Genomic DNA, 72,089 nt, shown 5'->3' with positions numbered 1-72,089 from the left:
ACACTGCACTATGTGTGCTTTTTATCATTACAGAAATGGTATCAAAGATGTGTTGTATTTACCCCATAACTACTGTGAACAATACAGTCCATTTACAGCCTGTATACCATGTGCTTAAGCTGTTACTACAGGTTACATGAGTAAGTATTCATTTTACACATTTTATGAATATTCATATTATTAGAGTCGTGGTGGTTGTTGTTTTTGTTACCGCTTGGAGCCATGACTAGCGGTGACTGTTGGTCCAGTCAGCATCGGGGGAAATCTGAACAAGCGCACGCACGCTGTGCACACACACACAGTGTGAGCTTGTAGATCTATTTTTTTTTAAACTGCTGAAGGTTGTTTTAATAATTTGATTAATTATTATATCTACACCTGAATGAAGATAACAATGTGAACCACTTCCTTTTTTTGAGTGGTGCAACCACTCCAAGGAACAGCAATGTCCGTGTCCGCCTATCTATGTTACGTTAACCCACCCATGCATCTATGTGACTGTAAGCACCAGTATATGACTATTAGTACCAGTAGGGGCGCTGTTGTGCCTGAAACAGAGAGAGACCGTGCAGCACTGTTGCCTGCTAATGAGAGAGATATAGTGGAGGGGGGAGGGGAGTTGCACCACTCAGTTCACACAGGTGTTATTTTTAGATGATGTAAAAGCTCACTTAATTAAATTAACTATTTTATTTTAAAATACATATCCTCTCTCACACTTATGTCAGTGTGCCAGTGATCACCCACCCCTGTGCCAGTGACCACCCTCCCCTGTGCCAGTGTGCCAGTGATCACCCTAGGTCACATTAAGTTTAGACTAGTGGTTTTCAACCCTGTTCATTATCAAGGTCCATTACATGTATTCAGCATTTGAGCCGCAGACCACCATTTGACGACATTAAGCCTCTCAGACACAAAACCAAAGAATACTTTGTTTGTTGTTGGATACAATTCTGTCCACAATTCCATGCTGTATTGATGTGTACCTAAGGAGAGATAACAGGAACAATTATATTAAAATATTGTAACTCTTCAGAGCATAAACTGAACCAGGAACCACCTGGAACCCCCTCAAGGACCACTGGTGGTCCCTGGACCACCTGGAACCCCCTCAAGGATCACTGGTGGTCTCTGGACCACCTGGAACCCCCTCACGGACCACTGGTGGTCTCTGGACCACCTTGAACCCTGCAAGGACCACTGGTGGTCCCTGGACCAGAGGAAGAAGCCCTGGTCAGTGATAATAGTCTGGCCAGGCTAATTCTATTGCACAATATAACATCTAATTGATTTAATTTCATCCATAATTTAACTGTTAACCTTTTTAATCACTATAATCACTAATATAAATATACTGCATACTATCCTGACATCTATGACATTCATGACTGATGTTTCCAATGCCCCCAATTCAGGTTCAGACAGACAGTCAGTGGGGAAGATGGCTGAGGAGATGTTGGTGAAAATAGGAGGCTTCAGGCGCTGTGGGTTGTACTAACTAGTGGAATAGTTTTTATTTTGTTGTATTATTTTTGTAGGCCTACAAGATATAAAACTAATCTCAGCTAGATTATAGTCACGACTGTACCGTTTTTTTTTTTTAATTACGGATATTATAAATGGAACAATATTGCCCACTCCGCCAATCATCTGTCAGTAAACAAATATGGCAGCGAACAACACGGCAGCATGTGATACGACGACCCCAGCTAAACGGGAAAGCATGAAGCAAAATAGAGTCTGAACGGTTGCAGATGAGCTTATACAGAAATTGTGGCTCAGTGTGGCCATCTAGGAGTAGGACCATCCTCTATCTCCAGAATGGAATTGACAAGAGGAACAGCAGAGGATCATACTGTGGGAGGGTGGGTGGTTGGTGGGACTGGGGACACCTTGCCTAAGGGTTCGATTCCTACGGTGTCTGTTCCTAAGAGGTCGATTCCCAGCAAGAAGGTTAGTCAAGAGAACCCCTTGTCTCTGCTGGCTAGCAGTAAGTTGTACCAGTAGTGCAGTACGAGAGTGGAGGCAGTGTCCCCCTGTTTGGAGTGGGGAGGCAGGCTGGCCTTCATATCAGAAGTGGGTCCCTGGAAGAAGATGGGGTAGGTAGCCTACTAGGTGCTTGATTTGAAGGTCCTTGGGTTTCCTAGATGTGTCCATGTGGACTCCGCTTCGACCTGAGGTGGTCGGAAAAAACTGTTAAGGTTTGATTTAGATACCTTAATCGAAGCTGGGGAGTCGGACAGGGGAAGATACCAAACGCAGGGAAAATACAGAGGGTCTGGTCTGTCTTGATTAGATTAGGGTTTTGAATCGTGAAGTCGTGAAGTTTAGGAGGTTATATTTAGAATGTAGTATCCTTCACATGTTTATTGTCCGACAAGGTGGACGTAGCCTTATAAAGAAGGGAGAATGACATAACGGTTAGTTGTTAGTTGTCAATGTTACGTCATCCATAACACTATGACTGCTGGCCATGAAGCGGACAACCAAGACTGGCATGATCACCGCAGAGGACGGACACCATTTTGTCCTCAAAGCCAAGCGACATTCAGAATCTGAAAGGAATAGAGATGGTGTACTGGCTTTGGAATCTTCTCTTTAGAATGAGTTCCCAGGCGAAAAATAAATATATTTATTCCATACTTAAGTACACTTTTAGCACAGAAAGTATGTTAAATGTATACTTGTAGTGTCTCTAATCATATTAATAGTACATTTTTGCTAAATATAATATAAGTGAACATAAATTAATTTGTGATTTAGCACATTTGTGATAAGTGTACTAAATGAGAAATATATTTCAAATAGTATGAAAGTATGCTTTTCATGAGTGCATTAATTTTATGTTTACTTTTGTCTAACTTAAATACATATAATCACAAATAAATTTGTGATTATTATATTTTAAGTACTTTATCAATATATTCACAACAAGTTCTCCTGAACATGCATTTATTGTAAGATGTACTTTAATTATAATAATTAAAAATATATTGGTGATTATTATATTTTAAGTCCATTAGCAATATATTTATAGCAAGTTCTCCTGAACATGCATTTATTGTAAGATGTACTTTAATATAATAATTAAAAATACATTTGTGATTATTATATTTTAAGTCCATTAGCAATATATTCATAGCAAGTTCTCCTGAACATGCATTTATTGTAAGATGTACTTCAATTATAATAATTAAAAATACATTGGTGATTATTATATTTTAAGTCCATTAGCAATATATTCATAGCAAGTTCTCCTGAACATGCATTTATTGTAAGATGTACTTTAATATAATAATAAAAAATACATTTGTGATTATTATATTTTAAGTCCATTAGCAATATATTCATAGCAAGTTCTCCTGAACATGCATTTATTGTAAGATGTACTTTAATATAATAATTAAAAATACATTTGTGATTATTATATTTTAAGTCCATTAGCAATATATTCATAGCGAGTTCTCCTGAACATACATTTATTGTAAGATGTACTTTAATATAATAATTAAAAATATATTTGTAGATTGTATTTTTTAAATGCACTCTTAGCATATTTTAAGTAAATATATTTGTAGATTGTATTTTTAATACATTATAAATACAATACAAGTATAAACTTTCAGTATATTAAGTTTAAGTACATTAAGTACTAATGTGCTATAAATACTGCCAGGTGAAATGGGAGTGGCTAGAGGAAGTCCATTTCCCAGCATACACTGGGGCGCCAAGGACCGTGTGTTATTGTTCTTATTTGTGTTATTATTTGAATATTAGAATGTATACTGGAGTTATGTTATGGGTAATTGTGTTTAGGGTTTTGTTGTGGAGTTATTTGGTGATTTATGTTGTTTTATGTGATTTGTTAGTAAAACCATGAATCTAAATGTCTGTTGGTTTGATCAGTCCCTCTCCCCTTTTCCCATTCATATGTATAGTAACATGGTTGCTCCAATTAAGAGTTATATATGCAAATATATGCAAATTTATACTTTTCCGAAGTATATATATAATATATATATATACTTTGGAAAAGTATAAATTTGCATATATATTATATATAATGCTTAAAATTTATTTGGAGTATAAAAGTCATTAATTTGAAGTATACGTACTATCAAATATATTTTAAGCACATGAGTTTGTAATGTTATTATATTAACACATTGGTAGTATATTTTAAATGTATTTATTTATATACTATACAAATACACTATAAATATAATATAAGTATGCTTTTCACTCATCGGAAAAAGTATACTTGGGATACTGGAAGTATATTTTCAATTTAACACTATTGTTTTGTCAGAAAAGGGTTAAAAAGTATAGAAAAAATATATTTAAGATATGTTTAAGTAGATCTGATAGTGTATTCGAGATAACAAAGTATATTTTAAGCACATTAGTTCATAATGTTATTCTATTAACACATTGGTAGTATATTTTAAATGCATTTATTTAATACTTGATATACACTCGATATATTCGAAAATACACTATAAATATAATCTAAGTATGCTTTTCAAAAGTATACTTGGAATACTGGAAGTATATTTTCAATTTAACACTATTTTTTTGGTCACAAAAGGGTTAAAAAGTATAGAAAAAATATATTTAAGATATGTTTTAGCACATCTTAAGTGCAACTTAAGTATAAAAAGTACAACTTAAGTAGTTTCAAAATAGCACAATTTAAATTCAAATAGTTTCAAGTACAAATAAGTACATTTAGTATACTTTAAAAAAGTATACTAAATATATTTCTTTTTCGCCTGGGTTGGCACGCAGGAAATTGAGGGAACCAATAAGTCCGAAGAATGGAGCCGTCATGAACAATACGCAAAATGTCAAGCTGGCTACAAGGTAATTTTCTGATGTGCACAGTATTGTATTGTATTGTATTGTATTGTATTGGGTGTCCAAAATTACAAAATATCTTGGGCATATCATAACAGATACCTTAGAGGATGACGAGGACATGTTTAGACAGAGGAGAATGCTTTATGTACAAGCCAACATGTTGGTCCGTAAATTTCACCATTGTACTACGGATGTTAAGGTAAACCTCTTTAGAGCTTATTGCACCCCTCTCTACACAGCTCCACTGTGGGTAAAGTACAAGAAGGAGAGCTTACGCAAACTGCAAGTAGCCTATAATGACTGTCTTCGTATACTGTTAAAAAAACCAAGGAGCACTAGAGCCAGTGGGCTTTTCTGTTCATTGGGACTCACTACTTTCATGGCTCTGTTGAGGAACTTGACATTTAAATTCATGAGCAGGCTGGATCGATCACTGAATGGACTCATTGGTCAGTTGACAGACCCAGGCCGTAGTTCTGTAAGGTATACACTTCTACCATCAGAGGACACTGGTATAAGAGCCTCGCCTAGAGTAGTAACCTCTTGGGCTGGGTAAATGTACTGTATTTATTTATTTATTTATTTTTATTTGTATTCTCCTATTTGTGATGTACTGTCTTACCCTGTGGGCCACGAGCCTGTAATAAAGTTTATATATATATAAAGTTTATATATTAAACATTCAGAGGCTGCATAGTTATTTTCAGTGACATGAATCATTTGTTACTTTTATAATTTTTTTAGACAGATGTGCTGGCACTGGTGGATGCCTTTGAGGACCTGAGCAAATCCCTTCATGGGGGAGAGTGGGGCTCTGCTGGACTTGGATGAGTCAATGATCATGCCTCCAGATGTGGTAGATCAGGGATGCCCATTACGTCGATCGCAAGCGCTGCGCAGGTAGACCGCCTGCCCCTGCCATGAAAAAAGGAGAAAAAAAAACCATACACAATGCAGTGCCTTGTTTTCAAGAGAGTCTACATAGTCTGTTGTGTTGTTAACAATTAAACAAATTAAAAGGATATCAATCATAGCCTATATCAAGATGCACGCGGCAAAGAAGCCTAAAACATCACTTCCATGCAGAGTGGGAAGAAGATTATATTTTCAGGATTTCGCATTCCAACTTCGTTTGCCTTATATGCAAAGTCAGTGTCTTTGCAAAGAAAGAAAACGTGGAGAGGCAGTTCACATCTCGTCATAAAAAGTACAACATTGATGAGAAAGTAAGAGACTCTGTGTTACCTGTTGTTTCATGGCTTATTGGTGATGTGCTCTTTAAACGAGATAAGGGTTTATTATTCCTATAAAAATAAAGAATGTCAATCATCAATCACTATCCAAGTATTCAGTAACATTGTTTAACATTCATTATATTCCTGAAGCTAGTCGAAGACAGTCCATTCATTCATCCTTACATGTTCATTCATCCTTACATGTATTCAGTAACAGTTACACCCCTCCTCCACTAGGTGGCAGCAGAGGCAGCGGCGCATGCTCGGTGTGCTATTGTCACACATCAACTTCCAGTTCGTGACACGTCGATTGAACCGGAAGTCGATGCGTGTTGTGTGTTTTGGCGGAATCGGAGACAAGCTCTTTGTTGATCCTCATCTAGAGAAAAGAGACATTTTTCACATTCTATAAGTTCTAAGTATATTTAACAGCGTAACGTTTATCACCCTGAGCTGGAATCGACCCCCGATCTCCAACTCTATGGAGCAGCCACGCCAGGAGAGCTAGCTCAAGGTACGGCCGGGTCTTAACAACTGAAGCCATCACGGTCTCGGGACTCCAGCGGTGTTCCCTCCTTCATTCAGCCCAGCTTCGAGTTCCATCTGTCGGCGTTGAAGCCAACGAACCAGCGGTAGTTTGGAAGAGAGTCTCTTTGGTGTAAATGTCTCAGAAACGAGTCAAATGGTGACATTTTACACACTAGCCTATAAGTTATAAGTATATTTAATACACATTCTATATTACAGTAGGAACAGAAACATTGACACATTATATAAGTTTAATTACATTAAGTCGGTTATTCCGTGCCACTGAAATGTGACTAACCCCGAAATCATCTCGGGACTCCAGCCGTGTTTCCTCCTTCATTCAGCCCAGCTTTGAGTTAAATTTGTCGCCGTTGAAGCCAAGGAAACCGCGGTAGTTTGGAAGAGTCTCTTTGGTGTAAATGCCTCCGGAAGGAGGTAAAACGAGTCAAATGGAGTCTATACGGCTGAAGATACATGAACACATGACGTCAGTGGTGGCAGAGGACATATTGTGTGTTTTGGACAAACAGCAGCGTGGTGCTGATGTTTGTTGTGTTGATGATCATGTCAGAGGCATTTTTAGTGAATGTATTTACAGCTTCCCTGCGTTGACTGATCTGAGAGCATGGGAGGGTTTGTAGGGTCTGATCAGACTTGCGAAATATGGGTGTGCCATTTGGTTGCTTTAAAGGCCAGCATCAGAATGTTGTACTCTGTGCGAGCAGCGACCGGGAGCCAATGGAGGGAGTGGAGAAGTGGGGAGACATGTGAGAATTATGGCTGGTTGAAGACCAAGTGAGCTGGAGAGGCTTAAGTGTGCATGCCGGTAGGCCATAAGGAGGGAGTTACAATAGTCAAGTTTTGATATGACTGATGTCTGGATAAGGAGCTGGGCTGACTCCTGGTTGAGCAAGGGTCTGATTAAAAATAAAAAATAAGTTGTTTGTTATATCTTACATAAGAGTAAAACTAGCAGATCTGCAAGCTGCGCTACAAGCTTGTAGAACTGTCATTGTCACCTCAAAAACTGTGTGTGTGTGTGTGTGTGTGTGTGTGTGTGTGTGTGTGTGTGTGTGTGTGTGTGTGTGTGTGTTTGTTTTTGGTATCATTTTTTTTAACCTTTATTTAACCAGTAAAACACATTGAGACTGCTTATCTTTTACAAGTGGGAACTGGCAAAGAGGCAGAAATAAAATTACACTTCAATACTACATCATAAATACCACATTCTGGAACGGCAAGATGAAAAAAAACAAGCGCGGACACACAGACAGACCCTGTTCTAAGCGACGGCTTGCCATTCCAGGAGCCTCTACTTGTGTTTTTTAAACAATGGTCATCCTGACTAAACAAATGAGAATAAATGCCATGCCAAATGGCATCGAATGATAAAAAAGCATTTGAGTTGTTGAGCTGATGCTAACCTATTCTCTCCTCCTTCTGTCTGTGTGTGAAGAGGTTTCATCTGAATATGAGAAGTGGAGATCCAGTCTGGTCCAGGAGGAACCACAACATCAGAGGAGATCCAGTCTGGTCCAGGAGGAACCACAACCTCCACACATTAAAGATGGACAGGAGGAGGAGTTTGATGTGTCATCATTGACCTTACTAGACTGGGAGATGAGCTGTGCCACTCTCGCAGGTATATAAAATCAAATATCACTTTATCGATTATAATCTAACAAGCGACATGTTATGACCTGCTGCTTTCTGGCGAGTTCCTACGGCACCGCAGGCGTGCATTAATAGCGACTTTAAGCAACGACGGATACGGCAGTCGGCTATGGCAACCGGAAATGGATCAGTGCTCGATAAGTAAACCTGCTCTCCGTCGCAGCCCTTTCTACTACGGGAGAACCTACACTTACACGTAGTGTCTACAACGCCATGTCATAACTGTATTTATTGAAATTGTACATTTACACCGATTGCGCCATCACCTCTCTTATGCTTTGTAATGCGTTGGCATGCTCTGAATGAAGAAATAACACTGATACCATATGTCATATTAACCATGTTTATTAAAACGGTTTTTAGAATAACACAGATTGCTCCAGCACCTTCCTCTTTCCACTGCTGATCATGTCCAGCGTATGTAAGAATTAAGCAATATCAGCAAGTTAGCTGACGCGTGACGGGGTGTTTTAAAAGTAATAATAACTAGAACTGCACTCTGTCGAGTGCATAAATGGCCTACTAGTGCCCAAGCAGAGCGTGCAAGTACTTTCGACCGCTACAAACTGTCAAATCTCAGTAATTACTACTTGTGCCTGATACGGCAATGGTGCCAGATTACATACATGTATACATAAGAGCATTACCTTTAATCCTCCCAACACTAAAACATATCGTCATTACGTCACCATCGAAAACCAATTACACTCTGGCATTGGGTCCTTTAATCCACATCTTTATTACGTCATCATTGAGAGCTAGTTATACATATTGTGGCAGGTCTGTGACCAATGAGCAGGCGGAACAGGGGATTGCAGCAGTTTCAAACGGCTTTCATTTGTTTAGTAGCAAATCATACAGCAGGCAGGAGAAACCCCACATAGGTTCCGGCCAAATTATATTCCATACAGTATTTGTTTCACAGGCATCTTCCACATCATGGAGAAGGATGAGAACAGAAGATTAGATTTCAACTCAGGTTTGTACAGTCTCTGATAGCTCGCTCCTCACTGGAGGGCTTTGGTTTTTAATAAACGATAAGAGGTGGTTTTAGGTTTAGGTTTATTTATTTAGCATGTGGTACAAAAAATAGACAATAACATATCAAAGAAACAAAAAATACAATGCAAGGAAAGGAAGAAGCCAGAAGGCTTATATGGAATCCTTTCCTGAAGGAAGAGGTCAGATTAAAAGTTCATAAAGAACAGTACATAAATCTACAAGTTGGCAAAGGGGGGCAACTGTGCAGTAAAGAAATAAAAACACAGACTGCACAAAAAATAGAAATAAACAATGCAACAACAAACACACAAAAGAAAATATAACGCATCAAGGTAAAACATGTAATCTACAGAGAGGAAAAAATAAGATATTTCTTTAGATGTTTTTTGAATATTGGCAAGGATAATGAGGATTTAAGTGAAACATCTAGGGAGTTCCATAGATGAGGGCCTCTAAATTTGATGAAAGATTGATGTTTGGACGCGATGCCTTGCTTCGTGACGTCATCGGTCTTTATCTTTAACTGTAGCGGGTCTTCTTCCATAGCGGGGGTTCAGCTCCGAGAGAGCACAAGCCGTTCAGCCGATCCGGCGTATATATAATGAGCGCCTGTTTGCCAGACAGGACTCAATGCAATGTCTCAGAATTATAGGTTTTATTATTTGTAGTTTCCGCGTCTTCGTCATTGTGGCAGGGCTGCCCCCCTCCCGCAGCGTGATACGTGGGAACTGGAACTCCTGTTCCTATATTTATTTATTTTATTCATACAGTCCGATTCCTAAAAGCCTGTGGTGAGAGGAGAGTGACAGTTAAGACATGCAGGGTTATACACATGAAGGGGTGTTTGGTGGAAGTGTGTGTGTCTTCTTACCCTCCGACGGTTTGCTGTGCGTGCCATTTCCTGGGATGGTGCATCGAATATCGTCCTGGGCGAAACTAGTACTTGCACGCTCTGCTTGCGCAAGTAATAATAATGTGTTTATGTTTGACACATGCTGCATGGACGCGTCACCATGGCAACCAATGTCGCCGTCACCGGAGGCTGTTTGCTTTATGATTTTGACAGCTACGGCGTGGGCGTCATAGCCGCTGTACTTCCGCGTAGCAGAGCCGTCCTGAAAACAGTCGTTGCCAAAGACGATAAAGAACACCCTCTCGTGTAATATTGCTTTATTCAGCTATTGCTCACGCCTGCTGTCAGCTGGTAATGTGTCAAAATCAAATGACTGACAGCTGTCACACAGTGTGGTACAGACTCACCCTGCCACCGCCATGTTCAAAATGCACACGTGTGTATGTGATAGCTCTGCCCACATTTCATATAAAAAACTATAGGGGGAGGTTCGTGTGCTAATTATGTGTCACACTTACGACACACATCAGCGTTTATTTCATTGACTGTCAAGGGTTCCAGCCTCCAGGAAGAAACCCTAAATACAAAGGGAATACACCATTGCACATAAAAAACACACCAGGGGGTCTAATAAAGTACTGTCACCTCATAGACACATGCAAAACTGAAAAAATACAAATATTGTGACACTCCATTTAAAGTATGTATTGTATTCCTTCATTCTAGAGCAGTGTGTGGAGTCCAGTCTGCAGGTGAAGATCAGTTCTCCAGCCACGACTGGTTCTACTAAACAGGAACCTGAAGACCACCTTAAACAGGAACCTGAAGACCACCTTAAACAGGAACCTGAAGACCACCTTGAACAGGAACCTGAAGACCACCTTAAACAGGAACCTGAAGACCACCTTAAACAGGAACCTGAAGACCACCTTAAACAGGAACCTGAAGACCACCTTAAACAGGAACCTGAAGACCACCTTAAACAGGAACCTGAAGACCACCTTAAACAGGAACCTGAAGACCACCTTGAACAGGAACCTGAAGACCACCTTGAACAGGAACCTGAAGACCACCTTAAACAGGAACCTGAAGACCACCTTAAACAGGAACCTGAAGACCACCTTAAACAGGAACCTGAAGACCACCTTAAACAGGAACCTGAAGACCACATGGATCCCAGTAAGTTTAAAGCACTTTGTATTTATTTATTTTATTGGTGAAAGTGGGTCGGTACTGAGGGTGTAGAGATGTCTTTATTTATGTTATTGGTGAAAGTGGGTCGGTACTGAGGGTGTAAAGATGTCTTCATTTATTTATCTTTGTGAAAGTGGGTCAGTACTGAAGGTGTAAATATATGAACCGATATGAATCGGTTATCGACTTAAGCATTAACAATGTGACTACATCGATGCATTGATCTAAATGTATTTTGAATGGGACGATGGTTTGGGTGTAAATGTATTCATGCACTCTCTGAATCTTTGCAGTTAATTCTACTTCAGTATACTATTAACTATCCCCGGTCGGGTCATACCAAAGACTATAAAAATGGGAACCAGTGCCTCCCTGCTTGGCACTCAGCATCAAGGGTTGGATTTGGGGTAAGTCCCTGCGATATATTAGCGTCGTGTCCAGGGGGTGTACTTGTACATCACGCTACAGAAACAGGAGATAGGCTCCTGCCCATGGGCCTCATGGCTCGGCAAGGCTTACTTACTATTAACTTTTACTACTACTTTTACTTTCTAAATAATAATGACCATAGACATATAATAATAAACTTATATAGCACTATTCTGAGTACCCAAAGATGCTTTACATGGGGGGCAACAAAAAGTCATCTACCTTTTCTATAACGTCACTCTCCATTGGCCAGCATCTAGTCTTTCTCTTATATATCTATGATAATGACTACCTCTCATTCAGCTCGTCTCACATCTTCTATGAGAGCGCTGCAATGTAAACAAACAACGGCCACACTATTTACAGCACAGAGCACAGTCAGCGCACCGTCACATTTCAATGTTCAATGATTCAATCTGTTGATACTTCTTACAGCCACTACTCTGCACTACAAGATTCAAACCTTTTATTGAGTCTCTTTGAACTTTTTTCCTAGACTTTCTGCACGTCACTGTGTGTAAAGAGGAGGCTCCACCTGAAGAGGAGAGGAGCTCCAGTCTGGTCCAGGAGGAACCACAACCTCCACACATTAAAGATGAACAGGAGGAGCTACTTCAAAGACCAGAAGAGGCTGGTGGGTCAACGTTGACATTACTAGCAGTGAAAAGTGAAGATGATTATGAAAACGGAGAGACAGAGCCTGTAGCCGGCACCTCAACTGAACACATGAAAACACGAGCTGACTGTGGAACACCACAACCAACTAGTTATGAGCAGCGCCTCTCTTCAAACTGTTCTGAATCTGACACTGAAGACAGTGATGATTTGGAGGAGACTAGGACAGATCAGTCAGCTTTAAACACACTGAAATCACAAAACACACAAAATGTGGGAGGACAGTGCAAGCTGTCCCAGGACCTAAAATCATCAAAACAAACTGACTCTATGAGGAGTCACACAGGGAAGAAAGGTTTTAGCTGTACAGAGTGTGGCAAAATGTTTAATCTAAAGGCATGTCTAAAAACACACATGAGGATTCATACAGGCGAAAAACCATTTTCGTGTACAGTATGTGGTAAAGGCTTTACTCAGAAGGGTAGTCTAAAAGCACACATGAGGACTCATACAGGCGAAAAGCCCTTCTCTTGTACAGTGTGTGGTAAAGGATTTACTGAGAAGGATAGTCTAAAAGTACACATGAGGACACATACAGGCGAAAAACCCTATCCTTGTACAGTATGTGGTACAGGCTTTACTAAGACGGGTAATCTAAAAGTACACATGAGGACTCATACGGGTGAAAAACCCTATACTAGTACAGTATGTGGTGAAGGTTATACTGAGACGAGTAGTCTAAAAGTACACATGATGACTCATACGGGTGAAAAACCCTTCTCTTGTACAGTATGTGGTAAAGGCTTTACTCGGACAGAACATCTAAAAACACACATGAGGAATCATACGGGTGAAAAACCCTATACTTATACAGTTTGTGGTAAAGGCTTTACTGAGACAGGTAATCTAAAAGTACACATGAGGACTCATACGGGTGAAAAATCCTTCTCTTGTACAGTATGTGGTACAGGCTTTAGGGAGACGAGTAATCTAAAAGTACACATGAGGACTCATACGGGTGAAAAACCCTATATTTGTACATTATGTGGTACAGGCTTTATTCATACTGGTAATCTAAAAACACACATGACGACTCATACAGGTGAAAAACCCTATACTTGTACAGTATGTGGTAAAGGCTTTAATGAGACAGGTAATCTAAAAGTACACATGAGGACTCATACGGGTGAAAAACCCTTTCCTTGTACAGTATGTGGCAAAGGCTTTACCGTGAAGGGTAGTCTAAAAGTACACATGAGGACTCATACGGGTGAAAAACCCTATATTTGTACAGTATGTGGTACAGGCTTTATTCATACTGGTAATCTAAAAACACACATGACGACTCATACAGGTGAAAAACCCTATACTTGTACAGTATGTGGTAAAGGCTTTAATGAGACAGGTAATCTAAAAGTACACATGAGGACTCATACGGGTGAAAAACCCTTCTCTTGTACAGTATGTGGTACAGGCTTTAGGGAGACGGGTAATCTAAAAGTACACATGAGGACTCATACGGGTGAAAAGCCCTTCTCTTGTACAGTATGTGGTACAGGCTTTACTCAGACGGGTAGTCTAAAAGTACACATGATGACTCATACGGGTGAAAACCCCTATACTTGTACAGTATGTGGCAAAGGCTTTACCGTGAAGGGTAATCTAAAAACACACATGACGACTCATACAGGTGAAAAACCCTATACTTGTACAGTATGTGGTAAAGGCTTTACCGTGAAGGGTAGTCTAAAAGTACACATGAGGACTCATACGGGTGAAAAACCCTATACTTGTACAGTATGTGGTACAGGCTTTACTGAGATGAGTAGTCTAAAAAAACACATGATGACTCATACAGGTGAAAAGCCCTTCTCTTGTACAGTATGTGGTACAGGCTTTACTGAGACAGGTAATCTAAAATTACACATGAGGACTCATACGGGTGAAAAACCCTATATTTGTACAGTATGTGGTAAAGGCTTTACTGAGAAGGGTAGTCTAAAAGTACACATGAAAAATGACTCATGCAGGTGAAAGCCTTTAGTTTAAGACATGATCAGTCAGTCTAATCCAGGATGTCAATGATTCAAAAGCAGAGGAATTACATAATCTGACAAAACATGACTGAATAAAACACACGTTAATAGTTTCTTGTGATGTATTTTTGTTTTATCTTGTGTATGGATCTTATTTTCTATTCAACATTGTGGAATTTCATGTTTATTTTCTCTTGCATTCTTCCCTCCAGCTCATAGGTTACTGGTAGTACAATATGAGCATCAGTGTGTGTCCACATTGGTCAGGATTTTAACAAGTCATATGAATTAATATTCATGCAATAATTATGATGTTCATTGATATGCAGTAAATGATGGTGCAGTAGTAGTAGTGCTGACAAGCTGCTGGGTTTGTGTAGCTGTTCACTGTGTGTTTACATTGTTCCATTATCATAGTACAGAATATGGTAGATTCCATTGTTACATTATCATAGTACATAATATGGTAGATTCCAGAGACAGTTGAGTTTTTGCTTTTTTACTTTGTTTATATTCTACAGAGATTAGTGTCTTTATTGAGGTGTTTTCTTTCTGAACTTAACGGGTTAAATGACTAAATGATGTTTAGACGATTTAGAACACTTTCCTGGGGGTCTTTATGTGTGCATATTACACAAGTGTCCCTTTAAATACATAATTTTATATCTGGGTTAGGGTGATGGAAATATTGATGTTTTAGCTTTCTTGGTTTAATAAAGGTTTCAACACTGCACTATGTGTGCTTTTTATCATTACAGAAATGGTATCAAAGATGTGTTGTATTTACCCCATAACTACTGTGAACAATACAGTCCATTTACAGCCTGTATACCATGTGCTTAAGCTGTTACTACAGGTTACATGACGTTAGCCTCATAGGATAAATGCCTAAGTCATTTTTTGGCGAAATTGAGATTTCTGCATACAGGTGATCTCCTGGGGCTGCTGCATCGTTCTGGATCATCGCCTATGTCCTCAGCCAATCACAAAGCTCACAATCTTCAAAAATGATGATCTGCCTAAGTCACTTGTGTGATTTGAGCATTTTTACGTTGCCGCCTAACTCACTTTGTGTGACTTGGGCATTTTTACATTGCATACACAGCAAACAACAGTTACTCTAATAGACCCCCAGGTGTTTAGTATGGAGTTAACATTACTCTAACAGACCCCCAGGTGTTTAGTATGGAGTTAACATTACTCTAATAGACCCCCAGGTGTTTAGTATGGAGTTAACATTACTCTAATAGACCCCCAGGTGTTCTGTATGGAGTTAACATTACTCTAATAGACCCCAGGTGTTTAGTATGGAGTTAACATCACTCTAATAGACCCCCAGGTGTTTAGTATGTAGTTAACATTACTCTAACAGACCCCCAGGTGTTTAGTATGGAGTTAACATCACTCTAATAGACCCCCAGGTGTTTAGTATGGAGTTAACATTACTCTAACAGACCCCCAGGTGTTTAGTATGGAGTTAACATTACTCTAACAGACCCCCAGGTGTTTAGTATGGAGTTAACATTACTCTAATAGACCCCCAGGTGTTTAGTATGGAGTTAACATTACTCTAATAGACCCCCAGGTGTTTAGTATGGAGTTAACATCACTCTAATAGACCCCCAGGTGTTTAGTATGGAGTTAACATCACTCTAATAGACCCCCAGGTGTTTAGTATGGAGTTAACATCACTCTAATAGACCCCCAGGTGTTCTGTATGGAGTTAACATTACTCTAACAGACCCCCAGGTGTTTAGTATGGAGTTAACATTACTCTAACAGACCCCCAGGTGTTTAGTATGGAGTTAACATTACTCTAATAGACCCCCAGGTGTTCTGTATGGAGTTAACATTACTCTAACAGACCCCCAGGTGTTTAGTATGGAGTTAACATCACTCTAATAGACCCCCAGGTGTTTAGTATGGAGTTAACATCACTCTAATAGACCCCCAGGTGTTCTGTATGGAGTTAACATTACTCTAACAGACCCCCAGGTGTTTAGTATGGAGTTAACATTACTCTAACAGACCCCCAGGTGTTTAGTATGGAGTTAACATCACTCTAATAGACCCCCAGGTGTTCTGTATGGAGTTAACATTACTCTAACAGACCCCAAGGTGTTTAGTATGGAGTTAACATTACTCTAATAGACCCCCAGGTGTTTAGTATGGAGTTAACATCACTCTAACAGACCCCCAGGTGTTCTGTATGGAGTTAACATTACTCTAACAGACCCCCAGGTGTTTAGTATGGAGTTAACATTACTCTAATAGACCCCCAGGTGTTTAGTATGGAGTTAACATCACTCTAATAGACCCCCAGGTGTTCTGTATGGAGTTAACATTACTCTAATAGACCCCCAGGTGTTCTGTATGGAGTTAACATTACTCTAACAGACCCCCAGGTGTTTAGTATGGAGTTAACATCACTCTAATATACCCCCAGGTGTTCTGTATGGAGTTAACATTACTCTAACAGACCCCCAGGTGTTTAGTATGGAGTTAACATCACTCTAATAGACCCCCAGGTGTTCTGTATGGAGTTAACATTACTCTAACAGACCCCCAGGTGTTTAGTATGGAGTTAACATTACTCTAATAGACCCCCAGGTGTTTAGTATGGAGTTAACATTACTCTAATAGACCCCCAGGTGTTTAGTATGGAGTTAACATCACTCTAATAGACCCCCAGGTGTTCTGTATGGAGTTAACATTACTCTAACAGACCCCCAGGTGTTTAGTATGGAGTTAACATTACTCTAATAGACCCCCAGGTGTTTAGTATGGAGTTAACATCACTCTAATAGACCCCCAGGTGTTCTGTATGGAGTTAACATTACTCTAACAGACCCCCAGGTGTTTAGTATGGAGTTAACATTACTCTAATAGACCCCCAGGTGTTTAGTATGGAGTTAACATCACTCTAATAGACCCCCAGGTGTTTAGTATGGAGTTAACATCACTCTAATAGACCCCCAGGTGTTTAGTATGGAGTTAACATCACTCTAATAGACCCCCAGGTGTTTAGTATGGAGTTAACATCACTCTAATAGACCCCCAGGTGTTTAGTATGGAGTTAACATTACTCTAATAGACCCCCAGGTGTTTAGTATGGAGTTAACATTACTCTAATAGACCCCCAGGTGTTTAGTATGGTAACATCACTCTAATAGACCCCCAGGTGTTTAGTATGGAGTTAACATCACTCTAATAGACCCCCAGGTGTTTAGTATGGAGTTAACATCACTCTAATAGACCCCCAGGTGTTTAGTATGGAGTTAACATTACTCTAATAGACCCCCAGGTGTTTAGTATGGAGTTAACATCACTCTAATAGACCCCCAGGTGTTTAGTATGGAGTTAACATCACTCTAATAGACCCCCAGGTGTTTAGTATGGAGTTAACATCACTCTAATAGACCCCCAGGTGTTTAGTATGGAGTTAACATCACTCTAATAGACCCCCAGGTGTTTAGTATGGAGTTAACATTACTCTAATAGACCCCCAGGTGTTTAGTATGGAGTTAACATTACTCTAATAGACCCCCAGGTGTTTAGTATGGTAACATCACTCTAATAGACCCCCAGGTGTTTAGTATGGAGTTAACATCACTCTAATAGACCCCCAGGTGTTTAGTATGGAGTTAACATCACTCTAATAGACCCCCAGGTGTTTAGTATGGAGTTAACATCACTCTAATAGACCCCCAGGTGTTTAGTAGACATGTATTAAAAAATGCCTAAGTCACAGATTATTTTCTTGAAAATGGCCTAAGTCACTTTTTTTTGTTATGGAATGACTCTCATGTTTATCTTTTTGTAAAAAACATTTTGTTAACCCCTCAGGAAACCATTGTAAAAATCTGCATTAAAAACTCTTACATACTTGCGAGAAAATGTGTTTTTCCTTATTATCCGAAAATCATAAAAAATGACTTATGCATTTATCCTATGAGGCTAACGATGAGTAAGTATTCATTTTACACATTTTATGAATATTCATATTATTAGAGTCGTGGTGGTTGTTGTTTTTGTTACCACTTGGAGCCATGACTAGCGGTGACTGTTGGTCCAGTCAGCATCGGGGGAAATCTGAACAAGCGCACGCACGCTGTGCACACACAGTGTGAGTTTGTAGATCTATTATTTTTGAAAACTGCTGAAGGTTGTTTTAATTATTTGATTAATTATTATATCTACACCTGAATGAAGATAACAATGTGAACCACTTCCTTTTTTGAGTGGTGCAACCACTCCAAGGAACAGCAATGTCCGTGTCCGCCTATCTATGTGACATTAACCCACCCATGCATCTATGTGACTGTGAGCACCAGTATATGACTATTAGTACCAGTAGGGGCGCTGTTGTGCCTGAAACAGAGAGAGACAGTGCAGCACTGTTGCCTGCTAATGAGAGAGATATAGTGGAGGGGGGAGGGGAGTTGCACCACTCCACACAGGTGTTATTTTTAGATGATGTAAAAGCTCACTTAATTAAATTAACTATTTTATTTTAAAATACATATCCTCTCTCACACTTATGTCAGTGTGCCAGTGATCACCCTCCCCTGTGCCAGTGTGCCAGTGATCACCCTAGGTCACATTAAGTTTAGACTAGTGGTTTTCAACCCTGTTCATTATCAAGGTCCATTACATGTATTCAGCATTTGAGCCACAGACCACCATTTGACGACATTAAGCCTCTCAGACACAAAACCAAAGAATACTTTGTTTGTTGTTGGATACGATTCTGTCCACAATTCCATGCTGTATTGATGTGTACCAAAGGAGAGATAACAGGAACAATTATATTAAAATATTGTAACTCTTCAGAGCATAAACTGAACCAGGGACCACCTGGAACCCCCTCAAGGACCACTGGTGGTCCCTGGACCAACTGCACCCCCTCAAGGACAACTGGTGTTCCCTGGTCAGTGATAATAGTCTGGCCAGGCCAATTCTATTTCACAATATCACATCTAATTGATTTAATTTCATCCTTAATTTAACGGTTAACCTTTTTAATCACTAATATAAATATACTGCATACTATCCTGACATCTATGACATTCATAACTGATGTTTCCAATGCCCCCAATTCAGGTTCAGACAGTCAGTCAGTGGAGAAGATGGCTGAGGAGATGTTGGTCACAATGGGAGGCTACAGGCGCTGTGGGTTGTACTAACTAGTGGAATAGTGTTTATTTTATTGTATTATTAATTTTGTAGGCCTACTAGATATCAAACTAATCTCAGCTAGATTATAGTCATGACTGTACCGTTTTATTTTTTTAATTACGGATATTATAAATGGAACAATATTGCCAGCAAAATAAATTGATTATAAAATGAATGGCCTTTGTGGTACCCTATAATTTAAAAAGGTTAATTTAATTAGCAAATATATGTTCTCTGTGGACATAATGCTGGAGATGATGGTGGTGAAAATCAGGTGCAATAGTAGTAGTAGTAATAATAATAATAATATCTGGGGGGGGGGGGGGGGGGGGATCTGGGGGGGGGGGGTCGGGGGAGCGGGACCCGCAAAAGTGTCCTCCTTTCTGAGGTCTTGCAGGTGGCCACCCTAAGTATTAAACATTCAGAGGCTGCATAATTATTTTCAGTGACATGAATAATTTGTTACTTTTAATATTTATTTAGACAGATGTGCTGGCACTGGTGGATGCCTTTGAGGACCTGAGCAAATCCCTTCATGGGGGAGAGTGGGGCTCTGCTGGACTTGGATGAGTCAATGATCATGCCTCCAGATGTGGTAGATCAGGGATGCCCATTACGTCGATCGCAAGCGCTGCACAGGTAGACCGCCTGCCCCTGCCATGAAAAAAGGAGAAAAGAAAACATACACAATGCAGTGCCTTGTTTTCAAGAGAGTCTACATGGTCTGTTGTGTTAACAATTAAAAAGAAATAAAGGATATCAATCATATATCAAGAAGCCTATTAAAACATATCACTTCCATGCAGAGTGGGAAGAAGATTATATTTTCACGATGTCGCATTCCAACTGCGTTTGCCTTATATGCAAAGTCAGCGTCTTTGCAAAGAAAGGAAACGTGGAGGGGCATATCTTGTCATAAAAAGTACAACATTGATGAGAAAGTAAGAGACTCTGTGTTATCTGTTGTTTCATGGCTTATTGGTGGTGTGCTCTTTAAACGAGATAAGGGTTTATTATTCCTATAAATAAAGAATGTCATCAATCACTATCCATTTACTATTCATACTACTCACTATTCATGTATTCAGTAACATTGTTTAACATTCATGTTATTCCTGAAGCTAGTCGAAGGCAGTCCATCCATCCTTACATCATGTATTCAGTAACAGTTACACACCTCCTCCAACAGGTGGCAGCAGAGAGACAGCGGCGCATGGTCGGTGTGGCAGTGTTACACATCGACTTCCGGTTCGTGACACGTCAGTCGATACATGTTGTGTGTTTTCAGCGTAATGGCGGAATCGGAGACAAGCTCTTTGTTGATCCTCATCTAGACAGAAAAGAGCCATTTTCCACATTCTATAAGTTCTAAGTATATTTAACAGCGTAACGTTTATCACCCTGAGCTGGAATCGACCCCCGATCTCCAACTCTATGGAGCAGCCACGCCAGGAGAGCTAGCTCAAGGTACGGCCGGGTCTTAACAACTGAAGCCATCACGGTCTCGGGACTCCAGCGGTGTTTCCTCCTTCATTCAGCCCAGCTTCGAGTTCCATTTGTCGACGTTGAAGCCAAGGAAACAGCGGTAGTTTGGAAGAGAGTCTCTTTGGTGTAAATGCCTCCGAAAGGAGGTAAAACGAGTCAAATGGAGTCTGTACGGCTGAAGATACATGAACACATGACGTCAGTGGTGGCAGAGGACATATTGTGTGTTTTGGACAAACAGCAGCGTGGTGCTGATGTTTGTTGTGTTGATGATCATGTCAGAGTGTTTGTGCTGGAACGCCTCCGTATGGCCGCGGCGTGGATGTGCAGCCTCTTCCAGAGAGAGATGGAGACACTAGAAACTCTGCTGGAGAAACAAAACAAACTGCTGGACATTGATTTTGATATGGACATCGATCTACACTCTGCAGGTATGTGTTAGACACAACACTAAACCACGCACACACACACACACACACACACACACACACACACACACACACACACACAAGAGACTTACAGTAAGCAAGCACAAAACATGGTAATCCATAGCTATAATGCATTGCATTTAAGGCTATGTTACTCTCAACTTCCAGAGCTCGCATGAATGCAGACCAGCCTCTCGTCTTTAGCATAAATAAAAAGAACGTTTGCTACTCACAAAAACAAAGACAGGTTGTGTCATTAGTTGAAGCACTCTGAGGCCCCCACCACACGTATAAATGGTACTTTTTGGCTAAAAGGGGATTTTGTTTGGCTAGAAAGGGCCAAAAGGGGTCTTCACGCATTCATTGCGTGCCCCGGAAGTCGAGAATAACATAGCTCTAAATGCAACGCATTAGAGCTACTAGAATTTCGCGGCCCTTTGGGCCGCTCATCCCGGAGTTACGTTGCAGCGCAATATGGGAAGAAGGAAATTCCGGGAGTTCACAGACTCCACATGTAGTAACGGATGGGTTATTAGTTAGTATTATGTGTTGTTGCACGCACACACACACACACACTCACTCACTGTGTTGTTGCGCGCACACACACACACTCACTGTGTTGTTGCGCGCGCACACACACACACACACAGTCACTGGTTACTTTGAATCCGTGTTGGGACTGGGAAAGAAATAATGCGCGGAATAACTTGGCATCCGATGATTGTTGCGATGAGAGGTGGTGTGTGTGGCTGGCTGGCCATCGTATTCGACACACGTACACCCTGGGTAAATAGCAGTGATGGGCAAGCTACTTGGAAAATGTAGTAAGCTACACTACCAGTTACTCTCTATTAAATATAGCTCAACTACAACGGAAGCTATCCCCAGAGAATTGTAGCAAGCTACACTATAAGCTACATGGCAAAAGTAGCTAGCTACATGGACACTACTTATGGGACTCGATTAACATTTTTAATCTAATTAATTAGAGGCTTTGTAATTAATTAATGTTGATGAATCACATTTTAATCGCATATCAATATTCGACCTGAGAACAGTGAGAATCCCTTTTTTTATATTTTTTGTATCCCAGTGAATCAATGAATAGTGACTATGGAATTCCACTCATTTTCAACATTTGACTGTCATTAATATACCTTAGAGTCATTATAAAATAATAAAAAAGTCGCCCCATTCTTTGTTGCCTAGAACTGGAAGTACGTCACTGTGACATCACAAAGATGTACTTCCTAATGTTACTGTTTTCCCCCCCAGACATCCAGTTCTAGGCAACACAGAATGATGAATAAATTCCCCCCAACAGATGCAGCAAGTGCCTATATATATATATATATATATATATATATATATATATATATATATAAGTGTCTATATGAATAGTTAGCTGATGCTAACCTCTTCTCTCCTCCTTCTGTCTGTGTGTAAAGAGGTTTCATCTGAATATGAGAAGTGGAGATCCAGTCTGGTCCAGGAGGAACCACAACATCAGAGGGGATCCAGTCTGGTCCAGGAGGAACCACAACATCAGAGGAGATCCAGTCTGGTCCAGGAGGAACCACAACCTCCACACATTAAAGATGGACAGGAGGAGGAGTTTGATGTGTCATCATTGACCTTACTAGACTGGGAGATGAGCTGTGCCACTCTCGCAGGTATATAAAATCAAATATCACTGTATCGATTCTAATTAACAAGCGACATGTTATGACCTGCTGATTTCTGGCTAGTTCCTAACGCACCGCAGGCGTGCATTAATAGCGACTTTAAGCAACGACGGATACGGCAGTCGGCTATGGCAACCGGAAATGGATCAGTGCTCGATAAGTAAACCTGCTCTCCGTCGCAGCCCTTTCTACTACGGGAGAACCTAGACTTACATGTAGTGTCTACAACGCCATGTCATAACCATGTTTATTGAAATTGTAGCTGCCTGTCATATATTTACACTGATTGTCCATCACCTCTCTTATGCTTTGTAATGCGTTGGCATGCTCTGAATGAAGAAATAACACCGATACCATATGTCATATTAACCATGTTTATTAAAACGGTTTTAGAATAACAGAGATTGCTCCAGCACCTTCCTCTTTCCACTGCTGAACATGTCCAGCGCATGTAAGAATTAAGCAATATCAGCAAGTTAGCCGACGCGTGACGGGGTGTTTTAAAAATAATAATAACTAGAACTGCACTCTGTCGAGTGCATACTAGCTCTCAACGATGACGTAATAAAGATGTGGATTAAAGTACCCAATGTACATGCTATCACATATACTACAGTATAATTATTTAATTGTTTATTTTAAATTGTCAATTGCTTGAAATTTACTTAATCTTGGACTATAGTGATATTAATACTAAATGCCTCTGTGTTTACGTAATTTGTAAGTTGATTAGCGGTATACTGTGCGCCACTTTTGATGCGTATGCACCGTCCCAGCATATGACGTCAGGGTATAACTGGTATAACTAGCTTTCAATGATGACGTAATAAAGATGTGGATTAAAGGACCCAATGCCAGAGTGTAATTGGTTTTCGATGGTGACGTAATGACGATATGTTTTAGTGTCGGGAGGATTAAAGGTAATGCTCCTATGTATACATGTATGTAATCTGGAACCACTGCCGTATCAGGGACGGTGCATACGCATCGAATATCGTCCTGGGCGAAACTAGTACTTGCACGCTCTGCTTGCGCAAGTAATAATAATGTGTTTATGTTTGACACATGCTGCATGGACGCGTCACCATGGAAACCAATGTCGCCGTCACCGGAGGCTGTTTGCGTTATGATTTTTACAGCTACGGCGTGGGCGTCATAGCCGCCGTACTTCCGCGTAGCGGAGCCGTCCTGAAAACAGTCGTTGCCAAAGACGATAAAGAACACCCTCTCGTGTAATATTGCTTAATTCAGCTATTGCTCACGCCTGCTGTCAGCTGGTAATGTGTCAAAATCAAATGACTGACAGCTGTCACACAGTGTGGTACAGACTCAGAGCACCCTGCCACCGCCATGTTCAAATGCACACGTGTGTATGTGATAGCTCCGCCCACAGTTCATATTAAAAAAATACAGGGGGAGGTGCGTGCGCTAATTATATGTCACACTTACGACACACATCAGCGTTTTTTTCATTGACTGTCAAGGGTTCCAGCCTCCAGGAAGAAACCCTAAATACAAAGGGAATACACCATTGCACATAAAAAACACACCAGGGGGTCTAATAAAGTACTGTCACCTCATAGACACATGCAAAACTGGAAAAATACAAATATTGTGGCACTCCATCTTTAAAGTATTTATTGCATTCCTTCATTCTAGAGCAGTGTGTGGAGTCCAGTCTGCAGGTGAAGATCAGTTCTCCAGCCACGACTGGTTCTATTAAACAGGAACCTGAAGACTACCTTAAACAGGAACCTGAAGACCACCTTAAACAGGAACCTGAAGACCACCTTAAACAGGAACCTGAAGACCACCTTAAACAGGAACCTGAAGACCACCTTGAACAGGAACCTGAAGACCACCTTAAACAGGAACCTGAAGACCACCTTAAACAGGAACCTGAAGACCACCTTAAACAGGAACCTGAAGACCACCTTAAACAGGAACCTGAAGACCACATGGATCCCAGTAAGTTTCGGTACTGAGGGTGTAGAGATGTCAATTTATTTTATTGGTGAAAGTGGGTCGGTACTGAGGGTGTAAATATATGAACCGATATGAATCGATTATCGACTTAAGCATTAACAATTTTGTGACTACATCGATGCATTGATCTAAATGTATTAATGCGTTCACTGAAGCTTTGCAGTTAATTCTACTTCAGTATACTATTAACTATCCCCGGCCGGGTCATACCAAAGACTATAAAATTGGGACCCAGTGCCTCCCTGCTTGGCACTCAGCACCAAGGGTTGGATTTGGGGTAAGTCCCTGCGATATACTAGTGTCTACTAAGGCTGCAACAACGAATCGATTAAATCGATAAAAATCGATAATTAAATTCGTTGCCAACGAATTATCTTATCGATTTTTATCACGGGTGTTTTCCAACATTAAAATGTAACGTAAAGCTGCTTTCTTTTTACCGTTCAGTAACGGCACTAGGCTGAACGAACAATATGCAACGGGTCGGTATAAACACAACACAAGATTGTCTTGAACGTGACCAGAGCGCTCCGCATCTACCCCTCTCTCTCCCAACTTCAGTCTCCCTCCCTCACACACACACACACACACACACACACACACAGAGAAGGAGAGCCTCAGCCAAGTGGCTCTATGGCTGCGATGCGCTCAAAACAGCTGATCTGCAAACTCATCAACCGGTTTCAAAATGCCCCAAACAGGTCCCAAAACATGGCATTTGTGAGCACGGCCACTGTCCATATTTGTTTGTCTTATGACAAAAAATGCTCCCCAATGTCTGAATCTGTGAGCTTTCAGGCTGGCTACGACGAGCACTAGCAGTGTAGCTTGCTAACGATCGTTAGCTCCTCAAATTTGTTCCACCTGTGTGTAATCTCAGCAGCGCATTGAAGTGGGCACAAGGCAAAAGCAGAATCTCCGTGAACGTTTTTGCTTAACAATGATTTATTCAGTGCTGTTTAACTTTGGCAATATGTGATACTAGAGCCTAGACCCTAGAGAACATGCCAATATGGCTGCTAAATAAGAACGGTTTCCCCTATCAGCTAGCATGCTACTTGTAACTTGTGTGCATACTGTGTGTGTGTGTGTGTGTGTGTGTGTGTGTGTGTGTGTGTGTGTGTGTGTGTGTGTGTGTGTGGCTGTGAGCGTGCGTGCGTGCGTGTCCACACAGACTGTGTAGGACAGTGGTTCTCATACAGTGGTTCTCTACATTATAGATAGTTAGGAAGTAAACCAAGTTGACCCTAAAGGGTCTGTAACAGAGAGTACAAAAATGGAACCAAATGGACTCTCAAAATTGATTTTACAATAGAAATAAAAAAATAGAAATTGGGGTCCCAGAGATAGAAATGGAAAGAAAGACATTCAGCTATACACGGTCAACATTACAGATTACAGTATCATTACAAGTAGGAATGGCAATCAAATTGGATAAAAAAGGCGGTAAAATATTAATTTTGAAGGAGTATTCATTTTTATTGTCTTTATTGTTATCTAAAATAACTTGAAGCTAATTTTTTTAAGTAATTGCAAAAAGGTGCCATAATCCGATTAATCGATTCATCATTTAAATAATCGGCCGATGAATCGATTATGAAATTAATCGTTAGTTGCAGCCCTAGTGTCTACTTTTACTTTCTAAATAATAATGACCATAGACATAAAGGCTAGATGGAATAAATGATAATGACCATATAATAATAATAATAATATCTCAAACTTATATAGCGCTTTTCTGAGTACCCAAAGATGCTTTACATGGGGGGCAACAAAAAGTAATCTACCTTTTCTATAACGTCACTCTCCATTGGCCAGCAGCGGGGACGTGTCATCTAGCCTTTCTCGTATATATCTATGATAATGACTACCTCTCATTCAGCTCGTCTCACATCTTCTATGAGAGCGCTGCAATGTAAACAAACAACGGCCACACTATTTACAGCACAGAGCGCAGTCAGTTCACCGTCACATTTCAATGTTCAATGTTTCAATCTGTTGATACTTCTTACAGCCACTACTCTGCACTACAAGATTCAAACCTTTTATTGAGTCTCTTTGTACTTTTTCCTAGACTTTCTGCACGTCACTGTGTGTAAAGAGGAGGCTCCACCTGAAGAGGAGAGGAACTCCAGTCTGGTCCAGGAGGAACCACAACCTCCACACATTAAATATGAACAAGAGGAGCTACTTCAAAGACCAGAAGAGGCTGGTGGGTCAACGTTGCCATTACTAGCAGTGAAAAGTGAAGATGATGATGATGATGGAAACAGAGAGACAGAGCCTGTAGCCGGCACGTCGACTGAACACATGAAAACACAAGCTGACTGTGGAACATCACAACCAACTAGTTATGAGCAGCGCCTCTCTTCAAACTGTTCTCAATCTGACACTGAAGACAGTGATGAGTTGGAGGAGACTAGGACAGATCAGTCAGCTTTAAACACACTGAAATCACAAAACACACAAAATGTGGGAGGACAGTGCAAGCTGTCCCAGGACCTAAAATCATCAAAACAAACTGACTCCATGAGGAGTCACACAGGGAAGAAAGGTTTTAGCTGTACAGAGTGTGGCAAAATGTTTAATCTAAAGGCATATCTAAAAACACACATGAGGATTCATACAGGTGAAAAACCCTATACTTGTACAGCATGTGGTACAGGCTTTACTCAGAAGCGTAGTCTAAAAGTACACATGAGAACTCATACGGGTGAAAAACCCTATACTTGTACAGTATGTGGTACAGGCTTTACTAAGACGGATAAGCTAAAAGTACACATGAGGACTCATACAGGTGAAAAGCCCTTCTCTTGTACAGTATGTGGTAAAGGCTTTACTAAGACGGGTAAGCTAAAAGTACACATGAGGACTCATACGGGTGAAAAACCCTATACTTGTACAGTTTGTGGTAAAGGCTTTACCGATTCGAGTAGTCTAAAAGTACACATGAGGACTCATACGGGTGAAAAACCCTATACTTGTACAGTTTGTGGTAAAGGCTTTACCGATTTGAGTAGTCTAAAAGTACACATGAGGACTCATACGGGTGAAAAACCCTATACTTGTACAGTATGTGGTAAAGGCTTTATTCATACTGGTAATCTAAAAACACACATGACAACTCATACAGGTGAAAAGCCCTTCTCTTGTACAGTATGTGGTAAAGGCTTTACTGAGATGCGTAGTCTAAAAAAACACATGATGACTCATACAGGTGAAAAACCCTATACGTGTACAGTATGTGGTAAAGGCTTTGCTAAGACAGGTAGTCTAAAAGTACACATGATGACTCATACGGGTGAAAAGCCCTTCTCTTGTACAGTATGTGGTAAAGGCTTTACTGAGATGCGTAATCTAAAAGTACACATGATGACTCATACAGGTGAAAAGCCTTTCTCTTGTACAGTATGTGGTAAAGGCTTTACTAAGACGGGTAGTCTAAAAGTACACATGAGGTCTCATACAGGTGAAAAACCCTATATTTGTACAGTATGTGGTAAAGGCTTTACTGGGAAGGGTAGTCTAAAAGTACACATGAGGTCTCATACGGGTGAAAAACCCTGTACTTGTATAGTTTGTGGTAAAGGCTTTACTGCGACGAATAGTCTAAAAGTACACATGTGGACTCATACGGGTGGAAAACCCTGTACTTGTACAGTATGTGGTAAAGGCTTCACTCAGACGGGTAATCTAAATACACACATGAGGACTCATACAGGTGAAAAGCCCTTCTCTTGTACAGTATGTGGTAAAGGTTTTACTGAGATGGGTCATCTAAAAACACACATGATGACTCATACGGGTGAAAAACCCTATACTTGTACAGTTTGTGGTAAAGGCTTTAGTACTAGAAGTGATCTAAAAGTACACATGAGGACTCATACGGGTGAAAAACCCTATACTTGTACAGTATGTGGTAAAGGCTTTACTCATACTGGTAATCTAAAAGAACACATGATGACTCATACAGGTGAAAAGCCCTTCTCTTGTACAGTATGTGGTAAAGGCTTTACTAAGACGAGTAGTCTAAAAGAACACATGATGACTCATACAGGTGAAAAGCCCTTCTCTTGTACAGTTTGTGGTAAAGGCTTTACTCAGACGTGTCATCTAAAAACACACATGATGATTCATACAGGTGAAAAGCCCTTCTCTTGTACAGTATGTGGTAAAGGCTTTACTGAGACAGGTAATCTAAAAGTACACATGAGGACTCATACGGGTGAAAAACCCTATATTTGTACAGTATGTGGTAAAGGCTTTACTGAGAAGGGTAGTCTAAAAGTACACATGAAAAATGACTCATGCAGGTGAAAGCCTTTAGTTTATGACATGATCAGTCAGTCTAATCCAGGATGTCAATGATTCAAAAGCAGAGGAATTACATAATCTGACAAAACATGACTGAATAAAACACACGTTAATAGTTTCTTGTGATGTATTTTTGTTTTATCTTGTGTATGGATCTTATTTTCTATTCAACATTGTGGAATTTCATGTTTATTTTCTCTTGCATTATTCCCTCCAGCTCATAGGTTACTGGTAGTACAATATGAGCATCAGTGTGTGTCCACATTGGTCAGGATTTTAACAAGTCATATGAATTAATATTCATGCAATAATTATGATGTTCATTGATATGCAGTAAATGATGGTGCAGTAGTAGTAGTGCTGACAAGCTGCTGGGTTTGTGTAGCTGTTCACTGTGTGTTGTTTACATTGTTACATTATCATAGTACATAATATGGTAGATTCTATTGTTACATTATCATAGTACAGAATATGGTAGATTCCATTGTTACATTATCATAGTACAGAATATGGTAGATTCCATTGTTACATTATCATAGTACAGAATATGGTAGATTCCATTGTTACATTATCATAGTACATAATATGGTAGATTCAATTGTTACATTATCATAGTACATAATGTGGTAGATTCCATTGTTACATTATCATAGTACATAATATGGTAGATTCCATTGTTACATTATCATAGTATATAATATGGTAGATTCCAGAGACAGGTGTTTTTTATGAATTTAAAGAGACACTTTGCAAAAATATATATGTTAATGACGTAGAACACTTTCCTGGGGGTCTTTGTGTGTAATATGTGATTTTAGATCTTTTAGATTTTAGCAGTGAGCCCAGGGTCTCTGATGTCATGGACACTGGGCTCACTTACTTCCTGGACTACATTGTCTCAGTAAGACAGCCCTCCCCCTATCCACAAGGAGGAGCAGTGCACCAAAGCATTATAGGAATTGTAGTCCAGGAAGGAAGCGAGCCCAGTGTCTATGACATCAGAGACACTGGGCTCACTGCTACATTATCTAAAACCACATATTACACACATAAAAACCAGGAAAGTGTTTTAAATCTTCTAAAGTTATTAACTTTTTTTTTTTTTTTTTAAGGGTGAAGTTTCCCTTTAAAGAAACCCTTTTATACATGGGTTAGGGTGATGGAAATATTGATAATGTGTTTGTTTTCTTGGTTTAATAAAGGTTTCAAAACTACAGGTCTTCAAAACTACAGGTCCTCTATGTGTGCTTTATCATTACAGAAATGTTATCAAAGACGTGTTGTATTTACCCCATAACTACTGTGAACAATACAGTCATTATATCTACATCTGAATGAAGATCAAATAGTGTGAACCACTTCCTTTTCCTTTGACAAAATTAGCTGATGTAACGTAACAGCTCACAAAGTGTTAGCTCTAGCCCATCTAGCTATTTCCGTCCTACACACAATGTTACGTCATAGAGTCTGAGCAAATCAGCTTAGTGCCTATTTTTGTCCCACACAAACATTAAATTCCCATTGACAATGAATGGAGAATTTTACGTCATAGTGTCTATTTTAAAGCATTATGATGTATGATGATTAGAGCGCCTTTCACTTCACTTCACATGGGTGTAATTTCTTTGAGTGGTGCAACCACTCCAAGGAACAGCAATGTCCTAACCTATGTGACTATGTCACAATGTTTAGAGTACCAGTAGGGGAAAAAGTGGCGCTGTCGTGCTAGAAACCGAGAGAGAGAGAGACAGTGTTGCAGTTTTGCCTGCTAATATGAGAGAGAGGGAGATAGAGAGAGAGATATCTTCTAAATCCCCCACACAGTAACTCTCATTTCTCTGTCAACCTGGGCGCATTCCTGTGGTTCTGGAAGTTTCCGGGACCCACCGGGGACCGAGTTCACACAGGTGTGATTTATTTTTATTTTAGCGTGATCAAAAAGGTGTATAGGCCTTCTGCCTATACAGAAGCTTATATTAATGCCTATACTTATTGCATTTTGTTTAACAAGAAGAAAAACATTTGAAGAACATACATAAAACAATCACACCCATGTGAAGCTACCGGCCCGTCCATCAAGAAAACGGCGCCACTCAAATCTAAGTCTGGTGAAGTCATCACAGATCGCGATAAGCAGATGGAAAGATGGGCTGAACATTACATGGAGCTATACGCTACAGTGTCAGAAGAGGCTCTGAATAGAGTTCCAAATCTGCCCGTCATGGAGGATCTTGACAAGGAACCCACACAGGAGGAGCTCAGCAAAGCCATCGACAGACTTGCTTGCGGTAAGGCCCCAGGTGCAGATGGGATAACACCTGACATCATGAAACTTGGGAAACCTTCCTTGCTTCCTCATCTTCACGACCTCCTCTGACTCTGTTGGAATGATGGTGCGGTCCCCCAAGACCTGCGTGACTCCAAGATCGTCACACTGTACAAAAACAAGGGAGACCGCAATGACTGCAATAATTACCGTGGCATCTCTCTGCTCAACATCGTGGGGAAGATCTTTGCCCGTGTTGCCCTCACTAGACTCCACCTCCTTGCAGAGCGCGTCTACCCTGAGTCACAATGTGGCTTTCGGGCAGAAAGGTCCACAGTGGATATGATCTTCACCCTTCGACAGCTACAGGAGAAATGTCGGGAACAGAGGAGACCCCTGTATCTCGCTTTCGTCGACCTCACAAAGGCCTTCGACCTTGTCAGCAGAGATGGTCTCTTTAAGCTGCTTGCAAAGATCGGATGCCCCCCAAAACTCCTTGCCGTCATAAAATCCTTTCATGACAACACGCAAGGTTCAGTCTGTTGGGAAGGTGAAACATCAAAGTCCTTTCCAATCCGCAGTGGCGTGAAACAGGGTTGCGTTCTTGCACCAACCCTCTTCGGAATCTTCTTCTCCCTAGTACTGTCAGCTGCTTTTGGCTCATGTCCTGAAGGTGTTTACCTACACACCAGAGCTGATGGCAAACTCTTCAACCTTGCGCGTCTGCGCTCTAAGACCAAGGTGACCAGTGTCCTCCTGAGGGAAATGCTTTTTGCTGATGATGCAGCACTAGCATCCCACACCGAGTCTGGACTCCAGGGGCTGATGGACAGGCTTTCATCTGCTTGTAAGGAGTTCTGTCTTACCATCAGTATAAAGAAGACCAATGTCATGGGACAGGATGTTGGAACTCCACTCTCCATTGACATCGAGGGTCAGACTCTGGAATGTGTTAACACCTTCACATACCTCGGATCTGCAATCTCCAGCGATCTTTCCCTTGACACAGAACTGGGCACCCGTCTTGCAAGAGCCGCCACAGTGATGGCCAGGCTGTCACAAAGAGTGTGGTCAAACAACCACCTATCTACGCGCACAAAACTCCAGGTCTACCAAGCCTGTGTCGTCAGCACCCTGATGTATGGCAGCGAGGCCTGGACCACATACACCAGACATGAGAAACGACTCAACAGCTTCCACCTGCGTTGTCTACGTCGCATCCTAGGAATCTCTTGGCAGGACAAAATTCCCAACACAGAAGTCCTGGAACGTGCTCACTCCACCAGCATGTTCACCATGCTGAGCCAGCGCCGCCTCAGGTGGCTTGGCCATGTCCACAGGATGGACCCCAGCCGGCTCCCCAGGGCCGTCCTGTATGGAGAGCTGTCAACAGGCTCCAGACCTCTTGGTCGCCCACGCCTGCGCTTCAGGGACGTTTGCAAACGTGACATGAAGCAGGCAGGCATTGACCACAACAGCTGGGAGGAAGCTGCAAAGGACCGTGGCGTATGGAGGCGGACTGTCGCTGCAGGAACTCGCCGTGCCGAGGAGAGACACATCTCTTTGCTGCAGGCGAAGAGACAGAAGAGGAAACTGCGTGAAGCAGCCCCCACTCCTGTGCCAGTCCCCTCTCGTTTTGTCTGCACCAACTGCGCTAAAGACTGTCACTCCGGAGTGGGGCTGTCCAGCCACAGCCGTCGCTGCAAGAAATCATGACCACCCAGGCGCAATCCATCGTCATCACTGACGGACGGATGCCTATGATACTTATTGCATTTTGTTTAACAAGAAGAAAAACATTTGAAGAACATACATAAAACAATCACACCCATGTGAAGTGAGTGGCGCTCTTATCGTACACCATCATACATCATCTCAATCACAATTTGTGTCATGTCATCATGACGTAGAATAGACATTATGACGTAATATTGTCCATTCATTGTCAATGGGTAATGTTTGTGTAGGACAAAGTTTGTGGACATACACTGAAAGCTGGACATAGGAGGGACTAGCGCCCCTCAAAAACAAAACAATAACTAACAAAAAAATGCATAATGTACATGAGTAGATCCCTATAGTCTTTCAATCCTACATTTGATCTCATTAACAACACAGCTGTGAAACTTGTATATACAAAAATAGAACAAATGTTTGTCCAAACACACTCAAAATAACACACAATAATGACTTTCACAAATCAAGCAAGTTGCCAACACTTTATTGCACCATTATTGCAAACATATTAAGGGATATAATGATGAAGATGACATGTACTTCAGTCCTGCATAATGCCTCACTGATGCTAAAATATATATACATAAAGAAGGTTCTACACACACATATAATGAGATTCAACAGAGGTATCAATTGTTTATTTAGCCATGCTGATATCGTCAGATAATGTGATGTCTACTTTAGTATCTATGACTTGGCATTGTCATCCTGGATTACAATAAATGATCATACTGACACATGATATCTGTGTGATATCAAATCAGATTATTAATTTGTGTTACTCTCAAATGGGAATCTTCTCCTTTGTACATATCCTTATATCTTCAAATTTACCCAAATAGTTAATTTGGAAACTGGTTTCCTTCCTGCATGAGTCCTCATGTGTCTTTTCAGATTAACCATTTGATTACAGCCTTTGCCACAAACTGGACATGTAAATGGTTTTTCCCCGGTATGAGTCATCATGTGTCTTTTCAGATAACCCATGTCACTGCAGCCTTTGCCACAAATTGTACAAGCAAAAGGTCTTTCTTCTGTATGTGTCCCCATGTGTCTTTTCAGATTACCCGTGCTACTCCACCCTTTGCCACAAACTGTACAAATAAAGGGCTTTTCCCCTGTATGAGTCCTCATATGTTGTTTTAGCTGACCACTATGAACACAGCCTTTGCCACAAACTGTACAAGTAAAAGGTTTTTCCCCTGTATGAGTCAACATGTGTGATTTTAGATCACGGTTTCGACTACAGCCTTTGCCACACACTCTACATGTGTAGAGCCTTTCCCCTGTATGAGATGTCATGTGTGATTTTAGATCACTCTTTCGACTAAACCCCTTTTCACAAACTGTACAAGTAAAGGGCCTTTCCCCTGTATGAATCATTGTGTGCGTCTTCAGATGTATCCTTTGATTAAACTTTTTGCCACAATCTGTGCAACTGAAACTTTTCTTCCCTGTGTTACTTTTCATGGAGTGACTTTGTTTTGGTGATTTGAGGTCATGTGACAGTGTGTTGCTCTTTTCTCCCATATTTTGTGTATTGTGTGATTCCAGATTGTTTAAACGATCCCTGGTCTCATGCCAATCATCACTGTCGTCAGTGTCAGACTCAGAACCGTGTGGTGATATGAGCTGACTGCCACTTGTTGGTTGTGATGTTCCACAGTCCTCTACATAAGCCTGTGTTTTCATGTGTAGAGATGAGGTGTTGGCTACAGGCTCTTTCTCTATGTTTTCATCATCTTCACATTTTACTGATAGTGTAACTTTTGACCCACCGTCCTCTGGTCTTTGATGAAGCTCATCATGTTCCTCTTTCATCTGTGAAGGCTCTGGTTCCTCCTGGACCAGGGCGGGGGTCCACTGCTGCTGTTCGGGGGAATTGTCCTCTTTACACAAAGGTAGGTGCATGTAATCTGTCATGTTTTCATCAGAATCTTCACTTTTCACTGTTAGTAATGTCAACGTTAAAACATCAGCACGCTCTGGTTTTTGGATTAGCTGTTCCTGTTCTTCTTTAATGTGTGGAGACTCTGGCTGCTCAGGGATCAGACTTGATGTCATCTCCTCCTGTTCCTCTTTAATGTGTGGAGACTCTGGCTGCTCCGGAACCAGACTGGAGGTAATCTCCTCCTGTTCCTCTTTAATGTGTGGAGACTCTGGCTGCTCCGGAACCAGACTGGAGGCCCTCTCCTGCTGGTCAGGCGGAACCACCTCTTTACACACAGGGAGATACAATTAGACCAAACAACGTGGAAGTTTGAAAATTAATTTCACCATGCAATGTTTTGTAGTTTGATAAACTTCTACTTTCTGTATTGGCATGAATGTGTACTTTCAACAACAATATACTCATTCCCGGGGCAACTGCTCTGAAATAAACAAAAAACATTCACTGTTAGAAGCGGAGTATTCAAATGTTTTTTCACAAGTGAACTAACATAATTAGCCAGAACTAATCTTCACATAGAACTCCTTCATAGGTAGTACAATCACAATAGGCTCTCAGTACTAAATAAACTTAGACCACATGTGTTCTTCACTCTGAAACTCATGTTCTTGATTACAATATGAATGAATCCACAAACCGGCTTTGTTTAATTTGATGTACGGTTTTAAAATCGTATCCAGGAGTCTGCGCTTCTGGTAAATGTCCTCCTTCAAATGGAAAGCTTCGTCCTCGTACTCTGTCAGAATGCTTCCAAAGGTCGAGAATATCTCTTCAGCGGCTGCAGACAGTCGCTCATTAACCAAGGACAGTGTTTGCAGTAATGCCATTTCACAAAACAAGATCCCTGTGTTCTTTCTTTTGACAAACAGACAAAAAAAATCAGCTCCCTCTTAAAGTCAAGGACGGATCAGAAACCTGCCAACTTCATCTAGTCCAGAAGAGAGTTCAGCCTTCAACAACGAAACAGAGCACTGCAAAATACTCACAGGGTGATTGATGGACCAATCAGAGTGGTGGGGGAGGGGGGACGACAATAGACAGAAACTGGACCTGTGTGTGTGTGTGCGTGTGTGTGTGTGTGTGTGTGTGTGTGTGTGTGTGTGTGTGTGTGTGTGTGTGTGTGTGTGTGTGTGTGTGTGTGTGTGTGTGTTGCACGCTGGCCCGGAGAGACAAATGCATGCTTACTTTGTTACTTTAATACTGCAACGGTACAAACAGTCTCATAAATTTGATTATGTTTGATTTGAAATTTGATTTTTGACATTCTCCCGGGCAAATTGTGAGACTTTGTTTTAGTGTAGATTTTCGTCTTAATTCAAATCCCATTACCGTTAAATTCCCACGTCATATGTGGACGAGCAAATCTGCTATTTTCGTCCTACCAAAGGACATGTTGCGTCATGATGATGTACAATGGTAAGAGCACCCCTCACTTCACACAGGTGTGATTTTTTATTACAGATTGTGCCTACTGTTGAACCGCTGTTCTTTAAACCATTTGGTTTTTGATGGGCCTATATTTTATTTTATATCATATTATATTTTGCTATAGTGTGTAGATTTTTGTCCTAACACAAACATTAAATGCCATTGACAATGAATGGAGAATTGAGGGGAACAGAGTGGCATTCCCACACACTGCCATTCCGACTACGTGGCTACGGCATGTGGTTTAGGTTAGGGTTAGTATTGAGCGAGTCGGAATGGCAGCGCCTCGGAAATTAAATGCCATTGACAACAAATGGAGAACTTACGTCATATATGTAGTCAAGCAAATTGGCTATTTTGTCCTAACACAAAACAAAATTAATGAATCTGAAAATGAATCATGTCTCTGAGCAAATCAGTATTTATTTGTTAAATTCCCATTGACAATGAATGGATAATGTACGTTGTGCCTAGCTGTTCTGATGCTTTCAATGACATGATGATGGAGAAGGTGACACAGATCACAGATAGTTGTCACAGTGGAACACACAAAGCACTAGTCTAGCACTGACACACTTTGTAGTAAGTAGAACTAAATGTTCTATTCCTCTATATTTTTAATCTGCTATAACCAGTGTTGACCTCTGATGTCAACACTGTGAACAGTAGTCATGTTGTTCAATTGATTAGACTTGATTGTTTTTGTCCAAAATCAAGTAGCTGAATGACTTGACTTGAAATGTTCTGCTGAACTTAATAACATTGGTCGATTAGGATATATTCCTGTCTGTTGTTATTTAATTGGGCCTACTTAGTCAACGTACGTGCACCTATTTATTTGTAATAGTATTTGTTTGACAAACATTATAAATGCAATGTGAATATACGCCCACACACTACTTGACAGCCTGCATTCATGTGAAGATAGTAACAGCTCTGATGCTTTCAATGACATGATGGCAAGGAAGAAAATGCTAATAGACTGGAAACCTGTGCATTAATTGTTGCATGCTAAATGCAACAGTTTCATTGCAACATGACTTTCTGATCTGCATAATAAACAACACTCACAGTAAAGAGACATTATAGCAGATTGCTCTTCCAGAGTAACTATTTGCATTGGAATGCATCCATTGCTATGCAGTGTGAGTGTCTGGTTGCATGTGATCAGATTAAGGTCTTAACCATTGTGCACCATGTGCATGTGTGAAGCACCATCTTCTGTTCATATAATGAGGCTGAATGTTTACAAGAGATGAAACAGCTGTAACGAGTGTTGGCCGTTAGCAACGAATACTGCATGTGGAACAGCAAATGGTTTCTAAAGGGTTCAACGGTTTAAGACCAGATCACAGTATTCCAGCACATTATAGTATGACATTAGACATTTGTTTTATTTTAACTAGTGGCATAACTGAATACATAATTGAAATCCAGCATCTGTAATCATGGTCAACCATTGACAGGTCATAAGGGTTCCGGTGCTGTCGCCTCACAGCTAGAAGGTCCTGGGGACGCTGTGGGTGCTTGGCGTGTTCTCTCCTCCGCGTCATCAGTGCCCATACCCGAGTTGGGCTTGGCGAAAGGGCCGTTCTGTGTGGAGTTTGCATGTTCTCCCTGTGCCCCCTAGGGTAGGTACCCTCACAAAAAACATGCAGTAATCCTGGTCTCTATACTACCTCCCCCTGGCCAGGAATAACGTGTTCCTTCCACGCGCTATGTCCGCCCGGGGAAACTCCCCCCTGTCAGGTGAAAAGAAGTGGCTCGGACTCCTCATGCATCGAAGGAAGCATGAGGTCACCCCCCCCCCCCCCCCCCCAGGTTGACAGAGGAAGTGTAGCACCCAGGATTACATTAGATAATTAACATCTATGTGTGATGCTCATGTCTCATACTGTTGTGGAACAGCAAAGATAAATACATAATGACCCAGTGTTGAACCGCTGTTCTTTAAACCATTTGGTTTTTGATGGGCCTATATTTTATTTTATATTATATTTTGCTATAGTGTAGATTTTTGTCCTAACACAAACATTAAATGCCATTGACAATGAATGGAGAATTGAGGGGAACAGAGTGGCATTCCCACACACTGCCATTCCGACTACGTGGCTACGGCATGTGGTTTAGGTTAGGGTTAGTATTGAGAGAGTCGGAATGACAGCTTCTCGGAAATGAAATGCCATTGACAACACATGGAGAATTTATGTCATATATGTAGTCAAGCAAATTGGCTATTTTATGTGTTTGGCTGCGATGCTTGTGTCATTACGACGATGTCATTCATATCCTTATATGGAGCCCCCCAATGTCAGACATGGGGGGGTCTATGATGTCAGGCTTGAGGTGTTCCGCCTAGACCCATATATGGAGCTTCGATGGGGGGGGGGGTCTATGATGTCAGACCTGGTTATGTCAATTATCTCCAAATATGGGGATGTCTATTCAATTATCCGCAGGTAGTCCAGAAGCGGTATCCTTGGTGCCTCTCCTGGTGGCCTTGTAGGCACATGTAATGTAGCCTCCTTGAGGTCAAAATGTCGAAAGAGGAACCTATCCCCCCCACTCGAAGATCTGAACAAAGATTTCCGTCTCGAGGGAAGGTGGGATACAGTACATTGTCTTAAGCAAGACCTTATACTGGCACCAGGTCCAGGGTCATGGACCTCCACATAAAATGCACGTCACAATGTTTAGGTTTAGGTTTATTTATTTAGCATGTAGTACAAAAAATAGACAATAACATATCAAAGAACAAAAATACAATGCAAGGAAGGGAATTTGGAATCCTTTTCTGTAGGAAGAGGTCATTGGTTTAAAAGATTAAAAGTTCATAAAGAACAGTAGGCTACATAAGTCTACAAGTTGGCAAAGGGGGGCAGCTGTGCAGTACAAAGAAATAGAAACACAGACTGCACAAAAAACAGAAATAAACAATACAACAACACACAAAAGAAAATATTAAGATGAACTGGAGGAACCCGCCCGTCCCAATGTTTTTTGTTTATTTGTTTTGTCTGCTGGTCAGTTTGGTAAAGTATGTCTTTTGAAAACATTTTAAAAGCAATACAAATATTAAAAGGGAGACTCACAATGTAATGAGTTGGCGACGCCTAGTACAAGAAATTGAGGGCACCAATAAGTCAGAAGAATGGAGCCGTCATGAACAATACGGAAAAATGTCAAGCTGGCTTCAAGGTAACTTTCTGCAGTATTAAACATTCAGAGGCTGCATAATTATTGAATCATTTGTTACTTTTATTATTTTTTTAGACAGATGTGCTGGCACTGGTGGATGCCTTTGAGGACCTGACCAAATCCCTTCATGGGGGAGAGTGGGGCTCTGCTGGACTTGGATGAGTCAATGATCATGCCTCCAGATGTGGTAGATCAGGGATGCCCATTACGTCGATCGCAAGCGCTGCGCAGGTAGACCGCCTGCCCCTGCCATGAAAAAAGGAGAAAAAAAAAACATACACAATGCAGTGCCTTGTTTTCAAGAGAGTCTACATGGTCTGTTGTGTTGTTAACAATTAAACAAATTAAAAGGATATCAATCATATATCAAGATGCGCGCGGCAAAGAAGCCTATTAAAACATATCACTTCCATGCAGAGTGGGAAGAAGATTATATTTTCACGATGTCGCATTCCAACTGCGTTTGCCTTATATGCAAACAAAGGCAGTGTCTTTGCAAAGAAAGGAAACGTGGAGGGGCATATCTTGTCATAAAAAGTACAACATTGATGAGAAAGTAAGAGACTCTGTGTTATCTGTTGTTTCATGGCTTATTGGTGATGTGCTCTTTAAACGAGATAAGGGTTTATTATTCCTATAAATAAAGAATGTCAATCATCAATCACCATCCAAGTATTCAGTAACGTTGTTTAACATTCATTATATTCCTGAAGCTAGTCGAAGACAGTCCATTCATTCATTCTTACATGTTCATTCATCCTTACATGTATTCAGTAACAGTTACACCCCTCCTCCACTAGGTGGCAGCAGAGGCAGCGGCGCATGCTCGGTGTGCTATGGTCACACATCAACTTCCGGTTCGTGACACGTCGGTTTAACCGGAAGTCGATGCGTGTTGTGTGTTTTGGCGGAATCGGAGACAAGCTCTTTGTTGATCCTCATCTAGAGAAAAGAGACATTTTCCACATTCTATAAGTTCTAAGTATATTTAACAGCGTAACGTTTATCACCCTGAGCTGGAATCGACCCCCGATCTCCAACTCTACGGAGCAGCCACGCCAGGAGAGCTAGCTCAAGGTACGGCCGGGTCCTAACAACTGAAGCTATCACGGTCTCGGGACTCCAGCGGTGTTTCCTCCTTCATTCAGCCCAGCTTCGAGTTCCATTTGTCGGCATGAAGCCAAGGAAACAGCGGTAGTTTGGAAGAGAGTCTCTTTGGTGTAAATGTCTGCGAAACGAGTCAAATGGAGGACATTTTACACACTATAGTCTATAAGTTATAAGCATATTTAATACACATTCTATATTACAGTAGGAACAGAAACATTGACACATTATATAAGTTTAATTACATTAAGTCGGTTATTCGGTGCCACTGAAATGTGACGAACCCCGAAATCATCTCGGGACTCCAGCCGTGTTTCCTCCTTCATTCAGCCCAGCTTTGAGTTCCATTTGTCGGCGTTGAAGCCAAGGAAACCGCGGTAGTTTGGAAGAGAGTCTCTTTGGTGTAAATGCCTCCGAAAGGAGGTAAAACGAGTCAAATGGAGTCTGTACGGCTGAAGATACATGAACACATGACGTCAGTGGTGGGAGAGGACATATTGTGTGTTTTGGACAAACAGCAGCGTGGTGCAGATGTTTGTTGTGTTGATGATCATGTCAGAGTGTTTGTGCTGGAACGCCTCCGTATGGCCGCGGCGTGGATGTGCAGCCTCTTCCAGAGAGAGATGGAGACACTAGAAACTCAGCTGGAGAAACAAAACAAACTGCTGGACATTGATTTTGATATGGACGTCGATCTACACACTGCAGGTATGTGTTAGACAACACTAAACCACACACACACAGACACACAAGAGACTTACAGTAAGCAAGCACAAAACATGGTAATCCATAGCTATAATGCGTTGCATAATTGCATTTAAGGCTATGTTACTCTTAGCCCCTCTCGGAACCCTCCATAAAGCTTTTCTGAAATGTTGATGTCGCTTTATTGTAGGGTTCATAACTATATTTTCGTATGGGAATTTTGGAACGCGGACATAAATATGCTCTCTAACATCGTATCTGCAGCGTTTGACGGCCTTTTTTAATAATAATAATAATAAACTTTATTTGTATAGCACTTTTCATACATAGAATGCAGCTCAAAGTGCTTCACAGGGCAGGACACAAAAATAAAATAAAACGCAAGTAGTTAAAATGATAGAACAATAGCAGAGAACAAAACCGAATATAAGAACATAAAATAAATAAAAACACATAAAAAAATAAAAATAAATAAAACTCAACTAAAAGCAAGGGTGAAGAGGTGAGTCTTGAGTTGAGATTTAAAAATGTCTACAGAGGGTGCGTGTCTGAGCTCGAATGGAAGTTTATTCCAGGCTGTTGGGCCATAGAAGCAAAAAGCTGCCTCACCGTACTTTTTTGTGCACATTCTTTTAGGCACTTCAAGTAGGCCAGCGTTGGAGGACCTGAGGGGGCGGCTAGGGACATATCTAGGTAGGCAGTCACGGAGGTACGGAGGTGCGAGACCATTGAGAGCTTTATAGACAAGTAACAGAATTTTAAAGTCAATCCTGAAAACAACCGGAAGCCAGTGCAGTGATGCCAAAACTGGAGTAATATGTTCTCTCATCTTAGTTCTAGTTAAAACTCTAGCTGCTGCATTTTGGACAAGTTGTAATCTGTCAGTCGTTTTCTTAGGGAGTCCTGAAAAGAGTGCATTGCAGTAGTCAAGCCGAGAAAAAACAAAGGCGTGGATTAGCGTTTTTGCATCGTCCAAGGACAAATAGGATCTGATCCGTGCAATATTTCTAAGGTGAAAAAAAGCAATCTTGGTAACATGATTAATGTGTGAATTAAAATTCAATTCAGAATCAATAATAACCCCCAGGTTCTTTACTGTACTGTTACTTTCTACAGTCAGGTTGCCAAGTCTGCTAACTATTGATTCTTTTTGCTCGCTAGAACCGATTATGAGAACTTCTGTCTTATCCTCATTTAGTTTGAGAAAGTTCTCACTCATCCAACATTTTATGCTAGACAGACAGGTCAACAGCGGGTCTAAAGCACAGGGATCGTCTGGGGCCACAGAAAGATATAGTTGGGTATCATCAGCATAGAAATGAAAATTGACTCTGTGATTGGTAATGAGTTCACCCAATGGCAGAATGTACAAGGAGAACAGCAGAGGACCAAGAATCGAGCCTTGTGGGACACCAGAACTGATGTCGTGTTTGTCTGAGTCAAACTCGGCTAGATTGACAAAGTAACTTCTGTTTGAAAGGTAGGAGGAGAACCAGGACAGGGCCGTACCAGACAGGCCTATCCAGTGCTCCAGACGCTGTATTAAAATTGAATGATCAATCGTGTCAAATGCAGCCGTTAAATCTAGCAGTAGGAGAACGGATACATGTTTCTTGTCAGCAGACACCCTAAGATCATTCATTACTTTTACAAGGGCAGTTTCTGTGCTATGATTTTTCCTAAAGCCAGATTGGAATTTGTTGTGCACATCATTGCTCTGTAGAAATACATCAAATTGATGAGAGATGCATTTCTCCAAAACCTTGCCCAGAAAGGGCAGATTCGAAATGGGTCGATAGTTACCCAAAACAGAGGGATCCAGATTATGTTTCTTTAGTAGGGGCCTGACTACGGCCGTCTTTAGTGAGTCTGGGAAGACGCCTGTCTGTAGAGAGCTGTTTACAATTTTTAGGATATCTCCAATCACACTGTCTAAGACCTCTTTGAGAAAGGTGGTGGGAATTGTATCCAATGAACAGGAGGAAGATGTCATCTGTGATATGGTTTTGCGGAGTTCGTCTTCATCAATTACGCAAAACGATAATAGGCTCCCCCTGGAGAGATCTACCCTGGGACCGTTAGCTGCTGTTTGAAGGTTTGCACTAGCAACAGCACCATTCAAAATATCAGCTCTAATGTTAAAGATTTTGTTATCAAAAAAGCATGCAAACTCATCACACTTAGCTTTAGAGGCCGGGAATGACTGCTTGTAGGACTGGGGGGGGGTTAAAAGTCGATCAATGGTAGAGAATAGGACTCTGGCATTTGTCTTGTTCTCGTTAATAATGCCAGAGAAATATGCCTGCCTTGCTAGACGCAGGGCTTTGTTATAGGCGACTGTTGACTTTTTAAGAATCTCTAGGTGGGTGGTGAGTTTATTTTTTCTCCAAGCTCGCTCAGCTCTACGACATTCTTGCTTCAGTGAGCGTGTATGCTGATTTAACCAGGGCGTTACTCTGGTGTTATGTTTCTTTTTTGTTTTCAAAGGAGCCACTATATCAAGAGCTGACTCTAGTTTAAGATTAAAAATTTGAACCAGATCATTTACTGGGGGAGTATCGGGCAGGGGGGGGCCCAGATGACGAGGGAACTCGTCAGCTGCAGAAGAGCTAAAAAAGCGCTTTGTTATGGTATATTCTGTGATGTTTTCCTCTAGATCAGAGGCAGTCATATTAAAACACAGCAAATAGTGGTCTGATAGCTCAGGCCTTTCAATAGTCCTTTCCACAGTGATGTTCACCCCTCTAGAAATCACCAGGTCCAGAGTGTGCCCATGTTTATGTGTAGGCCCAACAACATGTTGGATAAACTCAAAGGAATGTAATAACTCTAAGAAACCCATAGCCACAGCATCTGTAGCATCATCCAGGTGCAGATTAAGATCACCTGTGATAAGAGTTCTGTCATAGTTAGTGGAGCAGATAGATAAAAGTTCTGATATTTCTGTTAGAAATATTGCTTTACTGCATTTTGGCGGGCGATAAATGCTAATCATTGGCATGGAGGATTTACCAAGTAATATAGTGGCCTGGTATTCAAAGGATGTAAAGCTACCCAGGGTCAGAGCCTTGAATTTTAATGTGTCTGAAAAAATTATTGCCAGTCCACCTCCTTTCTTAGCCTCGCGAACAGAGTGAATGAAACTGTAGTTTGGGGGACAGGCTGGCACTAGGAGAAAAGCTCCATCCGAGCCAAGCCATGTCTCTGTTAGAAAGAAAGATTATATCTAGCTTCTCTTTACAGATTATATCATTTACGGAGGAGGACTTATTTGTTAGTGACCTGATGTTAAACAAGGCAAGGTTAAGTTTGTTATCACATTTAGTGGGAGGAGTCTTGGGTCTACAGGGAATATGAATGAGATTTGATGGGGTGACTGTGCGAGGGATGAAATTAACTGAAGGTAGTCTTGGTGGTGACTGATTAACTGTGGTGGGGGCCATTGGGATGGATAATAAGTTTGAGCACCTGTAAGGTGCAGGTGCATTAGTCAAATTTATCTTTAACATATCAGATTTGGTGCTTCTGTTTGAAATACGGACCGGTATAGGCCGTGGGGAGACAGTAAGAGGAACAGATAAAACAGACGTTGAGACAGGTGTCATTTTACCGTCCGGCCATATGGGGGCAGGCACAGCACATGAAACTGAGGTGAAACAGCACTGACCGGGGGTCAGGATTCCAGCTGACCAGTTAGTGTGTGGGACCCCAAGTCAGGCGTGTGTGTCTAGAATGCGTTGTACATGAAATGATAGGGAATGATTCCCCAGTGTGCTAGGGTGCAAGCCATCCCGGCTGTAAAATGCGTGGCGAGACCAAAACAGGTGAAAATTGTGGATGTACGTTATATTGCACGAGGAGCAGACAGACTGGAGCCAATAGTGTAAGTCCAGCAGCCTACCGAAGCGGCTTTCCCCAGCATGCAGTGGCGGAAAAGGACCCGATATAAAAATGTTTTTACCACAGCTGAGCAGGAGGTCGAGAATGATTTTAAAGTTCTTACGGGTCTCGACGGATGGTTTGTCATTTACGCCGACATGCAGGACGATCTTGGTGATGGAAGGTGGAAGCGATGCCAAGATGATGGGGAGTCGGTTGACGAAAAATTGCGTATTTGCGCCAGGATAGCAGTAAATTAAACTGTTCGTCAAACGCAAATTCCTGGTAATAGAATCGCCAATCACCAGCACCGAAGGGGTAGGTGGGGACCCTGGGTGCCGGAGACTGGATCGCCCGGGGGGACCGGGTCTAGGGGTCTTGTTCGTAGACAACGGGACTTTGGACGAGGGCTGGTTACTTTTTACCCCTGCCATGCTCCCAGCAGTGGGCTGAGAGGCAGCAGCAGACCGAGCCTGCAGCAGAGGGACAGTGGACGGAGGAGCGGGGGTAAAATGGACAGAAGCAGGGCGGATACCAGTACGTCCGCGGCGGTCAGGGACTACCACCTCCACCTTGTTATAAAGTGAGGGGTCAACATCCCCAACGTGTCTGGAGCACGTAGTGCGTCCGCGGCGGTCAGGGACTCTCACCTCCACCTCATTGTGAGGCGAGGGGTCAACATCCCCAACTTTTCTGTAATGTGTACCCCGGCGCTTGCTACAGACGGTGGCTGCCACCTCACTATAGGAGAGCGAGGGGTCGAACTCTCTCGGTAGAGCGGGTGGAGATGCAGCTCTTCCCCGGCGCCTACTCCTCTTTGCCCTGGGGGTGGACTGGAGAGAGCTCAGTAGCTCAAAGCTGTTGCCCAGATGAATAGGTGGTGAGACAACCAGCGAGGTGTTTCTACACCGTTTGAGCTTGGAGCGGGATGGAATCCAGGCGTCCGATGTAGCCATACCGGCGGTAGTAGCAGACTGTTTCGGCTTGGCACCGAGAGTAGGCCAGTCCTCCACCGAGATGATGCCACCGGCTCCGGGCAGTGGATCCACACCCGGAGGCTCCTTCGGCAGGTCCACGGGTTGGTGGCCAGACGTGGCGTGCACCGGAGAGGTCAACAATGAAACAGCGACAGCCAGGGAGTCCAGAAAAACCTCGTCCACTTTTATCTGGCGGAGGAGTGAGATACGGACCTCCAATTATTTTATTTTCTGCCCCTGGCTGAGACAGCTTTCACAGTCGGGATGGGAGGTAAGTGGTGGCATGATAGCCACAAACACTCAGCAGCAGTGGTAAACGCTGCTGTTTGTGGTGATCACGGGTGATCAAAAAATCTGATTGTTAAAATAGTCCACTGTGTTAAAAGTATAACAGTATAGCAGCCATATCACACAAAAACTGTAGGTTAAGACTGCCTTAAAAGTATTAAAAAATGGGTTAATAATGTGATAGCTGTTGGAGCTTGTCACAAGCGCTGTCACAGACGCTGACACGTAGACAGGTTAAACTTAGTTTAAGTTATTCTGAATTCGTGAACTATAAGTACCTATACAAACCGCTGCGAATATCTCCTGTGGCGCGGAAGCCGTTAAGTATTTTTAATCTTTGTTTGACCGATTTGGTCGCTTTATTTCTTCTTGTTTGTTTACCGTTTATTGTACCGCCTCCTCGTGTGCGGTTGGCTTGTGCGGCTACGTCCCTGCCTCTGATCTGCTCTGTCATAGCTATAGCGCCACTAGCTAGCCAGATAGGCTTTACAATGAGGTGTCAATAAACAAGGAAGGAAGAGAAGAATCAAAGCGACCAAATCGGTCAAACAAAGATTAAAAATACTTAACGGCTTCCGCGCCACAGGAGATCTTCGCAGCGGCATGTATGGGTACTTATTCAGAAGCCCTCACACGAAAAAATGTCGTCAAAGAGCGCAGATAGGCCGTAAAGACTGTGTTTATGTTTTATTATGTCTGCGTACCAGGTGGCAGGATACTGCTGCAACAGGACCCCATGGTCTGTGTCGTCAAAAAAGTCAGAAACTTCAGTACCATTGGGTTCTGCTTGGAGGGCTATGTTACTCTCAACTTCCGGAGCTCGCATCAATGCAGACTAGCCTCTCATCTTTAGCCTAAATAAAAATAACGTTTGCTACTCACAAAAACAAAGACTGGTTGTGTCATTAGTGGAAGCACTCTGAGCCCCCCACCACACGTATAAATGGTACTTTTTGGCTAAAAGGGGATTTTGTTTGGCTAGAAAGGGCCAAAAGGGGTCTGCATTCATTGCGAGCCCCGGAAGTCGAGAGTAACATAGCTCTAAATGCAACGCATTAGAGCTATGGACCAGAGCTAGGTAATACAATATATAATATAATCAAATACATAAAAATAGTCATCAAGACTCGTGCGTAAGCTAAGCTAACAGTGGAATATTGATATAATGAAACTATGCGTATGCACACTATAGAGTTCTATGTCTACATAAATAGACATTTTTAAAGCACAGTTCAAGACCCACTTCTACAACATTGCTTTTAATTTATCTTTTATTTTTTGTTATTCATGTCCTCACTGTATTGCATTACTGCTTGTTTTTTAATGTCGTTGCCTTGCTTTTCTTTCTCCATTGCTCTGTAAAGCACTTCATTGCATTTCATGTCATGAAAGGTGCTATACAAATAAAGTTTTATTATTATTATTATTATTATTATTATTATATAGACAAAGGCATCTAATTTACATATAAAAGTTTAGCCTATGCATATTCCTGTAAGGTCGTCGAGGCTATGGCAAGTGCTACGGGCTAAAATAGTTTGAAGCGGTGGGTATTCAGACTACAGCAGGAGATTGGGAGGGTTGGGGCGGTATGGGATTTTTATTACCACGGTTATTACCGCACCCACCCCCCAAAAAAAATAAGAGGGCTAATAAAAGTTACAGGTATGGTGTGTGCGATATTAATTGTGAGATTACCATAATGACGGTAATCATTAAAGGACCACTTTTGAACCTATCTTCATATAATCCTCACTAATAATCATGATAAAATGGCACGTTTTTTCTACTCGGTCTGTGTCACATAGGAGGCCTAATCTAATTGAATACCCCTGCCATAAAGCATTACACTTGTTTACAAGAGGGTCCACCATTTTCAATTCATCATATCATTTTGTACAATATGCACTTCTATAAAGCCAAAAACAGGAAATCATCATAAAGGAGGTAAAAAGGCGGAAAAACGTATACAGTGAGGGGGGAAAGGGGTGGGTGGAGTCAAGGGATTTACATGTCTTAATGACAGTTGGTAGGGCGTTCCACATTTTTGTGGCATAGGAGTGAAATTAATTTAGGTGGACCCTCTTGTAAACAAGTGTCCACTCACAGTTAACAGTCTTTGCATTGAGTTGTGCTTGAAATGTAGTGTAATTCTGCAAACTGTTAATAAATATTTTAATCAATCAATCAATCAATCCTTGTTTGTGCCGAATCTGGGTTGCACATGGTTTTTTGAACTCCCTCTGGTGTTGTTGTGTTGCTGGCATGATTAGACTGACTGAGCGTCACTGTTTATTATGATACACTTTTCATTTAATAAAAAAAAAGAAATAATTTAATGAAAAAATAAAATCATTTAATAAAAATAAAATAAAAACATTTCTTTTTTTTAACCGCGGTAATGAACCCGATACCGCAGTATGCGTTACATACCGGCGGTATGGCGATATTGCGGTTATTGCACCCAGCCCTAGTCTGCAGTTTTGACTGCAATGGGAAGTTCATTCCATAGTTTAGATTGGGAGTGAGTCTGCAGTTCTGACTGCAATGGGAAGTTCATTCCATAGTTTAGATTGGGAGTGAGTCTGCAGTTCTGACTGCAATGGGAAGTTCATTCCATAGTTTTGGGGCCAGAAGGCAGAAGAGTTTGTGATGTGAGGAGCGTTGTCCCGGCGTTTTTAGTGAATGTATTTACAGCTTCCCTGCGTTGACTGATCTGAGAGCACGGGAGGGTTTGTAGGGTCTGATCAGACTTGCGAAATATGGGTGTGCCATTTGTTTGCTTTAAAGGCCAGCATCAGAATGTTGTACTCTGTGCGGGCAGCAACATGTGAGAATTATGGCTGGTTGAAGTCCAAGTGAGCTGGAGAGGCTTAAGTGTGCATGCCGGTAGGCCAGTAAGGAGGGAGTTACAATAGTCAAGTTTTGATATGACTGATGTCTGGTTAAGGAGCTGGGCTGACTCCTGTTTGAGCAAGGGTCTGATTAAAAAGAAAAAATAAGTTGTTTGTTATATCTTACATAAGAGTAAAACTAGCAGATCTGCAAGCTGCGCTACGAGCTTGTAGATCTGTCATTGTCACCTCAAAAACTGTGTGTTTGTGTGTGTTTGTTTTAGGTATCATTTTTTTTTTAACCTTTATTTAACCAGTAAAAACACATTGAGACTGCTTATCTTTTACAAGTGGGAACTGGCAAAGAGGCAGAAATAAAATTACACTTCAATACTACATCATAAATGCCACATTTTGGAACGGCAAGATGAAGAAAAAAAAAAACAAGCACAGACACACAGACAGACCCTGTTCTAAGCGACGGCTTGCCTATTCCAGGAGCCTCTACTTGTGTTTTTTAAACAATGGTCATCCTGACTAAACAAATGAGAATAAATGCCATGCCAAATGGCATCGAATGATAAAAAAGCATTTGAGTTGTTGAGCTGATGCTAACCTATTCTCTCCTCCTTCTGTCTGTGTGTAAAGAGGTTTCATCTGAATATGAGAAGTGGCGATCCAGTCTGGTCCAGGAGGAACCACAACCTCCACACATTAAAGATGGACAGGAGGAGGAGTTTGATGTGTCATCATTGACCTTACTAGACTGGGAGATGAGCTGTGCCACTCTCGCAGGTATATAAAATCAAATATCACTTTATCGATTATAATCTAACAAGCGACATGTTATGACCTGCTGCTTTCTGGCGAGTTCCTACGGCACCGCAGGCGTGCATTAATAGCGACTTTAAGCAACGACGGATACGGCAGTCGGCTATGGCAACCGGAAATGGATCAGTGCTCGATAAATAAACCTGCTCTCCGTCGCAGCCCTTTCTACTACGGGAGAACCTACACTTATACGTAGTGTCTACAACGCCATGTCATAACTGTGTTTATTGAAATTTTAGCTGCCTGTCATATATTTACACTGATTGCTCCATCACCTCTCTTATGCTTTGTAATGCGTTGGCATGCTCTGAATGAAGAAATAACACTGATACCATATGTCATATTAACCATGTTTATTAAAACGGTTTTAGAATAACAGAGATTGCTCCAGCACCTTCCTCTTTCCACTGCTGATCATGTCCAGCGCATATTAATTAAGCAATATCAGCAAGTTAGCTGACGCGTGACGGGGTGTTTTAAAAATAATAATAACTAGAACTGCACTCTGTCGAGTGCCTACTTGCTTGTTGCACACTAGTGCACCTACTAGTGCACAAGCAGAGCGCGCAAGTACTGTCGACCGCTACAAACTGTCTTGCTACCTACCTACTTTATGCATGTAAAAAAGTAGTATTATGAAGTATGGTACAAGTTTCTATCTATAAAAGAAATTCAGTTTTATCGATATAGAATAATTCTGGATCCCTTTTTAGTTTCTCAAAGAAAAATAAATCATCGATATCCGATGAAAAAAAGGTATATAAACTGAAATAAAATATGTTATCACGTATACAGTATAATTATTTAATTGTTTATTTTAAATTGTCAATTGCTTTAAATTTACTTAATCTTGGACTACAGTGATATTAATACTAAATGCCTCTGTGTATATGTAATTTGTAAGTTGATTAGCGGCATACTGTTAGTTTGCGCCACTTTTGATGCGTATGCACCGTCCCAGCATATGACGTAAGGGTATAACGGGTATAACTAGCTCTCAATTATGACGTAATAAAGATGTGGATTAAAGGACCCAATGCCAGAGTGTAATTAGTTTTCGATGGTGACGTAATGACGATATGTTTTAGTGTCGGGAGGATTAAAGGTATGCTCCTATGTATACATGTATGTAATCTGGCACCACTGCCGTAACAGGCACAAGTAGTCATTACGTAATTTGCTGGGACGGTGCATACGCATTGAATATCGTCCTGGCGAAACTAGTACTTGCACGCTCTGCTTGCACAAGTAATGATAATGTATTTTTGTTTGACACATGCTGAATGGACGCGTCACCATGGCAACCAATGTCGCCGTCACCGGAGGCTGTTTGCTTTATGATTTTGAGAGCTACGGCGTGGGTGTCATAGCCGCCGTACTTCCACGTAGCGGAGCCGTCATGAAAACAGTCGTTGCTAATGACGATAAAGAACACCCTCTCGTGTAATATTGCTTAATTCAGCTATTGCTCACGCCTGCTGTCAGCTGGTAATGTGTCAAAATCAAATGACTGACAGCTGTCACACAGTGTGGTACAGACTCAGAGCACCCTGCCACCGCCATGTTCAAAATGCACACGTGTGTATGTGATAGCTCCGCCCACAGAGGTTGTCGTCTTAAAAAATATAGGGGTTCGTGCGCTAATTATACGTCACACTTACGACACACATCAGCGTTTATTTCATTGACTGTCAAGGGTTCCAGCCTCCAGGAAGAAGCCTTAAATACAAATGGAATACACCATTGCACATAAAACACACACCAGGGGGTCTAATAAAGTACTGTCACCTCATAGACGCATGCAAAACTGGAAAAATTGTGGCACTCTATCTTTAAAGTATTTATTGTATTCCTTCATTCTAGAGCAGTGTGTGGAGTCCAGTCTGCAGGTGAAGATCAGTTCTCCAGCCACGACTGGTTCTATTAAACAGGAACCTGAAGACCACCTTGAACAGGAACCTGAAGACCACCTTAAACAGGAACCTGAAGACCACCTTAAACAGGAACCTGAAGACCACCTTAAACAGGAAACTGAAGACCACCTTAAACAGGAACCTGAAGACCACCTTAAACAGGAACCTGAAGACCACCTTAAACAGGAACCTGAAGACCACCTTAAACAGGAACCTGAAGACCACATGGATCCCAGTAAGTTTAAAGTCTTTATTATATTGGTGAAAGTGGGTCGGTACTGAGGATGTAAAGATGTCTTAATTTTTTTTTTTTTGTGAAATTGGGTCAGTACTGAAGGTGTAAATATATGAACCGATATAAATCGGTTATCGACTTAAGCATTAACAATGTGACTACATCGATGCATTGATCTAAATGTATTTTGAATGGGACGATGGTTTGGTTGTAAATGTTTTCAGTTAACTGAAGCTTTGCAGTTAATTCTACTTCAGTGTACTATTAACTATCCCTGGCCGGGTCATACCAAAGACTATAAAAATGGGGCCCAGTGCCTCCCTGCTTGGCACTCAGCATCAAGGGTTGGATTTGGGGTAAGTCCCTGCGATATACTATCGTCGTGTCCAGGGGGTGTACTTGTACATCACGCTACAGAAACAGGAGATAGGCTCCTGCCCATGGGCCTCGTGGCTCGGCAAGGCTTACTTACTATTAACCTTTACTACTACTTTTACTTTCTAAATAATAATGGCCATAGACATAAAGGCTAGATGGAATAAATAATAATGACCATAGACATATAATAATAATAATATCTCAAACTTATATAGCGCTTTTCTGAGTACCCAAAGATGCTTTACATGGGGGCCAGGGGTAACAACAAAAAGTGATCTACCTTTTCTATAACGTCACTCTCCATTGGCCAGCATCTAGCCTTTCTCGTATATATCTATGATAATGACTACCTCTCATTCAGCTCGTCTCACATCTTCTATGAGAGCGCTGCAATGTAAACAAACAACGGCCACACTATTTACAGCACAGCGCAGTCAGTTCACCATCACATTTCAATGTTCAATGTTTCAATCTGTTGATACTTCTTACAGCCACTACTCTGCACTGCAAGATTCAAACCTTTTATAGAGTCTCTTTGTACTTTTTTCCTAGACATTCTGCACGTCACTGTGTGTAAAGAGGAGGCTCCACCACAACCTCCACACATTAAAGATGAACAGGAGGAGCTACTTCAAAGACCAGAAGAGGCTGGTGGGTCAACGTTGACATTACTAGCAGTGAAAAGTGAAGATGATTATGAAAACGGAGAGACAGAGCCTGTAGCCGGCACCTCAACTGAACACATGAAAACACAAGCTGACTGTGGAACACCACAACCAACTAGTTATGAGCAGCGCCTCTCTTCAAACTGTTCTGAATCTGACACTGAAGACAGTGATGATTTGGAGGAGACTAGGACAGATCAGTCAGCTTTAAACACACTGAAATCACAAAACACACAAAATGTGGGAGGACAGTGCAAGCTGTCCCAGGACCTAAAATCATCAAAACAAACTGACTCTATGAGGAGTCACACAGGGAAGAAAGGTTTTAGCTGTACAGAGTGTGGCAAAATGTTTAATCTAAAGGCATGTCTAAAAACACACATGAGGATTCATACAGGCGAAAAACCATTTTCGTGTACAGTGTGTGGTAAAGGATTTACTGAGAAGGATAGTCTAAAAGTACACATGAGGACACATACGGGCGAAAAACCCTATCCTTGTACAGTATGTGGTACAGGCTTTACTAAGACGGGTAATCTAAAAGTACACATGATGACTCATACGGGTGAAAAACCCTATACTTGTACAGTATGTGGTGAAGGTTATACTGAGACGAGTAGTCTAAAAGTACACATGATGACTCATACGGGTGAAAAACCCTATACTTGTACAGTTTGTGGTAAAGGCTTTACTCGGACAGAACATCTAAAAACACACATGAGGACTCATACAGGTGAAAAGCCCTTCTCTTGTACAGTATGTGGTAAAGGCTTTACTGAGACAGGTAATCTAAAAGTACACATGAGGACTCATACGGGTGAAAAACCCTTCTCTTGTACAGTATGTGGTACAGGCTTTAGGGAGACGAGTAATCTAAAAGTACACATGAGGACTCATACGGGTGAAAAACCCTATATTTGTACAGTATGTGGTACAGGCTTTATTCATACTGGTAATCTAAAAACACACATGACGACTCATACAGGTGAAAAACCCTATACTTGTACAGTATGTGGTAAAGGCTTTAATGAGGCAGGTAATCTAAAAGTACACATGAGGACTCATACGGGTGAAAAACCCTTCTCTTGTACAGTATGTGGTACAGGCTTTACCGTGAAGGGTAGTCTAAAAGTACACATGAGGACTCATACGGGTGAAAAACCCTATATTTGTACAGTATGTGGTACAGGCTTTATTCATACTGGTAATCTAAAAACACACATGACGACTCATACAGGTGAAAAACCCTATACTTGTACAGTATGTGGTAAAGGCTTTAATGAGACAGGTAATCTAAAAGTACACATGAGGACTCATACGGGTGAAAAACCCTTCTCTTGTACAGTATGTGGTACAGGCTTTAGGGAGACGGGTAATCTAAAAGTACACATGAGGACTCATACGGGTGAAAAGCCCTTCTCTTGTACAGTATGTGGTACAGGCTTTACTCAGACGGGTAGTCTAAAAGTACACATGATGACTCATACGGGTGAAAAACCCTATACTTGTACAGTATGTGGTACAGGCTTTACTAAGACGGGTAGTCTAAAAGTACACATGAGGACTCATACGGGTGAAAACCCCTATACTTGTACAGTATGTGGCAAAGGCTTTACCGTGAAGGGTAGTCTAAAAGTACACATGAGGACTCATACGGGTGAAAACCCCTATACTTGTACAGTATGTGGCAAAGGCTTTACCGTGAAGGGTAATCTAAAAACACACATGACGACTCATACAGGTGAAAAACCCTTCTCTTGTACAGTATGTGGTAAAGGCTTTACTGAGACGGGTAATCTAAAATTACACATGAGGACTCATACGGGTGAAAAACCCTATATTTGTACAGTATGTGGTAAAGGCTTTACTGAGAAGGGTAGTCTAAAAGTACACATGAAAAATGTCTCATGCAGGTGAAAGCCTTTAGTTTATGACATGATCAGTCAGTCTAATCCAGGATGTCAATGATTCAAAAGCAGAGGAATTACATAATCTGACAAAACATGACTGAATAAAACACACGTTAATAGTTTCTTGTGATGTATTTTTGTTTTATCTTGTGTATGGATCTTATTTTCTATTCAACATTGTGGAATTCCATGTTTATTTTCTCTTGCATTCTTCCCTCCAGCTCATAGGTTACTGGTAGTACAATATGAGCATCAGTGTGTGTCCACATTGGTCAGGATTTTAACAAGTCATATGAATTAATATTCATGCAATAATTATGATGTTCATTGATATGCAGTAAATGATGGTGCATCAGTAGTAGTGCTGACAAGCTGCTGGGTTTGTGTAGCTGTTCACTGTGTGTTGTTTACATTGTTACATTATCATAGTACAGAATATGGTAGATTCCATTGTTACATTATCATAGTACATAACATGGTAGATTCCATTGTTCCATTATCATAGTACATAACATGGTCGATTCCAGAGATGGTTGAGTTAGTTTTCCTTTTAAGTTGTTTTACTTTCATTGTTTATATTCTACAGAGATTAGTGTCTTTATTGAGGTGTTTTCTTTCTGAACTTAACGGGTTAAATGACTAAATGACGTTTAGACGATTTAGAACACTTTCCTGGGGGTCTTTATGTGTGCATATTACACAAGTGTCCCTTTAAATAAATAATTTTATATCTGGGTTAGGGTGATGGAAATATTGATGTTTTAGCTTTCTTGGTTTAATAAAGGTTTCAACACTGCACTATGTGTGCTTTTTATCATTACAGAAATGGTATCAAAGATGTGTTGTATTTACCCCATAACTACTGTGAACAATACAGTCCATTTACAGCCTGTATACCATTACAATTTACAATTTACAATACAATTTAGGCATTTAGCAGACGCTCTTAATCCAGAGCGACTTACATTTAAGCAAGAACAAAAGCATGGGAATACATCACATAAAAGCATTTATCATGAAACATGCGTAAGCTAAGAAGGTAACAGTGGGATATCTATATGATGAAACTATACATACACTATACATAATAAACTATACATATTCACTACTATGCTATACATATGTACTATGGCGTGCTATGACTATATACAATACAATTATAGTGCTGTCTACATAACATGCTATAAGTCTGTGTCAAATGCTATCTAAGCCAACAGAAATGCTATCTAAGGGGTTAGGGTAAGTGCTATGGGCCATGATGGAGTCTGAAAAGGTGGGTTTTCAGGCTACGGCGGAAGATTGGGAGTGATGCTGCAGTTCTGACTGCAATGGGAAGTGCATTCCACAGTTTTGGAGCCAGAAGGGAGAAGAGTTTGGGACGTGTGGAGCGTTGTCCCGGCGTTTTTAGTGAGGGTACTTCCAGTTTCCCTGCGTTGGCTGATCTGAGTGCGCGGGAGGGTTTGTGGGGTTCAATCATACTTGTAACATATGGGGGAGCCATACCTTTGGTTGCTTTGAATGCCAGCATCAGAGTTTTGTATTCTGTGCGGGCAGCGACCGGGAGCCAGTGGAGGGAGCGGAGCAGGGGGGAGACATGTGAGAATTTTGGCTGGTTGAAGACCAAGCGAGCTGCTGCATTTTGGATCAGCTGGAGAGGCTTAAGTGCACATGCTGGTAGGCCAGTAAGGAGGGAGTTACAATGGTTGGGATCCAGCAGGTTGTTTTGTGAGAGATGGAGAGAGAGCTGGTTGGAGACGACACGTTCAATGGTTTTAGAAATAAATGAAAGGAGTGATACCGGTCTGTAGTTCTTGACATCTGAGGGGTCAAGGGTTGGTTTTTTGAGGAGTGGTGTTACTCTGGCTGACTTGAGGGCAGATGGGACGCAGCCTGAGGTTACTGAGGTGTTGATGATGGAGGTGATGAAGGGGAGCAGATCAGGTGCGATGGTCTGGAAGATTGGAGACGGGACAGGGTCAAGAGGACAAGTGGTAGGTCTAGAGGATGTTACTAGTTGTAGAACCTCGTCTGGGGAAAGAGGAGAGAAGGAGGACATGCATGGTATGTTGGGGTTGGTGTTGGTTGAGTCAGATGCCACTTTATGTGGGAGGGGAGGAAAGGAGCTGCTGATATCATCAACCTTCTTCTCGAAGTAGTTGACAAAAACATCAGCAGTGAGGGATGAGGGTTGAGTGGGGGGAGGGGGTTTAAGGAGGGAGGTGAAAGTGGAGAAGAGCTTCCTTGGGTTAGAAGTACAGGATTGGATTTTGGTGTGGTAGAAAGAGGTTTTAGCAGTGGTTAGTGAGTGGGCAAAGGCAGAGAGGAGTGAGTGAAAGTGTGAAAGGTCATCTGGTAGCTTTGACTTGTGTCACTTTCTTTCGGCTGCCCTTAGAGGTGTTCGTTCAGATCTGAGAGTTTCAGATAGCCAGGGAGCCGGTGGACATGAGCGAGCTGGCCTGGATGAGAGCGGGCAGTGTTGGTCGAATGCAGATGAGATAGAGGAGAGGAAGGATGAGGTTGCAGTGTCAGGTGAGAGGGAGAGGAATGACTCCAGGGAGGGTAGAGAGGAGAGAATAGAGGATGAGAGGGAGGAGGGGTTTAGGGATTTGAGATTGCGTCGGGAGGTGACGTTCGGGGGGTTAGTATGTTTAGGCGGGAGGGTGGAGAGAGAGAGGGAGAAGGTTATGAAGTGGTGGTCAGACCTACTTAAGGGGGTAACAGAGAGTGTGGAGGGAGAGCAGGCTCTGGAGAACACAAGGTCCAAAACATTACCAGCCCTGTGAGTGGGAGGGGAGGGAGATAGGGAGAGGTCAAATGAGGCCAGAAGGGATGTAACGGGAAGATACTTCTCTGCGGTAGGAAGGTTGAAGTCACCCAGTAGAATCAGAGGGGTGCCATCTTCCGGAAACGAGCTGATCAGAGAGTCTAGTTCTTCCAGGAAGTTCCCGAGAGTTCCAGGAGGGCGATATAGCACAATGAGGATGAGGGGGACTGGCTGTGATATTGAGATAGCATGAAATTCACATGTGGACAGAGAAAGGTGAGAGAGATTTAAGACATGGAAATTCCATTTGGGGGATGTTAGTAGCCCTGTACCCCCCCCTGTGCCTGTTTGGCGAGGGGTGTGGGTGAAGTTGTGTGAAACAGAGAGCGCGGCGGGAGTTGCAGTGTTATCTGGGGTGATCCAGGTTTCAGTCAGAGCAAGGAAATGCAGAGACTTGAGGGAGGCGTGGCCTGAAATGAATTCAGGCATATTCTTTTTGGTAGCTGCGTGGCAGTTCCATAGTCCTCCCTCCACCACAATGTGCTTAAGCTGTTACTACAGGTTACATGAGTAAGTATTCATTTTACACATTTTATGAATATTCATATTATTAGAGTCGTGGTGGTTGTTGTTTTTGTTACCGCTTGGAGCCATGACTAGCGGTGACTGTTGGTCCAGTCAGCATCTGGGGAAATCTGAACAAGTGCACGCACGCTGTGCACACACAGTGTGAGCTTGTAGATCTATTATTTTTGAAAACTGCTGAAGGTTGTTTTAATAATTTGATTAATTATTATATCTACACCTGAATGAAGATAACAATGTGAACCACTAACTTTTTTGAGTGGTGCAACCACTCCAAGGAACAGCAATGTCCGTGTCCGACTATCTATGTGACGTTAACCCACCCATGCATCTATGTGACTGTGAGCACCAGTATATGACTATTAGTACCAGTAGGGGCGCTGTTGTGCCTGAAACAGAGAGAGACAGTGCAGTACTGTTGCCTGCTAATGAGAGAGATAGAGTGGAGGGGGGAGGGGAGTTGCACCACTCAGTTCACACAGGTGTTATTTTTAGATGATGTAAAAGTTCACTTAATTAAATTAACTATTTTATTTTAAAATACATATCCTCTCTCACACTTATGCCAGTGTGCCAGTGATCACCCTCCCCTGTGCCAGTGTGCCAGTGATCACCCTCCCCTGTGCCAGTGTGCCAGTGATCACCCTAGGTCACATTATGTTTAGACTAGTGGTTTTCAACCCTGTTCATTATCAAGGTCCATTACATGTATTCAGCATTTGAGCCACAGACCACCATTTGACGACATTACGCCTCTCAGACACAAAACCAAAGAATACTTTGTTTGTTGTTGGATACGATTCTGTCCACAATTCCATGCTGTATTGATGTGTACCAAAGGAGAGATAACAGGAACAATTATATTTTAATATTGTAACTCTTCAGAGCATAAACTGAACCAGGGACCACCTGGAACCCCCTCAAGAACCACTGGTGGTCTCTGGACCACCTGAAACCCCCTCACGGACCACTGGTGGTCTCTGGACCACCTGGAGCCCCCTCACGGACCACTGGTGGTAGAAGCCCTGGTCAGTGGTAATAGTCTGGCCAGGCTAATTCTATTGCACAATATCACATCTAATTGATTTAATTTCATCCATAATTTAACTGTTAACCTTTTTAATCACTATAATCACTAATATAAATATAATGCATGCTATCCTGACATCTATGACATTCATGACTTTCCAATGCCCCCAATTCAGGTTCAGACAGACAGTCAGTGGAGAAGATATCTGAGGAGATGTTGGTGACTAGGAGGCTCCAGCGCTGTGTGTGTGTACTAACTAGTGGAATAGTGTTTATTTTATTGTATTATTATTTTTGTAGGCCTACAAGATATCAAACTAATCTCAGCTAGATTATAGTCACGACTGTAGCCTACCGTTATATATTTTTTAAATTACGGATATTATAAATGAATCTGAAAGAAATAGAGATGGTGTACTGGCTTTGGAATCTTCTCTTTAGAATGAGTTGGCACGCAGAGAATTGAAGGAAGTCTGAAGAATGGAGCCGTCATGAATAATACGCAAAATGTCAAGCTGGCTACAAGGTAATTTTCTGATGAGCACAGTATTAAACATTCAGAGGCTGCATAATTATTTTCAGCGACATGAATCATTTGTTACTTTTATTATTTTTTTAGACAGATGTGCTGGCACTGGTGGATGCCTTTGAGGACCTGATCCCTTCATGGGGGAGAGTGGGGCTCTGCTGGACTTGGATGAGTCAATGATCATGCCTCCAGATGTGGTAGATCAGGGATGCCCATTACGTCGATCGCAAGCGCTGCGCAGGTAGACCGCCTGCCCCTGCCATGAAAAAAGGAGAAAAAAAAACATACACAATGCAGTGCCTTGTTTTCAAGAGAGTCTACATGGTCTGTTGTGTTGTTAACAATTAAACAAATTAAAAGGATATCAATCATATATCAAGATGCGCGCGGCAAATAAGCCTATTAAAACATCACTTCCATGCAGAGTGGGAAGAAGATTATATTTTCACGATGTCGCATTACCACTGCGTTTGCCTTATAATTAAGTCAGCGTCTTGGCAAAGAAAGGAAACTTGGAGGGGCATAGGGGAGGAAGGGGGAAGATGAACCGTCGGGTAAGTTGAACCACCCCCTGTATCTTTAAAACTACACACATGAGTTGTCATGTGACCTCAAAATCAGGACACACCCACCATTTTCAACCAAGTAAAAAAACAACTTTTCTGGAATAATCATTTTTATGTTAAAGCAAAAGCACCCAGGTCTAAACTTATATATCATGCATGTTGGTGATATATCAATGTATAAAACCCATGTGAATCATTTAGCTAAACATTAGCCTGGAGCATTAAGCTAGCCATGTTTTGTCAAAAAGTGGCCATGGGGCAAGTTGAACCAATTCCTTGGGGTCAATTGAGCCAATTCTCTTAATGTGAATCACCATTCATATTTTTGTATTAAGTATTTGCTACTCACATTATACAAAGATACCTTTAATTTGGATGTTTGTAAATTTGCTATATTGTATTAACAATATTGCAAATATTATAAGGTTCTGAATAACAAACTTTATTTAATTGTCTTTATATTGTTTAAATAATAAATAAACAGATAAATAAGACTATTTGCAAAAGGGAAAAAAAATATTTGCAATAAGTGAATACGTTCAAGTTTAAGCTCTTTACATTAGAATATCATGTGGTTCAATTTTGGATCAACTTACCTGGGGCAAATTGAGCCACATGACCAGTATTTTTGAAAAGGTCATATTTTCATGGCCCTTTGTCATAGCTGCTTACTCATCATTTCAATTGATAGAGGACATCCTGAAATATGTGTAGATCATTAGATTTGACTGCCATCTCATTTTGCCTTGCTTCCAGGACAACTTAAAGGACAACTTTAGTTTTTTTCAACCAAGGTTCATGTTTTAGGTTGTTATTAGAGAAACTAAAAGGTGAGTGTCCATTTTCTTTAATTTGCTGCTTTCTTTCGTTTTGGGGATTTTAGCAGTTTTTGACAGGGGGGCGGGGGCATTCGAGCATGGGGCTAAATATGTATTATTTTTACAAAATATGATGGCGATTTATTATTTTATTATTTACTATAGTCATAATAATCGCCAAGAAATTACATCTAACCACAAAACATCACAGGATCTATTGAATGTGACAAACTGACATATTGAGCCTATACACACTATAAGCCTTCCCCCAGTAGGCTACCTTCACATTCAGTAGATCCTGTGATCTGCTGTGGCCAGATGTAATTTCCTGGCGTTTATTAGGACTATAGTAAATAATAAGAAAATAAATCGCCATAATATTTTGTAAAAAAAATACATATTTAGCCCCATGCTCGAATGCCCCCGCCCCCCTGTCAAAAACTGCTAAAATCCCCAAAACTAAAGAAAGCAGCAAATGAAAAAAGATTAACACTCATCTTTTAGTTTCTCTAATAACAACCTAAAACATGAACCTTGGTTGAAAAAATAAAGTTGTCCTTTAAGTAAAAAGTGGTTCATCTTCCCCCATCCTCCTCTATCTTGTCATAAAAAGTACAACATTGATGAGAAAGTAAGAGACTCTGTTTTACCTGTTGTTTCGTGGCTTATTGGGAGGTGATGTGCTCTTTAAACGAGATAAGGGTTTATTATTCCTATAAAAAAAAGAATGTCAATCATCAATCACTATTCATGTATTCAGTAACATTGTTTAACATTCATGTTATTCCTGAAGCTAGTCGAAGGCAGTCCATTCATTCATCCTTACATCATGTATTCAGTAACAGTTACACACCTCCTCCAACAGGTGGCAGCAGAGAGACAGCGGCGCATGGTCGGTGTGGCAGTGTTACACATCGACTTCCGGTGCGTGTTGTGTGTTTTCAGCGTAATGGCGGAATCGGAGACAAGCTCTTTGTTGATCCTCATCTAGAGAAAAGAGACATTTTCCACATTCTATAAGTTCTAAGTATATTCAACAGCGTAACGTGTATCACCCTGAGCTGGAATCGACCCCCGATCTCCAACTCTATGGAGCAGCCACGGCAGGAGAGCTAGCTCAAGGTACGGCCGGGTCTTAACAACTGAAGCCATCACGGTCTCGGGACTCCAGCGGTGTTCCCTCCTTCATTCAGCCCAGCTTCGAGTTCCATTTGTCGGCGTTGAAGCCAAGTAAACAGCGGTAGTTTGGAAGAGAGTCTCTTTGGTGTAAATGTCTCCGAAACGAGTCAAATGGAGGACATTTTACACACTATAGCCTATAAGTTATAAGTATATTTAATACACATTCTATATTACAGTAGGAACAGAAACATTGACACATTATATAAGTTTAATTACATTAAGTCGGTTATTCGGTGCCACTGAAATGTGACGACCCGAAATCATCTCGGGACTCCAGCGGTGTTTCCTCCTTCATTCAGCCCAGCTTTGAGTTAAATTTGTCGGCGTTGAAGCCAAGGAAACCGCGGTAGTTTGGAAGAGTCTCTTTGGTGTGAATGCCTCCGAAAGGAGGTAAAACGAGTCAAATGGAGTCTGTACGGCTGAAGATACATGAACACATGACGTCAGTGGTGGGAGAGGACATATTGTGTGTTTTGGACAAACAGCAGCGTGGTGCTGATGTTTGTTGTGTTGATGATCATGTCAGAGTGTTTGTGCTGGAACGCCTCGGTATGGCCGCGGGGTGGATGTGCAGCCTCTTCCAGAGAGAGATGGAGACACTAGAAACTCAGCTGGAGAAACAAAACAAACTGCTGGACATTGATTTTGATATGGACATCGATCTACACACTGCAGGTATGTGTTAGACAACACTAAACCACACACACACACAGACACACAAGAGACTTACAGTAAGCAAGCACAAAACATGGTAATCCATAGCTATAATGCGTTGCATAATTGCATTTAAGGCTATGTTACTCTCAACTTCCGGAGCTCGCATGAATGCAGACCAGCCTCTCGTCTTTAGCATAAATAAAAAGAACGTTTTTGCTACTCACAAAAACAAAGACTGGTTGTGTCATTAGTGGAAGCACTCTGAGGCCCCCACCACACGTATAAATGGTACTTTTTGGCTAAAAGGGAATTTTGTTTGGCTAGAAAGGGCCAAAAGGGGTCTGCATTCATTGCGAGCCCCGGAAGTCGAGAGTAACATAGCTCTAAATGCAACGCATTAGAGCTAATATAATTTTGCGTCCCTTCGGGCCGCTCATCCCAGAGTTAGGTTGCAGCGCAATATGGGAAGAAGGAAATTGCGGGAGTTCACAGACTCCACATGTAGTAACGGATGGGTTATTAGTTATTATTATGTGTTGTTGCACGCACACACACACTCACTCGCTGTGTTGTTGCGCGCACACACACTCACTGTGTTGTTGCGCGCGCACACACACACACAGACACACACAGACACACACAGTCACTGGTTACTTTGAATCCGTGTTGGGACTGGGAAAGAAATAATGCGCGGAAGAACTTGGCATCCGATGATTGTTGCGATGAGAGGTGGTGTGTGTGTGGCTGGCTGGCCATCGTATTCGACACACGTACACCCTGGGTAAATAGCAGTGATGGGCAAGCTACTTGGAAAATGTAGTAAGCTACACTACCAGTTACTCTCTATTAAATATAGCTCAACTACAACGGAAGCTATCCCCAGAGAATTGTAGCAAGCTACACTATAAGCTACATGGCAAAAGTAGCTAGCTACATGGACACTACTTATGGGACTCGATTAACATTTTTAATCTAATTAATTAGAGGCTTTGTGATTAATTAATGTTGATGAATCACATTTTAATCGCATATCAATATTCGACCTGAGAACAGTGAGAATCCTTTTTTTTAATGTTTTTTGTATCCCAGTGAATCAATGAATAGTGACTATGGAATTCCACTCATTTTCAACATTTGACTGTCATTAATATACCTTAGAGTCGTTATAACATAATAAAAAAGTCGCCCCATTCTTTGTTGCCTAGAACTGGAAGTACGTCTCTGTGACATCACAAAGATGTACTTCCTAATGTTACTGTTTTTTCCCCCAGACCTCCAGTTCTAGGCAACACAGAATGATGAATAAATTCCCCCCAACAGATGCAGCAAGTGCCTATATATATATATATATATATATATATATATATATATATATATATATAAGTGTCTATATGAATAGTTAGCATATGCTAACCTCTTCTCTCCTCCTTCTGTCTGTGTGTAAAGAGCTTTCATCTGAATATGAGAAGTGGAGATCCAGTCTGGTCCAGGAGGAACCACAACATCAGAGGGGATCCAGTCTGGTCCAGGAGGAACCACAACCTCCACACATTAAAGATGGACAGGAGGAGGAGTTTGATGTGTCATCATTGACCATACTAGACTGGGAGATGAGCTGTGCCACTCTCGCAGGTATATACAATCAAATATCACTATCGATTCTAATCTAACAAGCGACATGTTATGACCTGCTGATTTCTGGCGAGTTCCTACCGCACCGCAGGCGTGCATTAATAGCGACTTTAAGCAATGACGGATACGGCAGTCGGCTATGGCAACCGGAAATGGATCAGTGCTCGATAAATAAACCTGCTCTCTGTCACAGCCCTTTCTACTACGGGAGAACCTACACTTATACGTAGTGTCTACAACGCCATGTCATAACTGTGTTTATTGAAATTGTAGCTGCCTTTCATACATTTACACTGATTGCTCCATCACCTCTCTTATGCTTTGTAATGCGTTGGCATGCTCTGAATGAAGAAATAACACTGATACCATATGTCATATTAACCATGTTTATTAAAACGGTTTTAGAATAACAGAGATTGCTCCAGCACCTTCCTCTTTCCACTGCTGATCATGTCCAGCGCATGTAAGAATTAAGCAATATCAGCATGTTACTCCCTCCGCGCACAAACAGACACAAGTGGTTTCCTTGAACTGATTTATTTGTAGGGTTGTTGGTCCTCCAAATCACCGTGAAAACTAAACATAAACAATAAAACAAGGACGTTACAATCAACACAAAGTGACATGCACAGCATGTAGATGCAAACATTTCACGTAGCAAAACACAGACAAAACAAACAACAAATACCTCGTTGGCTGCGTGCGTAACAAAGGGGGGGGGGGATACTCTCCGGTCTTCAGGTCCTTATAACCCTTTTTATCAGTTAGACCAGAGGTGTCGAACTGAACTTGGGGCGAGGGCCGCATTGGTCAAAAGGTCACTTGATGGGGGCCACAACCAGTTGCGGTCGATATCTCAGTCAGTCACTGCTAGAATATAATATATTATAATAATATATATTATATATAATATATATTATATATATTATATATTATATATTATATATTATATATTATATATTATATATTATATATTATATATTATATATTCTACTGTAATTAATAAACAATGCAATAAGGATCACCAACAAAACATTTGAAAGTAAAACATTTCAATTTGAAGTAAAGACATTACTTGTCTACCTTGTTTACCTACATCTGCTAATATGCAAAATATCTGCAGTTTCTGTTCAGTCATGTGTGGCTTTTGTTATGTGTCAGCTGTTGATCACTTGTCAGCAAACATTTACTTCATGCATGCATATTGCATAATCAATTAAAAAGTAAGGGAAAAAACCCAAACAGAAAAAGTTCAGCTCAAAAAATACAAATAATTGTTTTACTTCTTGCCTGACACCTGGGTTCTTTTTGCTTTAACCAACTTGTCAACATCAGGGACCAGCTTCTGAGTAGTTGAAACTTTCATAATGTCATTTAGATGTCTGTTTGTCAACTGTGAGCGCAGTTTGGATTTATTGATATTCATCACAGAGAAAGCCTGCTCACAGAGATATGTTGTGCCAAACATACTGAGGATCTTTGAGGCAAACATTTGAAATGCAGGATATTGCGGTCCCAGTTTTGTATAGAACTCCTCCACAGTGCTATTCCTAAATAATATATTATATTATTATAATTTGAGAGATGCTAGTTTTGTTTAAGAATCAAAAATCTGTATTTATAGCACGTTTAAAACAGAAGCTGACCAAAGTGTTGTAGCCTCAGGCATATAGCATATATAAAACCCATGACACAATCAGAAGCACCAATAAACATTTGAATATAGAATAATTCAATCATCAGAATCATCTTTATTGTCACATCACAGTTTTACAAGTAAAACAGTAGATTAAATTTGTTTTTGTGCATTGTTACAATCATGTTATTTTTTTCAAGAAACAAAGAGTGTTCCACACACCACAATGCCAAATACTGACTTCACTTTAATTTGTAAATGGCTACTACAACCTTTTATTTTTATGCAGTAATACAGGCCGTTTATAGACCTGCATTACTTTCTTTTCTTTGGTGCCCCCTAAAGTTTTTTTTGTCTTATGAAGCAGGAGGATGATTGTTGTGGTTATGCAACATGAGGAAAAGAGTGAATTCAGACGCTAGTTTGACACGTGGAACACACGTGGTGTTTTTTGATGTCCCGTCTTGTTTTTTGGAATCTAAATCACTAAACTCCATTATCGCTGCCTGAGTCTGTCTGTGAGTACTGTTTATCATGAGTACAACGCATATCATGGAACTCTTGTGTGTGAGAGAGAGAGAGAGAGAGAGAGAGGGAGGGGGGGTGTCTTAACTTCACAGCTCGGCTGTAGCAATGAGAGAGAGAGATAGAGAGAGAGAGAGAGAGGGGTGTGTCTTCCGGTACTTCACAGCTCAAGTAGCAGAGACCAGCATTCCACAAATTATTGATACTTAACACCCAACAGCTGGAGCAATTAAGGCACACGGGAAGGGAGGGGAGGCGCGCTCCCTCCTCCCTCTCCCCCTCCCTTCTGTAGCTGCTGCTCGCCTCAGAGCACTGGCTCAGAGGTAGTGTTAAATCAGGTTTTAGACACCAACCCCCGGGCCGCAGAAGACGACGTCGCGGGCCGCATGCGGCCCGCGGATCACCAGTTTGACATCCCTGAGTTAGACAGTCTCTTATGATCTTTCTTGTAACTTTACAGTCTCTTTGTAACCAGTGCAAGCCGGAGCTGCTGCACCTTGCTGCTTCTGTTGCTTGGGGCTTGTTCCGTGAAACCAATTGACATGCGCAGACCAAACCAGACATTTGACCCTTCAAAATAATAGCATTACAACAACTTGACAAGAAAAGCAATGAAATAATGTTCTAACATAAATGTAACTTCATTATGAACTTATACCTTATAGAAATATAAACAAATTATATTATTTGTAGTGGCAACAGTTACACAGCAAGTTAGCTGACGCGTGACGGGGTGTTTTAAAAATAATAATAACTAGAACTGCACTCTGTCGAGTGCATACTTGCTTGTTGCAAGCAGAGCGCGCAAGTACTTTCGACCGCTACAAACTGTCAAATCTCAGTAATAACTACTTGTGCCTGATACGGCAATGGTGCCAGATTACATACATGTATACACAGGAGCATTACCTTTAATCCTCCCAACACTAAAACATCACCATCGAAAACCAATTACACTCTGGCATTGGGTACTTTAATCCACATCTTTTTTACGTCATCATTGAGAGCTAGTTATACATATACTATGTATATGTAATTTGTAAGTTGATTAGCGGTATACTGTGGTTATTTTGCGCCGTACGCGCCGTCCCGCCAATTTTGATGCGTATGCACCGTCCCAGCAAATTGTGCCTGATACGGCAGTGGTGCCAGATTACATACATGTATACATAGGAGCATTACCTTTAATCCTCCCGACACTAAAACATATCGTCATTACGTCACCATCGAAAACCAATTACACTCTGGCATTGGGTCCTTTAATCCACATCTTTATTACGTAATCATTGAGAGCTAGTTATACCAGTTATACCCTGACGTGACGATGTCATATGCTGGGACGGTGCATATGCATCAAAAGTGGCGCAAACTAACAGTATACCGCTAATCAACTTACAAATTACATATACTGTACACAGAGGCATTTAGTATTAATATCCACTATAGTCCAAGATTAAGTAAATTTAAAGCAATTGACAATTTAAAATAAACAATTAAATAATGATACTGTATATGTGATAACATATACATTGGGTCCTTTAATCCACATCTTTATTACGTCATCGTTGAGAGCTAGTTATACATATACTATATATATGTTGCTGGGACAGTGCATACGCATCAAAATTGGTGGGACGGCTGGGGCGGTGCATACTAGTCCCGGGCGAAACTAGACTTGCACGCTCTGCTTGCGCAAGTAACTAGAACTGCACTCTGTCGAGTGCCTACTTGCTTGTTGCACACTAGTAGGCCATACATGGCCTACTAGTGTGCAAGCAGAGCGCGCAAGTACTGTCGACCGCTACAAACTGTCTTGCTACCTACCTACTTTATGCATGTAAAAAAGTAGTATTATGATGTATGGTACAAGTTTCTATCTATAAAAGAAATTCAGTTTTATCGATTTAGAATTATTCTGGATCCCTTTTTAGTTTCTCAAAGAAAAATAAATCATCGATATCCGATGAAAAAAAGGTATATAAACTGAAATAAAATACGTTATCACGTATACAGTATAATTGTTTAATTATTTATTTTAAATTGTCAATTGCTTTAAATTTACTTAATCTTGGACTATAGTGATATTAATACTAAATGCCTCTGTGTATATGTAATTTGTAAGTTGATTAGCGGTATACTGTGCGCCACTTTTGATGCGTATGCACCGTCCCAGCATATGACGTCAGGGTATAACTGGTATAACTGGTATAACTACCTCTCAATGATGACGTAATAAAGATGTGGATTAAAGGACCCAATGCCAGAGTGTAATTGGTTTTCAATGGTGACGTAATGACTATGTTTTAGTGTCGGGAGGATTAAAGGTAATGCTCCTATGTATACATGTATGTACCACTGCCGTATCAGGCACAAGTAGTCATTACGTAATTTGCTGGGACGGTGCATACGCATCGAATATCGTCCTGGGCGAAACTAGTACTTGCACGCTCTGCTAAGTAATAATAATGTGTTTGAGTTTGAAACATGCTGCATGGACGCGTCACCATGGCAACCAATGTCGCCGTCACCGGAGGCTGTTTGCTTTATGATTTTGACAGCTACGGCGTGGGCGTCATAGCCGCCGTACTTCCGCGTAGCGGAGCCGTCCTGAAAACAGTCGTTGCCAAAGACGATAAAGAACACCCTCTCGTGTAATATTGCTTAATTCAGCTATTGCTCACGCCTGCTGTCAGCTGGTAATGTGTCAAAATCAAATGACTGACAGCTGTCACACAGTGTGGTACAGACTCAGAGCACCCTGCCACCGCCATGTTCAAAATGCACACGTGTGTATGTGATAGCTAATTATACGTCACACTTACACACATCAGCGTTTATTTCATTGACTGGCAAGGGTTCAGCCTCCAGGAAGAAACCCTAAATACAAAGGGTTCAGCCTCCAGGAAGAAACCCTAAATACAAAGGGAATACACCATTGCACATAAAAAACACACCAGGGGGTCTAATAAAGTACTGTCACCTCATAGACGCATGCAAAACTGGAAAAATACAAATATTGTGGCACTCCAATATTGTGGCACTCCATTTAAAGTATTTATTGTATTCCTTCATTCTAGAGCAGTGTGTGGAGTCCAGTCTGCAGGTGAAGATCAGTTCTCCTGCCACGACTGGTTCTACTAAACAGGAACCTGAAGACCACCTTAAACAGGAACCTGAAGACCACCTTAAACAGGAACCTGAAGACCACCTTGAACAGGAACCTGAAGACCACCTTAAACAGGAACCTGAAGACCACCTTGAACAGGAACCTGAAGACCACCTTAAACAGGAACCTGAAGACCACCTTAAACAGGAACCTGAAGACCACCTTAAACAGGAACCTGAAGACCACCTTAAACAGGAACCTGAAGACCACATGGATCCCTGTAAGTTTAAAGCACTCTGTCTTTATTTATGTTATTGGTGAAAGTGGGTCGGTACTGAAGATGTAAATATATGAACCGATATGAATCGGTTATCGACTTAAGCATTAACAATGTGACTACATCGATGCATTGATCTAAATGTATTTTGAATGGGACGATGGTTTGGTTGTAAATGTATTCATGCGCTCTCTGAATCTTTGCAGTTAATTCTACTTCAGTATACTATTAACTATTACTACTTTTACTTTCTAAATAATAATGACCATAGACATAAAGGCTAGATGGAATAAATAATAATGTCCATAGACATATAATAATAATAATATCTCTTATATAGCTTATATAACTTATATAGCGCTATTCTGAGTACCCAAATATGCTTTACATGGGGGGCAGGGGTAACGACAAAAAGTCATCTACCCTTTCTATAACGTCACTCTCCATTGGCCAGCAGCGGGGACGTGTCATCTAGCCTTTCTCATATATATCTATGATAATGACTACCTCTCATTCAGCTCGTCTCACATCTTCTATGAGAGCGCTGCAATGTAAACAAACAACGGCCACACTATTTACAGCACAGAGCGCAGTCAGTTCACCGTCACATTTCAATGTTCTATGTTTCAATCTGTTGATACTTCTTACAGCCACTACTCTGCACTACAAGATTCAAACCTTTTATAGAGTCTCTTTGTACTTTTTTTCCCTAGACTTTCTGCACGTCACTGTGTGTAAAGAGGAGGCTCCACCTGAAGAGGAGAGGAGCTCCAGTCTGGTCCAGCAGGAACCACAACCTCCACACATTAAAGAGGAACAGGAGGAGCTACTTCAAAGACCAGAAGAGGCTGGTGGGTCAACGTTGACATTACTAGCAGTGAAAAGTGAAGATGATTATGAAAACAGAGAGACAGAGCCTGTAGCCGGCACCTCAACTGAACACATGAAAACACAAGCTGACTGTGGAACATCACAACCA

The sequence above is a fragment of the Protomyctophum parallelum genome, assembly GCF_964188405.1.
Source record: "Protomyctophum parallelum genome assembly, chromosome: 1".
In the NCBI taxonomy this organism is placed as follows: Eukaryota; Metazoa; Chordata; class Actinopteri; order Myctophiformes; family Myctophidae; genus Protomyctophum; species Protomyctophum parallelum.
Note: the sequence above shows the minus strand (reverse complement) of the source record.